This window comes from Durio zibethinus, chromosome 8 (assembly GCF_047325235.1).
Source record: "Durio zibethinus cultivar Kanyao isolate XHJ-2024 chromosome 8, ASM4732523v1, whole genome shotgun sequence".
Lineage (NCBI taxonomy): Eukaryota > Viridiplantae > Streptophyta > Magnoliopsida > Malvales > Malvaceae > Durio > Durio zibethinus.
In genome coordinates, this window is record NC_143169.1 from 28209862 (window position 1) to 28276849 (window position 66988).

Genomic DNA, 66988 nt, shown 5'->3' on the forward strand with positions numbered 1-66988 from the left:
AATTCTAATTTATTAATATTCCAAAAATTAGTAAGCAAGAGATTTAAAAAATGAATTTGTTTACTGAACAAGTTCAAATAATTATGATTGTTTGAACAATTATCTATATCAAATTGCTATAACTTTTTGTTTTGTTATAAAACAATTTTTTTATTCATACAAGTTATTTTAAATAAAATAATACAAATTTTTTAATATTCCAAAAATTAATGAGTGAAAAAAAAGTTTTTTGAACACATTCAAATAGTTATAAATATTTGATCAATTATCTATTTCAAATAGTTATGATCTTTTATTTTGTCAAAAACCAATTGTTTCTGTTCATACAAGCATATTTGAAATAAAATAATACTAGTTTATTAATATTCCAAAAATTGATAATTAAAATATTTAAAAAATAAATTTGTTTACAGAGCAACTTCAAATAGTTATGACTATTTGAACAATTGTTTATTTAAAATAGTTATGATCTTTTGTTTTGTCATAAAACAATTGTTTCTATTCATACAAGTTTATTGGGAATAAAAAAAATACTAATTTATTAATATTCTGAAAATTAATAGGTAGGAGATTTAAGAAATAAATTTGTTTACTAAACAAGTTCAAATAGTTATGTCCATTTGAAGAATTATCTATTTGAAATCATTATGACCTTTTGTTTTGTCATAAAACAATTGTTTCTATTTGTGCAAAATTATTTAGAATAAAATAATACTAATCTATTAATATTTTGAAAATTAATAAGAGATTTAAAAACTAAATTTGTTTATGGAAATAGTTCCAACATTTATGATTATTTAAACAATTATTTATCTCAAATAATTATGATCTTTATTTTTTCATAAAATAATTGTTTCTTTTTATATAAGCTTATTCATATTAAAATAATATTAATTTAATAATATTTCAAAAATTAATAAAAGATTTAAAAAATAAATGTGTTTGTCGAACCAATTCAAATAGTTAAGACTATTAGAGCAATTATTTATTTCAAATTGTTCTGACCTTTTGTTTAGTCAAAAAATAATTATTTCAGTTCATACAAGTTTATTCAAAATAAAATAATAACAATTTATTAACATTTGAAAAATTATGAGTAAGAGATTTAAAAAAATGTTTATTAAACAAGTTGAAATAGATTTGACTATTTAAACAATTATCTATTTAAAGTCATTATGACCTTTTGTTTTGTCATAAAACATTTGTTTCAGTTCAAAAAAACTTATCCGAAATCAAATAATACTACTTCACTAATATTTTGAAAACTAGTAAGCAAGAGATTTAAAAACTAAAGCTGTTTTTCGCACCAATTCAAATAGTTATGACTATTTGAAGTAATATCAATCTTAAATAGTTATGATGCTTATTTTCTCATAAAACAATTGTTTCTAATCATACAAGGTTTTTTAGATAAAAATAATATTAATTTAATAATATTCGAAAACTTAATAAGAGATTTAAAAAAAAATATGTTTGTCGAACCAGTTCAAATAGTTAAGACAACTAGAATAATTATCTATTTCAAATCGTTTTGACCTTTGGTTTAGTCATATAATAAATGCTTCAGTTTATACAAGCTTAATCGGAATAAAATAATATTAATTTATTAATATTCAAAAAATTAATAAGCAAAAGATTTGAAAAATTAAATCTATTTACTTAATAAGTTTAAATAGTTATGGCTATTTGAACAATTATCTATTTAAAATCGTTATGACCTTTTATTTTGTCATAAAATCATTGCTTTAGTTCATAAAAGCTTATCCAAAATAAAATAACACTATTTTATTAATATTTCAAAAATTAATAAGAGATTTAAAAAATAAATCAATTTACCAAAATAGTTCAAATAATTATGGCCATTTGAATAGCTACCTATTTCAAATCGTTATTGCTTTTTGTTTTATCTTAAAACAATTGTTTTTCAATATACAATCTTATTTGAAATAAAATAATACTAATTTATTTATATTTCATTAATTAATAAGAGATTTAAAAAATAAATCTATTTACCGAACTAGTTTAAATAGTTATGACTATTTGAACAATTATCTATTTCAAATTGTTATAACCTATTATTCTATCATAAAATAATTATTTCTGTTTATAAAGACTTATTTAGAATAAAATAATACTAATTTAGTAATATTCATAAAATTAATAAGTAACAAAATTAAAAATAAATCGGTTTACCCAATTAGTTCAAATAGTTAAGACTATATAAACAATTATTTATTTCAAATTGTTATGACCTTTTGCTTTGTTATAAAATAATTATTTCAGCTCATATAAGCTTATCCCAAAAAAATAATATTACTTTATTAATATTTCAAAAGTTAATAAGGGATTTAAAAAATAAATCAGTTTACTGAAATAGTTCAAATAAGTATGGCATTTGAACCCCGTATTCCATGTCAACCATTTTATGACCTATAGGACACTTTTCTCATTAACCTTTGTGCCCTACTATTTTGCTTATCATTTTAAATCACCTTCAAAATAATGTGTGTGTCTTTTATGGTCATTGTTATTCCTTCATCATCTTTTGAATTTCAAACAATTATAACACATTGCACATTTCTCTTTTTAATGAAAGGGACGAAGGAAAGATAAACAAAGTGATATTTTATTTTGGTAAAAGGGATAAGTGTTTCATGCGTTATAAAAAAGGATAAAACAAAGACAAAAAGTAATCACATAATAAATATTTAGATCGTCATGAACTAATTCATTATGGATTCTTTTTTGAAGACTCGTAATTGGTGCCCTTGACTTTTCAAAAATGTAGCAAACTAAACTAGCCCAAAACCATTGAGATCTTCTAGCACATATTGAGAATTGAGCCACTCCATTCACTATCCCCTTTTATTTTTATCTAAGTTGCCTTTTTAGGTTTTCAACTTAGATATCTTTTAAATTCATTTTGCTTTTTTGTTTTAAGCATAATACTTTTTTACTGCATCGATATTGATTGGATTTGGCAGATCGTCTCCATCCATTCTTGCCAAGATTAGTGCCCCACCAAAAAAAGCTTTTTTCACCATATATGGGTCTTCCTAATTAAGAGTCCATTTTCCTCAAGGATCCTGTTGGTTAGGAAGAATCTTTTCCACTACTAATTCTTCCTTTCAAAATTGTTGTGGGTGAACTTTTTTGTCATGAGCTCACATTATTCTTCTTTGATACAGTTGGCCATGGCAAAGTGCAGCTAATCTTTTTTCTTCAATGAGATTCAATTGTTCATATCGAGCGCGAACCCACTCATATTCTTCTAACTCAACCTCCATGAGAATGCGTAATGAAGGAATTTCAACTTTGATGGGTAACACTGCCACCATCCCATATACCAATGAAAATGGTGTAGCTCCTGTAGATGTGTGTAAGCGTGTAATGCAAATGGTAGCTTTTTCATGCCAATCTTTATACACATCTATCATCTTTTCAATAATTCTTTTTAAGTTTTTATTGGTCGCTTCAACTGCCCCATTCATCTTTGAACGATAAGGTACTGATTTATGGTGTTTGATTTTAAATTGAGCACAGACATCAGTCATCATTTTATTATTCAAATTAAGAGCATTATCCAAAATGATCCTTTTTGGAAGGCCATATTGACATATGATCTCGTTCTTGATGAACTTGCAAACCACCATTCTTGTCACATTAACATATAAAGCTGCCTCTACCGACTTTGTGAAGTAATCAATTACCACTAAAATGAATCGACGTCCATTTGAGGCTTTTAGTGTAATGGGCCCTATCACATCTATTCCCCACATAGAGAAAGGCCAAGGTGTTGACATAACATGCAAGGATGTTAAAGGAACTTGAATTTTGTTTGCATAAATTTGACATTTGTGGCATTTTCTAGCATACTCAATGCAATCTTTTTCCATTGTGAACCAATAATATCCTGCTCTTATTATTTGTTTAGTCATCATACGACAATTTGCATGAGTTTCACAAACACCTCCATGAATTTCTTTTAGTAACTTTTTAGCTTCAGTAGCATTCACACATCTTAATAGTGTTTGGTCTCGATTTCTTTTATATAAAATTTCTCCATCTAGTAAGAAGCTCATTGCCAACCTTCTTAACATTTTCTTATCATTCTTTGATATGTGCTCTAGGTATTATTGATATTTAACATATTGTAATATGTCAAAATACCATGGTTTTCCATCAACTCCTTCCTCAACATTTGACCAGTGAGTTGGTTTCTCTTGCAAGCTCAATTTGATGGGTTGGATTTTAACATTTTCATTTAATTTGAACATTGCTGCCAATGTAGCCAATGCATCGGCCATCTAATTCTCTTCTTGAGGTAAATGATGAAACCAAATATTCTTAAATTCTTTGATCAATTATGATATGTACTTTTGGTATAAAGTTAATTTTGAGTCTCTAGTTTTCCATTCCCCTCGCAATTGATATATGAGTAAGGTAGAGTCTCCATAAACTTTTAAAGCTAGGCCTTTCTTTCAAGAGCAGTTTGAAGACCTAGAACACATACTTCATATTCTACCACATTATTGGTGCAATCAAAATTTAGTTTCACAGTGATTGGGTAGTAATCTCTTTTTGGAGTTATGAAAACTACTTTAATACCATGCCCCAAAGCATTTGATGCACCATCAAAATGCATCTTCCATATATCTTCATTATGCTCTTCTTTATCTATGTGCAGTATAGACATTAAGTTTTCATATGGAAAATCAAATGTCACAAGCACATAATCTTCATGAGCACGTTCTATAAGAAATTCAGCAATAGCACTTCCTTTGATTGCCTTTTGGGACACATAAACAATGTCATATTCAAAAAGTAACACTTGCCATCTTGCTATTCTTCCTGACAATGAAGGTTTTTCAAAAAAGTACTTAATTGGGTCTAAGTTTGCAATGAGCCAAGTAATATGATACAACATGTATTGTCTAAGCCGACGAGCTATCCAAGCTAATGCACAACACATCTTTTCTAACGGTGAATACTTTGAATCATAATTAGTAAACTTTTTGCTCAGGTAATAAATGGCTTGTTCTTTCCTTCTTGTTTCATCATGTTGCCCCAAAACACATCCCATTGATTTTTCATGCACCGTTAAATACAGGATAAGAGGTTTTCCAGGGATAGGTGGCATCAATATTGGTGGGTTTGATAAGTATTCTTTAACTTTTTCAAACACCGTTTGACAATCTTCATCTTATTCTCATAACCCATATTTTTGAAGAATCTTAACTATGGGATCACATTTAGCTATAAGTTGGGAAATGAAATGAGCAATATAATTCAATCTCCCTAAAATCCCCTTACTTCTTTTTATATGCGTAAAGGTGGTATATCTTATATGGCACGCATCTTATCTGGATCCACCTCTATTCCTCTTTTACTAACAATAAATCCAAGTAATTTTCTTAAGGTTGCACCAAAAGTGCATTTAGCTAGATTGAGCTTGAACTGAAACTTTTTTAATCTCTTAAATAACTTTCTGAGATTAGTCACATGATGTTTTTCTTCACGTGATTTGGCAATCATGTCATCCACATACACCTCTATTTCTTTGTGCATCATATCATGGAATAGAGTTATCATGGCTCTTTGCTAAGTTGCCCCAGCAATTTTCAAATCCAAGGGCATGGCTTTATAGCAAAATGTTCCTTATACTATTACAAAAGTAGTCTTTTTCTTATCATCTTATGCCATTTTAATTTGATTATAGCTTGAAAATCCATTCATGAATGAAAATAGAGAATGCCTAGCAGTATTGTCCACTAGAGTGTCAATATGAGGCAATGGAAAATTATCCTTTGGACTTGCTCTATTCAAATCCTGATAATCAATACACATTCTCACTTTGCCATCTTTCTTGGGTACTGGGACAATATTCGCCACCCATTCAAGATTTTTGGCCACTTCTAAGAATCCTGCATCAAATTACTTTTTCACTTCTTCCTTTATTTTCAATAACATTTTAGGTTTCATCATTCTCAGCTTTTGTTTAATTGGTTTGCACTCAGGCTTCAATGGTAGTGTATGCACTACAATTTTAGTATCCAACCCTATCATAACTTGATATGACCAAGCAAACACATCTACATATTCATGTAGTAACTTTATCAGCTCTTGCATTATTGGTGATGACATTGAAGTACCAATCTTAACTTCCTTTTTAGTTTCTTCATCCCCAAATTAACAACTTCAGTGGCTTCTTAATGAGGCATGATTTGCTTATCTTCTTGTTCCACTAATCTTAATAATTTTGGGGATATTGCATGGTCTTCCACATTTTCTTTATCATGAGTTTGCCAATATAAACAGAAATTTCAAAATCAAATCCTGGAATATTGTCATGATAATCTTCATATTCATTATTTAGATAACTGAAAATAAGTGAAATGGACGAAATGTAGAAAGATGTATAATAATGGAAGGAATTGAAATGAAAGAGGCAAAAGAAATGGACAAATGTGCTACACTTGTCATTTATTCAGTTGAAAATGAGGAAACAAACACACATAAGACATTTATTTAGATTTGGTTCAACACAATACTTTGGAGAAAATTTAAAAACAACAGGTAGCTCATCAACATGCCAATTTTTTAATTTTGCACCATGAGGAGTAAGATAAACCCATGGACAGCCTGGATCTTCACTTTCTTTTTCTTTACCCATCATTTGTATTAAAAATTCAACGAAGATATTTTTCAACGATGGTGTAAACTCTTTCTCTATGGTTCTTGCTACATCTGGATAGATATAGTCAGCTGAAATGAAAGTCTCATAAAGGGGAAGAAAAGATAGGCCTTCAGTCTCTACTTCTTACCCCAAAAAATGAGCCAACCTTTTTCCTCTTTTTTCTCTTATGAATTTCATTCTTCCTTTTCGAGTTGGCTTGTACCCCAGCCCAAAAGGATCGTCCTTCTTAAGCATCATCCATGGTCATTGTATTCCCTACAAGTCAGCCCATACTTCTTGTCTTTTCCCTACCACTTCTTTAAGTGCCATTTTGGAAGCTTTGGATAGACATGGAATAGGCACTTTTGATCCTTCACCTATATCGATTGCATTAATGAATTCAAAGGATCTAAAAGAACATTCTGGAGCTTTCTCAGCTACTTCAATATATAACACGATAAAGGGTTTAGTCACCAATAAGTCTTCTTCACTAGCAACAATGACCACTTTTTCATCAATTATGAATTTTACTTTCTGATGCTGAGTGGAAAGAACAGCTCTTGCCATGTGAATCCATGGTCTTCCCAAAAGACAACATAGGAAGGAGTGATATTGATGACTTGAAAGACTATCAAAAGTACATGGTCCAATTTGGATTGGTAGCTCAATATCACCTATCACTTCATGACGAGTCCCATCAAAAGCCTTCACTATCATATGACTCATTTTCATGTAAGACATGTCAACTGGCAATCTAGATAGTGTAGTAATAGGCATGACATTTAATGAAGATCCATTATCAATTAGCATTTTTTCCAGTGTATGATCCTTGTATCTTGTCGAGATATATAAGGCCTTAGCATAACCTCTGCCACCAGGTGGAATTTCATCATCACTAAATGATATATAATTTCCCACTGTGATATTTCCCACTATGCGATCAAGTTTCTCCATAGATATATTATAAGCTATATAAGCCTCATTGAGTACTTTGAGCAAAGCCTTTCTATGAGGCTTAGAATTTAACAATAACGAGTGCATAGAAATCCAAGCTGGTAAGTGATTTAATTGCTCCACCACACTATATTCACTGTGCTTAATAAGCTTCAAAAACTCACAAGCCTCTTTTTTTGTAATCAAATTTTTATATTCTCGATCTAAGACTGGGGTTGGGTGAATCTCTTGATCGTTGGGTGATTTATCTTCTTTTTCTAAGCTCATTTCCCTTTCTTTTGCATTTTCTTTTTGTGCTCTCTCAAGTGCTTTTAGGGTATGGCACTGCCCACTTCGAGTTATGCCCATAACGCCAGTTATATTGGTTGTACTTGCATCACATGAGCCATATTGAAGAGAACCATTATCCAAACCTTGTGATATGATATTACAATCATATTTCTAAGGGACTGCCTTATCTGATTTGTATGGGAATGGGTTAGGGACCTCAATTATCACCTTTGGCATAGTTGTACAAACTAGTTTGTTAATTTCAGCACTCCATTTTTCATCATAAAAGATCGTGACAGGTTCAAAATTCATATGAACTAGCTTATTAACCTTAACACTTGGTTTTTCTTCATAGAAAATTGTAACAGGCTCAAAATTCAGTCGGTAAGGCCTATTTTTAGATGATTCTTCCATCATAACATTCACTGAACTTTCTTCATGTTCTTCATAAAATTCAACCAAGAAAGAATCCATCATTCTCTACAACTCCTATCGAAATGCTTTATAATCTTGAAGCGAATGACCAACCATACCCATATGGAATTCACAAGTGTGAGATGAATTATATGAGAAATTTCCATCATCTGAGTTTTTTAGGTATTGGATGAATCATATTTACTTTCATAAAGGGTAGCAAATATTTCATCTATAGGGTTCTGATCTCGCTTACCTTTCTTTTAATATTTTGAGTTGTCTCACTATTTAAAGCATTTACTGATCCTCCACCATGATTAGGTAACAGATTGGCCTCTATACTTGATTTGGCCTTAGTTATGAAATTTAAAATTTCATTATCAATCAAGCTTTGCACCCTACATTTGAAAGCAGTACAAATTTCTAGGGAGTGGCCCTGAATTATGTAATGATAGTTACAGAAAGCTTTAGAATCATACCATTTCGAATATGGAGGTTTCAAAGGCTCTATGGGCTGTCGAGCCACCAAGTGTTTTTGGAATAACTGAGGGAATAATTTTGTGTATGTCATAGGAATCAGGTCAAATCGTTGTTGCTCTTGATTATTTCAAGGTTCCTTTTGATTAAAATCTGTGGTATTCACCTGAGGGAAAGGTCGTGATAAAGGTGCTCAAGACCGAACATTGGCTTGGAAAGTAGGTGTCTGGGTTTGCATTGGTTAGTAATGGTTTGGGTCTTGGGAAATATTAGAAATGATTGGGTAAGAAGGTCGGTATACAAGATATGAATGGTATGGGATAAAAAGTCTTGGTTTTGGTTTTTTAGTGGTGATAGATTGCACTTTTGCTTTTTTTTTTCTTGGATGGTCCTCCTTTCTTTGATCTAGAAACATCACCTCCCTCAATCTTTTCATTTTTAATGGCAGTTTCTATTATCTCTCTCGTAATCACCGTATTAGCAAAGTTTTTCATGGCATGACCAATGAGCCTGTCATAATATGGTGCTCGAAGAGTATTGATGAATAGAATATTGTTTCTTTCTAGGTGAAAAAAGGTTGAACTTGAATGGCAATATCTCATCATCTCTGGGCATATTCTTGAAAATTTTCATTAACTTTCTTTTCCATGTTTTACGAGGAAAATCTATTTGGAGCCAAGTCTGTGACATGCTTGTATTGAGTAATAAATGTTTTGGCCAGATCTTTCAATGAATGAATACAACTCTTGTCTAATTGAATATACCATTTGGCAGCAGATCTAGTAAGACTATCCTAAACATAATGGATAAGCAACTTGTCATTGTTTGTATACCTAGTCATTTTTTGATAGAACATAGTGATATGTGCCTGAAGGCATTTGGTTCTATCATATTTTTCAAATTTTGGTACTTTAAACTTTGGTGGGATTACAAAATCTGAAACCAAACTGAGTTCAATAGCATCAATTGTACCAAAAATATTTACACCTTCAATAGCTCATAGCTTTCTTCCAAGAGATCTAACTTTTGCTGTACCTTTGTATTCTTAGATTGTTCGCGCATACCTTTCTTTAGTTTTTCCTGTTCTTTTGGGTCATCTAAATCTAAGGCCATAATGGGTTCAACATGACTTGCCCCAATATTTAAACCAACATGTCCTTGACAACATGGTTGAACCGTGAGAGAAGGTAAATTAAACTGAGCATGTGACTGCCTTTCAGGCTATGTCATTTATGGATGCATTTGATGAGAGGTTTGAGCATAGGGTGGAGTAAACCCTAGTGGATATAATAGATCTTCCCTATCACTGGTATTTTCTTAGGCTTGAAACTCTTTCTTAGTAGTTACTTTTTAAGCAACCCTTTTTCCTTTGGTCATTTTCCTCATCATGTCCATCATTGCAGCCATTTCTTTCCAAGTCTCTTCTTAAGTTCTAGTCATTTATTCTATCAATTCTTGTTGAGACCTAATCATTTGCTCCTGCATATCAAATTGAGCTTTTTCTATCCTTTTTATTCTAGATGCTTGCTCACTTTCTATGATTTTGACATGTGAGTGAGTGTTGTAACGATGACGAGTGGTTTGATATATGTTTTCTTAATGGCCTAACTATCCTTGCACCTGATTGAGTTAAAGGAAACTCTTTAAGGTTTGTTATTTTGAGGTTTCTTTCTTTTAGTCATGATACAACTTTTTTTAAAAGTGAAACACACATATGATGCATGAATGCATGAATGCAAATGATGTGCTTATTATACATCCAACATTTGCAAAAGATTTTAAGTCTAAACTTGAACCACCATATCATAACTTCACATTATCCTTACTAAATACTTTTTTCATTACAATATTAAAATTTTCAAAAGAAGCACCCTACATGCTTGTAGTGCTCATAAGCATTCTCTAGAAAATTGGTCAAGCATTGGCTATGCTATCCTAGGTAAACCTCTTCTTTCATTTGTTTAGCTTTTTGGGCCATGTCTCTTGCTTTGAAGCTGGCTTCTCTTATTTGTTCTACTAGACAAGTGGCTTGAAATTCTTTCAACTAATATTCTTCTTTCCAATATTGTGCTCTATGTTCAAATTGATCTTGTTCCTCTCTCAAAACTTGAATGGCTTCACATCGATAATGCATTTGCTATTTCAAGTCATCTATGAGACCTTGTAGTACCTTCTTTTCTTCCATAGATTGACTAAGCTCTTTTTCTTTAGATAATAAATTGGACTTAAGCTATTCTGCATTTTTTCTAGATTTTTCAAGCTCTGTAGTCATTGTGGCGATAGACTTATGCTAGCTTTGAAAGATCTTTTCTTATTCTCTTTTAAACCTTCGAAATTTTGCTTCATTGTTATCAATCTTGTCTTTCCACACATTAATCTCATGTTGAAGCCTCTTCTTTTCAGGCTTTCATATATTTTTTTTCTTCTTCAAATTTGTGCTTCATAATCTTCATATCCTCAGGAATCTTTTCACAATGGGTGTCTTTTTGGTGGCATGGTTTGTTTTCTTTAAGACCAACTTTGCTTGTGACCCGTTGACTTCTCCATATCAAATATTTAGATATGGCTTTGTCTGTATATCCCCCATGATCTACTCTCTGAGTTTGCTTCCACTCTTTGATAATCTCTTTTATCTTTCCCATAAATCCTGATTCCTCAAAAGAGAATTTCAATTCTTGAAGCCCATGAGTAATTGGGACAAATTGCTCTAACCCTAATTGCCGATGAACTAGTGCCAACGCATAGCTTATACCTCCCTACGGTGTTAAGAGTGGAACCCATGGCTTGTCACCACACTTGTATAACATGGCTTATCGTGGTATCCATGAAGCTCTCCATATAACCTGAGCACTAGTGAGATCTAGCAAAATCAATACCTACACTTTCTTGGTCTTTGATTCTGGCCACTCAGCATTGTAGCATTCTTCAATTGGCCTACTTTTATTATTATAAGTTGGATGAATTTACCTATAGGATGTTGAAGATGACTTTTTGCCCAAATGTAGAGTAACTGTACACACCTTATGAAGCGTTTTCCTCTTCTTTGGCAATGATTCAATGTTCTAAAGGTTTCTACCAGTATAAAAGGAACATGAATGATTTTATTGTCCACCTACTTGAGAAAGTCAATCACTGATACCTCAATGTGCCCCAGGACCTTTAGAAAAATGATCAAGCCATAAATTGCCAAAGTTATCATTCTTATGCCTCATTCATCCTTTAAGTGTTTGATAATGTAATCATGTAAGATTTCCCACGGGATGGAATTACTTTTCCCTTTTGTTTGGATATACGAGTTCACATTCTGAGTGGGGACCTCCATCATACAGGCAAGTTTCTTTCGAGATCCATGTTTTGGACTTTGCCAATAGATTTTGTCTGGAATGGGAAGATGCAACCATAATAATGTAGTAGACTCTTCAATCATCGGGGTCATATCTATTTCATTGAATATGAAACATCTGTATGCAAGATCCCAAAATTGAACTAAAGCTTTTATCAATTGATTTTTTGTAGGCACCTTAAGCAGTAAAGCAATGTGACCATATTTTTTGTCAAAAGCCTTTTTCCTAGAAGTTGTTACACAGTGCCAGATCTCGACCAACTCAGAAATGTCATTTTGTTAAAGTCCCAACTTGATTTCTTTAGGTAAAATTTCTTATTTAGATTGTTTCAAACAATTTCCCATTCTACTTTGGGCTTATAATGATAGAGTTATCACCACATTGGTCTGTTCACACACAGTGAGCTTTGAAGTTGAGAACATCATGATGGTGTTTTCAAATCAAGACTGAAAATCTTTTTATTGATATTGGCATATTGATAAGCACATCCCATATGCAAGTGTTTATGATGATGAATGATCATGAAACAAAAGGAGATCAAAACAAAATAGGGTCAGTAATCACATTAAAATAAATATTCCCTCATGTGTCCTAATTTACGGTATAGTAAAAAATGGTATGGCCCTATCTAAGGTTGGTTTCTTAAGGTTCACTATATGCATGGTTTGGTAATTAACATAGGCTAAAAAGGTTCCCAAATTAATCCTCACTGCCGTCTACTCTGGACTAGTAAGGCCCTCGATCCTTACCCATAACGGGTTGTCGACAGAAAGGGTTCAACTTGAGTGGAAGTATTTTGGTAGCCCAAGCGGAGGCATTATAACCTCATGAAAGTGTAGGTACTCTACTCCCTCCTAAAAAGGGATAGATTTGGGAGCTTAGGTGTAGAGCTCATGCATGAATGCAAATGTGCACGTGTGTGAGGGAATGTAACAAATAAAATTAACAATATAATTAGCAATAATATAAAATAATAACATATAAATACCAAATGAAACCAAAAAAAAATTTTAATATTCGGAGATAAGAAATTAAAATTAAATATTGAAAAGACCATAAAATCAAATTTCAGATGACTCATGTTTAATTTTTGGCTTGACTCTAATTTGTCCCTAGTGGAGTCGCCAAGCTGTCATAATGATTTTTCGTCCGAGGGGACTCAATCACTAGACTTGGTGAAAATTTTCAGAGCCGCCACCAATCTTTTTATAGAGTGTGATTGGCCACCCAAAATATCATCTTTTAGTAAAAAAATTTTAAAATTAATTAAAATTTACTAAAAGAAATTTAGGTCTGTGAAATCAGGGTTAGGTTCAGGAGTACGGTTATGAGCGAGGAAGGTATTAGCACCCTCACGTCACCCGTTCGAAGAACGATACCATCTAAATGAGTGTAATCCTATAATTTTGATAACGGGGTCTTTTTTATTTAAGTTTAATTTTCTAAAAATTATTTTAAAACATTTTTCTCTGTTTCAAAATTAACAATATTATTATTATTTCGTATTTTATAAATTCTCCAACGCTTTGGTGGAATTTATAGAAAATCACTATTTAGAAAATATTTCGAGAAAATTGACCATTCACAAAATTCTTGAAACTTCATCATAAGATATTTTAATTATTTATTTAAAAAGGATTTTAAGAACATCCTGACTCTTTGGTGAGTTCCCAAAATTTTGAACAAATTTTAAGATTATCTCGACTCTTCGGTAAAATCTAAATATTATGGTTATTTTAAAATTTTGTATTATTTTATTTTTTAATTATTTTTTATAAGAAGAAATTTAGATTATCCCGACTCATCGATGAAATCTAAATGTTAATCTCCTACTTGTATTGAAGAAAATCGAACTCTCTCAATTTTCTATATTTTTAAATATTCAAAATATCAATTATTATTAATTTCATTTTTTATTATTATTTTACATTGTTTAAATCAATCTTTATTTTAGTGAAATAAAATTTTGGATTATCCCAACTCTATGGTGAAATTTGAAAAATTATTTTTACTTGTAATAATTAAAGAAAACTAAACTTTTTTAGCTTTCTTAAAAAATTATATTTAAAAGATTCATTTAAACAATTTATTTTTTTATTTGTCAATTTTTATTTATTTTTTAGCAAAAGTTATTTTTTAAAATTATCCCAACACTTTGGTGAAATTTAAATAATATTTTTGCTTGTAATAAAATTCATTTCCTTTAAGTAGTTATTATTGTTAAATTTTTTATTTATATTTTTTTAGGTCTTTATTTTATTTCAATTTCAAATTTTATTCTATTTATTTATTTGTTTTTTAAAAAATTATTACCAGTAATAATATAAAATAACAATAATAAAAAAACATAAAAATCAACATAAAATATAAAAATCAAAATCAAAATGGAAAATAAAAAGAAAAAGAAAAACCTATGAAATGGGTCGGGTTGGTGTGTGGATCCTGCGTGGGTCGAATTTGGTCTAGACGTCCAAAACAAAGTCATTTTGAAGGGCCTATAAAAGGCCTACTTATGGTTTTTTTTTTATTTTCTCCTTTCCCCTTTCTCTCTCTACCCGGAGCTCCTCTCTCTAAAAAACCTAACCCCTATGTCAGCTACCGTGGAGCCCAGTTTTGGATCGATTGCTGCCATGCATCGATGGCTGGAAACTTCAATGACACTGAAAAATTCAAAGATCACCAGATTTTGGTGGCCAAGAAAATTCAACGGTCACCGAAAAATTCAAACTTTTCTAGATTTTTGTGTCAAAAAATTCAACAGTCGTCGTAAAATTCAAACTTTTTCAGTTTCTAGTGACCTAAAAAAATTTTCAAAACTTCCCAAAAATTCCTCCAATGATCCTTTTTGCTTTCTAAACACCTTTCCAAGCCCAGATTTTTTTAAAAAAAATCTACAGCCTCCTGCATTGAGAATTTCATTCTCAAAATTTTTTTTTGTTTGCTTTTGTTTTTTTTTTTATTGTGTATTCCCTTTTATTGTTCTTTTTTTTTTTTTTGTCCATTACTTGCAAAGATTAGCTTTATTTATAGAGCTTTTGAGATTCAAGATCCTAGATCTTTTAGGATCCTTTTATGGAAAATTTGGCTATCTATTCGGTGACTTTTGGTCATCGAATTTCATGCTACCATGTTAGGCAATGTCAAGAAGAAATTTGGACCACTCTAACAGCTTGATTTCGGCTACTAAAGTTGAAATCAAAGTCTTTTTTTTTTAACTTTTTTTTGACTTTTTTTCCTTTTGTTTTAAATAATAATAATAATAATAATAATAAACATAATTATATAATAATAAAAAAATAACAAAATTATATAATAATAAAAAAAAGAAGAACAAAATTGGTGCCTATAAGGATGATTAGGTGCATTCATATTTCATAGTCAGAGGTGAAATTCATGGATTTATGAAAGATTAACAATTGCAAAAGCATTTGCCAAGGATGTTTTCATTAATCAAGAATGAAAGTTGGGGCCTCAAAGACAATCAGATACCATCCTAGTCTCAACCATTAATGATGCCAACCAGGGATCAATGGATGTTACTTTTAGGACTCTGATGACACCTTATGAGAAATCAAAGTCTTTCAGTTTCGGGTGAGTATGGTCTCAAGGCTGAAACTTAAAGGAATTGATAAAAGGGCACCACCAAGAGTGGAGCTTATAGCTTAATTTGACTTAACACAAAGAAACTTACTAAGTCCAGACATAGTAAGGATTCATAGACTTAGAGCTCATTCTTGATTCTATGGGTGCTGGTGCATGGCTAATCTTAGTTGGTGGAGTGATTTGTCTGATTAATTTCATTAATGAATGAGAGCTCAGCCTCCGATGTCATAAGAAGTCCACTAAATCTTATCATTTAGAGGAAGGAGAAATCATAAAAAAGTTTTCATAAGTGAACTTATGAAAGGATCATTGTTAAAACCCACTTAACAAAGGACTCACAAATGTTTTAATGAAACACCGAGAGGGCAAGGATGCCTCCATGCCTTGAGCCTCATGCCTCTTCTGGCCTTAGATGTGCATGATGGTCACTTCATTCTAGCTCCCAAGCAAGTGAAACGATTGGTATCATCACCTAGGGCTAAATAACAAACCCCCAACACAAATCCCACTAAGAAACCATAATGAAAAAGAGTGTGTGTGCTGTCACAATCCCATTTGTAATGTATGCACGGGTGGCACCATGACTCATTTTGTCATGAAAAACCAAAATGAGTCTCGATAATGGATATCTTAACTCTCATATCGATGAAGAATGCAACGAAATATGATACTTGGTGTGAATTTTAGAATCCTATAAACCATTAATTCTTTGAATGTAAGTTGCACCTTTAGCCATTATGCCAAGGGCATGCTTGCTTGGCTATCATGCATCATCACCCTTTCTAACCTCTCACCCATCGGGCTCCTAGTAAGAGGGTAAAAGATGGCCTCCAGTGATCTCATCGATTATGGTTGGCCCAAAAATGAGTCCTTGGCAATCAAAGCCCTATGACCATCAGTGCTAAAGCTCCTAGTGTGAATCATCTCCAATGACATGCACTCATCCAACTAAACCTATTGGACCCTCCACATCACTCTGTCGATGCTCACATCATGACCTTAGGTTAGGTAGGATTACCTATTGAGTTTAAGCATATGAATAAGCAAAGGAAAAGAAACTTACCAGGATTCTCCTAGTAACAATGAGCGGACCAGGAAAAGCCCAGCTTGAGAATCGAGAACCCTTGGAGTCCAAATTTTTGTCTGGTGAAGCGTCCTCAGTGATAGACTAGGCCTAAGTCCCATAGAAAGGGGTGTTAGAGAGGGTGAAAGTCCTATTGTGCTTGGATCCTATCGCACCATGAGATTCTATCTACTAGTTAGTTGTTTGGGACTGTAACCCTAATCAGGTGGTAAATTTCATCCAAGGCTGAATACAAGTGAGAGACCAATAGTGAAGAAGTACCATAAGGGAAAGATGAAAAGGACTTTGAGAGAGTCAAAGAGTGCTTGAAATTATCGAAAGGGAAATGAATAGGGGACGATGATGTGCCCTAGTTAGATGTGGAATGGTGAGAGCCAATCCATTGATTGGCTTAGGGCATGGACTAACATGTGTCGTAGTGGCTGCCCAACCCTAAGCTTTCGATATGCCCATGGAGACATTGTCACTATGATCGTGGAATGCAACACACATCATCTCAACATGCCTCGACACTCATATGCTCCTGGCATCAGCCTGCGAGCTCCCTATCTAGCTTATCTTGAAACGTAGGCCAAGGAGTTTGACATGTGTGCAAGTTAACGTGCTAGATAACCTATAAGGTGTAAAGAAGTTGGTTGGTGGGATCCCTCATAGGTGCACCACTGACCAACTTTGATATTCTGAGAAAGGATCAAATGTGAGCTTACCTATTAAGGTGAACTATGCTTGAGTGGGGCTAAGCCAGGGGAAACTCTAGTGGAAGCCCACAATGATACTAATGTGTAAATCATTCATCTAACTTAGGTATAGGCGTGAAAGACTAATTGAACCATCTAGTAGCTAGTTCCCTCTAAAGTTTCCTTTAGGATAGATGGAGCCCTTAGCGAGTTCTATTGGGTAAAGCCATGGTTAGAGGCATTGGAGCACAATGCCCTCAACCTATTGTCAAACTTTAAATAAGTAGGATGATGTAGCTATTTCATTGACATGCTCCATGGAATTGAGACCTTCAAGTGGGCCATTTTTGGTAAGTAGAATTGGTGACATAGGATGAACTAAAAGTTGGGTTACAGTGCCTAATTGTATGCTAACCTAGAACCCTCAAAGGTGTTATCGATTAAGACAGTAAGACAGTGATCATGGAAGTCAAAATCCTCTAAGGTGTGTGTAATAACCCACCTATCAAATCAACTAGCCTCAAAAATAAATTGTGCTTAAGCACGTGACCTATACTAGATCATCAAGGCAAGGGCCAAGCCTTGATAAGTAAGAGTGTATGATGGTTGCTATAAAACTCAATGCACAAGCTTGTGTAAAGAGACTATCGGTGTAGATCTTGGTGGTAGTAGCAAATATTCAAATAAAAACTTTGAAGGCCAATGAAGGGAAAGGTTCCATGTGAACAACACTTGCACATAGGTTAGTCGATCCTTAGAGATGAGTCTAACATGAGCTTTGAAAGGAAATTGAGTTAAAATTCCTAAACTGGGACACAATGGCTAACAGCAACATTAGGGATTCCAAAGACATCGATGAGGGCCTTAGGAAGAGTTATCTTTTCTATTTAATAACCTACCCACCCTAGAAACAACTTAATCGGAGGTAGGTTCCATTTTCCAGAGAGCAATGCATGTCACATTATGTCCTATTTGCCCTAGCAGCCCTTGAAAATATGGAGGAGTGAGTGCTATTCATGCCCAGTTGTACTCATAATTGCATGGGTTTCCAAATTGAATAAGCTATAGTCAATGGAACAATATAGGTAAGGGAAGTCAACAAAATGGATCTCTAACCTTGGGAAAATGATTGGCTTTAAGGGTTGGGCATGGGGGTCCAAGTCTTGAACCTTTTTGCTACTAATGCACTACTCGAGCTACCCCCATGATGAGAGCAATTCGATGCATGTAGTCTAAGGGATGGACTAGGAATGGCTTCCTCAAGGTCCTTCCCCATGTGATGAATAGTCAACGCAAAACTAGTACAGACTAGGGGAATTTGACTGTTCAATTAAAACAAAGCATTGTGATGGTCCTTAGGGATATGCACTCAATGTCATTTTTGCCCAGCACTCTAAATGTCAAAGTGAAGAAATTCAACCAATCACGGGTAAACGATAGGAGTAATATGACTCTTTTGAGGTAGCCAAATGCCTCTACATCTAATTAGTGACACACATGAGTGGATTAATAAGACTCCCATTATCCTTATCGACTATTCAACAAAACCACAACCAAGGGAATGGGCTTAGCATAACCAGTAGGAAAGAAGACCTAATTGAGCTTGACTCTAGTCTAACTTTGTGAAATGACTTGAGAGGTGTAGGATAAGTGAGAACCCTTTGACGAAATTGAAATACCATTTCTTTTAATGTTATTTTACTTATTTCATGAATCAGAGGTGGGGCACAACTCTTTTCTTTTGGATGTAAGGCTTGTCTCGATTGATTAATCCAAGCAAAACACATTGTCAGGTAGGGAGGTTGTTGGGGCAGCACATCTATTAAAAGATAATGCAGGTGTCCTATGATAATCTCAATAAGAACAAGAATCTCATGTGGAACAAAAGGGAAAAGGCTCATTTCATTCTAATTTCTAGTACAAATATAAACCATGAAAGCATGGCCTATCTATCTTTTAGACCTCAAAATTTAAAGCTAAAGGCATTAGAAAAGTTTCCATAGGGATAATTAGCTTGTGGCAATGAAGTATTCATTAGCGACATTACTTTTTGATCTTTTGATGTCAGCTTTTCCCATCATTGTGAAGCAAAATTCTCTAAGTGTTGGATTGTTCACCCACCAATATGAAATGTGAGCCAGGTTTAGACCATTGTGAGATAGGTTAGTTTTACCCTATTGATAGCAATGTTGCAATAGTAATTCAATCTAGAATGAGAAGAACTATTGATTTGCACAATTGGTCGTCGTGCTTGGTTGAAAAGCTAAGGGTAAGAAGCTATTGTGTGCTAGATTATGATTGAATGTGACTAAGTCAAAATCTAGGCTAGAAGTGATGCATGTGCCCATTATCCAATTGCTGACCTACAACATGGATGCATGGCCCCCTAAGGGCATGTGTCATACGTGCAGCCTCTGCTGCGGACAAGCTACGTAGGCCTTATTGGAGCTTAATTCCTACTAAGCGATGAGTAGAATCCTTTGCAAATGACATAAATATGCAATTGGGTATTGTAAGTGGCAGAGTAGCCTTGCTGCCATGATCCATTAAGATTCAATCCTTTGTCATTTCGATTCATCCCTCCCCTCACACACCCATCAAAGTCCTCTCACTTCATTTTTTTATGCTGCATCCCTCTGGGGTTAGGGATGAATGATGTTTTCCATTGCAAATGATTCAGTCGAGTGATGAAATCCTTCATTCAAGCTTCCAAGTAAATAAAGGTCGAATGCCTTTGGTATTTGTTATAGGGATAGGCTTGCCCTTGGTGAGGGCACTTGCTTTAAACTCCATCAGCACACACTATTCTCTAGTATAGTTTCTTACCTTAAACAACATCGATAGTATCCAGCCCTTGGTTGGTGTGGGCTATCGCATCCAACACCATCAACAGATGCAAGCCAATTGTTGACTAGGGCACCATCAGCAGATGTTGGCCCTTTAGTATTGGATGTTGCCTAGGACACCATTACCAGATGCTAGCACTTGGCACAGGTACTTACCTCCACCACCATCTATATAAGTGGGCCTTTGGTATAGTTGTTACCTTGAACACCTCTTTGGCAGATGTTGAAACTTGGTGTGGCATGTGTACCATAACCCTCCCATCTAAAGCACTTGTTTGCCTCTCGATCCCTATTGGCACTAAATGATGCTCAGTGCATGTGTCATGAGCTTTGGTCTTAAGCTAAACTCTGTTCAACCTTGGATAGGGAATTGACTCCATTTGCTTCAATCAGCATACAAAATTCAAGTGCTTAGCATAATTCTAGCTCATCAAAGATTATGCTATAGTATTTGGCCTTCTAGAAGCCTATATATACTGCTCTTTTTATGACTATATTCAGGCATGCTCACACCTAGGTTTGGCCATGTGCTCACACCTTGGTTATCAGTGCTTGCACTTAGGTCTGACTGTGTGTTAGTCATCACTCACTAATGTCTGCACCTAGGCCTTGCTCAATCGTACTAAACCTGGACACCATGCCTAAGCTTCTAGAGTCTTGATCACTGCCCATACCACTATTCTGGGCTAGTTCCCCATGATCGAGGCCTCTAATAGGCTTTAAGGCCTGGTCCCCTTGGCTATCAGGCCTTGTCTCACTAGAGCTAGAATTACTCCTCATCATAGAGAGAACCCTTAGGCTAGTATCAGCTTATGGACTATGACACATGCACGTGCCTCGACCACCATCGAGACATGTTGGCCTTTGCACTCAACACATGCTTTGACCACTATCAACACATGTTGGCCATTTGTATAGGTAGTTTCCTCAAATACCATTGGCACATGTTGGGCCATGCATATGTGCGAGTATCCTGGCATCGGCCATGCACCATCCATACCATGACCAAGTAATAGGTGGGCTCCAGCACATCTTTATATTTTTGCCATGCCAATGCCATTTTAATGGTTTGCAAATTCATATAAGTGCTCACTAGTGCCTGCATATAAGCCTGGCTCAATTCTACTAAACATAAACACTGTGCTTAAGCCTTAGAGTCTTGATCACTGCCAATACCACTATTTTGGGCTAGTTCCCTATGGCCTAGGCCTCCAATAGGCCTCAAGGCTTGGTCCCCCTTGCTGTTGGACCTTATCCTACTATAACTATAATTGTACCTCATCTTGAAAAGAACAAACACATGCACATGCCTCGACCCCCATTGGGATATGTTAGACCTTGGTCTTGGTACATGCTTCAACCACCATCGACACATGTTAGGCCATGCACCATGTGTAAGTATCCTGGGCTTGAACCATGCACCATGTGCACCACGACTGAGCAGTAGGTGGATTTAGGCATATCTTATTTCTATAGAGCTAATGCCATTTTTATGGCTTGTAAAATCATGTAAGCTCTCTCCAATGCCTGTACCTGGGATTGTCTCAATTTTGCCAAACATGAACACCATGTCTTAGCCTTTAAAGTCTTGATCATTACCCATACCACTATTTTAGGCTAGTTCCCCATGACCTGGGCCTCTAGTAGGCCTCAAGAACAAGTTCTCATGGCTGTTGGACCCTATCTTGCTAGAACTAGAATTATCCCTCAACTCAGAGAGAACCTCTAGACTTAGACCAGCTTGCGGACCATTACACATGCACATGCCTCGACCACCATCGAGACATGTTTGGCCTTGGTTTTGGCACATACTTTGACCATCATTAGCACATACTGGCTTTTTGTGTGGGCAGTTCCTTTGAACACCATCCGCACATGCTGGGTCATGCTATCATGGGCTCAGGCCATGAACCATGGGAACCACAATTGAGCAGTAGGTGGGTTCAAGCAATTTGTACATTTTTCTAAGCATTTTCCATTTTTATGGCTTGTAAATTCATATAAGTGCTCACCAACACTCACACTTGGTCCTAGCTTAATTTTGGCAAACTTGAAAGCCATGCCTGAGCCTCTAGAGTCTTGATCACTACTCATACCACCATTCTAGGCTAGTTCCCTGTCACCTAGGCCTCTAGTACACCTCAAGGCTTAGTCCCCTTAGTTGTCAGACCTTATCCCACTAAAGCTAAAATTGCTCCTTGACTTAAAAAGAACCCCTAGGCTTGGGCTAGCTTGTAGATCATGGCACATGTGCATGCATCAACCACCATTACCACCCAAAGACCCTTAATGCATGTGTCATGGTCTGCAAGTTGGTCCAAGCCTAGAGGTTCTTTCCAAGTTGAGTAACAATACAAGTTTTAATGGGATAGAGTCTGATAGCTTAAGGGACCAGGCCATAAGGTGCATTGAAGGTTCAAGTCACATGGAACTAGCCTAGAACAATGGGGTAAGTACTGATTAAGACTTTAGAGGCTTAAGAAAGGGGATAAGGTTGGCAGGATTGAGCCAGGCCCAGGGACAGGCACTAGTGAACAATGGGTGGGCACTCAGTTAGACCCAAGTAGAAGCACAATGATCAAGGTGTGGGTGCATGGTTAGGCCCAAGTCTAGGCATGCATGAACACAGTCCTAGAAGGATTATATTTAGGGTATTCTAGAAGACCTGGTACTTAGCATGATTTTAGCAAGTCAAAGATCATGCAATAGCACCAAATCCACTAAAATCAAAGATTGTAATCTCTAGAGTTTAAGAATGTATTTTAGGCTCTGATTATAAGAGAGACTCAGCTATAAAGTGAGAGTCCCCCATCCTCATTACACAAACATTAGAACCATTGAGTAATAACATCCTTACTCTTACCTTAAACTTTTTGCTGTTCTTTTAGCCTTTTTTCAAACACTTGTTGTGCCTTTTTTTTTTATAATGTATTGGGCAACCAACTCCATAGTCTAGAGTGATCATGCGTTGTTTCTTGTGTTAGACTGATCTGGGATGTAAAAGAGTTCATTCCCTTATTATGGAGCTATGTGATCTTGGAGCTTGAGTCTTAACCTATGACAAGTTGTATCAAAGTCTAGTTTAGGGGAGCTAGGAGTAGGTAGCAAAACCAAATACCATGGGGTATCAAAGCCTAGATCAATCCAAAGGTGGTGACCAAAGCCTTAGTTCAAAGTGTGCAATAGATCCCTACTAATGACATGAGGAGCTAGAGTTGTCGTAAAAGCTAAAATTAGTGTGAAGAGCTAGAGTTGGCATTGCTGCAAGTTAGGGGACTTGCATGCGAGCATCCTAGTGTGGTGTGCAAGCATTGTGGTAAGTTGTGCAAGCATGTTTTGGGCTATAGCATGTTTAGGGAAAACCAGAAAAGAGGCTAAAAAGAGGTGCTTGAGGAGTGCCCACCTATAGACAAGTGAGGGAAAGCTTTAGAAAGATATGTGCCAACAAACACTCGATTAGCGAAGTGTGGGACACTATTTTACAAATAATAGATTGGTTTAGAGATGTTGAGGGACCTTTGAATAAGGTACTAGAGAAGCTCATGCAATGTAATGAGGCATTGGAGTCCATGGTGACAATCTTGTGAGAAGAGCTAGCTAGCTAGACTCAAGGTTGACCATGCTACATTACGAGCTACTGTGGTTGTTGATGCAAGCTTATGACCAAGAGTGGAGGTGCCTAAGCATTTCATTAATAGACTAATGCCATGGGTCAAGGTCAAGCTATAATGAAAAGGCGTTCAAGAGTTGAGTCGGGCTAGAGTTGCTATAAAATCATTGACTCAGGTTGAGTGCACCAAGTTTCCAAGGCAAAAGGAAAAATAAAAAAGTAGGGGAGACACTGATGGTAATTCCTTAAGAGAGGAAAAAGCTATGGGGAAACCTAGATTTAGCAAGATCGACAAACTATCAGCAAAGGCATGGGGCCCATGAGTTGCTATTTTTATGCCAATCCACATTAGGTTAGGGAGTGCCCAAAGCTTTCAACCATCAAACAGGAAGAAAGGTTGTCCAAAGGTAAAGTGGCAATGGTAAACAACCCTAGAAGGGGCCCAACGAGGAGCAACTGGGTGCTAGTTAAGAATGTTAAAGGATTGGGACCTACCAAAAAGATGATAAAAGGAAACCAATGGCAACAAAGTGCCACAGCATGAGTTCCACAGTACAACCAAATTTTTCACAAGAGAGAGTGCCACAAGTAACTCAGAAGAAGCATAAAAAATGCCAACAGCATGGGTTAAAGGGGCCAGTACCTTCACCTAGGCCTAGCTCAATTTTACCAGACTTGAACACTATCCCTGAGCCTTTAGAGTCTTGATCACTACCCATACCACTATTCTATGCTAGTTCCCTAAGACCTGAGCCTCTAATAGGCCTCGAGGCCTAGTCCCTCTAGTTGTTAGACCTAGTACCACTAAAACTGGAACTACTCCTTAACTCAAAAAGAACCATTGGGCCTAGACTAGCTTGTGGATGATGACATATGCACATGCCTCGACCACCATTAACATAAAATGACCCTCAGTGCTTGCATATGCCTTGACCACTATCAAGACTTGTTAGCCATTTGTCTTGGCACATGCTTCGATCAACATTGGCATAAGCTGGCCCTTGTATGGGTAGTTCCCTCAAACACTATTAGCACATACTGAGCTATGCACTATATACGAGTATCCTAGGCTTAAGCCATACACCATGCACACTATAATTGAGCAGTAGGTGGGTTTAGGACATCTTCATATTTCTGCCATGTCAATGCCATTTTTATGGCTTGTAAATTCATATAATGGTCCCTTAAGCTTTCATGTTAAGTTTCATGGCAAGATGATTTGTTTTCTATTTTTCATGATGTTTGGAATTTTTCACGGTTCAAGATTTTTTGAAACTTTTTAAAAAGTTTTGGCCTTAAATTTGGTACGTGATGCTTGTATTTTTGTTGGCATTCACAAAAAATTTAGCTGAAAAATCAAAATGTAGAAGATTTTATGGCCATTTGGAAAAAACATCCCCATTTCATACACTTGAATGGCTATTACCTATGAACCTATAAGAGCTCTTATGCTCTTTAAGGAGGTATGAGTTATTGAGTCTCTTTAGGGGATAGGGGACCAATATAAGGGCCAAGGACCAATACCCATCACACATCATGTGCACACACCCTTGGCTTTCCACCATCAATCATTAGAACCCTTAATGCCACCGATCAGGTTCTCCGATGATGCTCCAAAGATTGTGCCTTAGGCAAAAACACATGCTCGAGGCTAGCATGTGTATCGTGGCCTAGAATCAAACTTTAGCTAAGGCCATGACCATCAATGGCACATGTTGGCACATGGTGTGGGTATATGCCTCAACTATCATCAGCACAAGCTGGCCTTTGGTATGAGTACTTGCATCAACCACCATCGACACAAGCTGGCCTTTGGTATAGGCACTTACCTCGACCACCATTGTCACATGCTAGCGCTTGGTGTGAGCACATGCCAACCTTTGGTGCAAGCATATGCTTCTATTAGCATTGGCACAATCTAGACCTAGTGCGAGCACGTTCCTTAATTAGCATTAGCAGAAGATGGCCCTTAGTGTAGGTAGTTACCTCGAACACCATTGGAGCAAGTTGGCCCTTGCTACTGGCACTTGCCTCAAACACCATTAACACATGCTAGGCCTTGGTGAGAGCACATGCCTTGACCACCATCGGCACATACAGACCTTCGGTGTAGGATATGCCTATTTGGAAAAAGCACCCCCATTTTAGACCCCTTAATATTTACTACTAGTACATCTATAAAATCTCTCATGCTCTTTAGGTGTTCATGATGGGCCTATCATTATGTACATTTGCGACAACATCCCTAGAGTAAAATCTAGGCCATGCATGCCTTTTAGCCATGTTGTCCGATGATTGGTTGCTTTGGTGACCTGTAAGCATCCATGGCCATGACTGGTTGGCATGCATATGTAAAAAAAAGGCTTAGCTATGCCAAGCTAAAGCCATGCTTGTAGTTGATGCTACCCCAAACCCCAAACCAAGTCCTTGAATCAGGTAATGGCTCTTTGGGTTGGTGCATGCAGAAGCTAGGGTTACAAGCTTGGTCTAGCCTAGTCTATCGGGTATTTGGTAATATCATGGTCCTTTCTCATTGACCATAAAAATGCCTAGGCCTAATCGAGCCTGTGCATGCAGTTGATGCTGCCCAAGGCCTTAGGAACAAGTTTCTAAATCGACCAATGTCTTATTCGAATGGTGACAACAGAGTTTGTGTGTACAGTCCTGGCCAACCTAAGCATTGGGGGTGTCATGCCATTGTTGCCTATTAAATGGTAAGGGTAGTCTCATGGACATTGCTTATGTTTCTCCCATGCCAAGTAGTTGTGGCATGGCTTCATATGTTGTTTCATCTGTTTGCTCATCAAATTATTGATTGGGTAGGTTATAGACCAGTATGCGTAGATGCTACCACTTGTAGTAATAGGCATAGGAGTGGTGCTACAGTTGTGCTTGTTGGTAGGCTCTAAGCTTGATGCATCAAACTATTGACCCATCATCCTTTTCAATCTACCCTTATATGGTCATCATACCTTGGGGGTGCAATTAGGACCCTATGCCGCATATCGAAATCAATGGAAATCAGATGTCTTGCCATCCCTCATCAATCTTATGTCCTTAGGGGCTATGAGTCAGACCTCAATCATGTCTCGTGACCCAATTATGCCATCGTTGCCTATTAGATGACAGGGGCAGTCACGTGGACATTGCTTGTGTTTTTCCCATACCAACCAGTTGTGGCATGGCCTCGTACGTTGTTTCATTTACTTGCTCATCGAATAATAGATTGGATGGGTTATAGACCAGTGTGTGTGGATGTTACCACTTGTAGTAATAGGCATAGGAGTGGTGATATGGTTGTACATGTTGATAGGCTCCAAGCTTGATGCATCAATCTATTGACCCATCATCTATTTCAATCTACCCCTATGTAGTCATCATACCTTGAGGTGCAATTAGGATCCTATGTCGCATACCAAAATCAATGGAAAACAGATGTCTTGCCATCCCTCATCAATCTTATGTCCTTAGGGGATATGAGTCAGAACTCAATCATGCCTTGTGACCCAATTCTGCCACCCAAACCTCCATGGCTACATTGGTGCACTGGTGTTCGATAGTGCTCTTATATGTGGAACATTTTCTAGGGATGGGCTCTCGACCTTGTTCATCTAATGCTATGCATTTTATGTGCTTGGCATGCAAGATGTTTGTGCTCCATGTTGGCTCTCTTCATTGCTTAGTTTGGTGTGTTGAGGCCTATGTGGTGTTATAAACTAATTCAGATTGTGAAACTATGAATGGCTTATTAAATTAGTTATAGTTTATTTGATGGTATCTACTACTTGAATAACCATAGTAATACTAGAGCTAATACGTGCAGAAATCGTAACTTCTAAAAGGGTTGCATTTATTAGATAAAAGGTCGACGCGAGCTTTACCTGTTGTTTTGATCATTCATGAGAACTTGATGGATTGCATGGCCTTTGTGTTGTGCTAGCAATGCATCATTCAAATTTTGTCCTATGAAGTTTCGATGCTAGGGTAATGGCCTACTATGGTGGTGATGGGTGATGGAGAGTTAGGGTTCGATTCTAGAGAGGGAGCTTGAGAAATAGCTACCACATCCAAGAAAGGTAGTAGGAGTAGAAATTACCCAATCTTGACACAGGGAGTTAGTGACAATAAAATAACAACATTGAGCTTTATAAGTCTAGCAATTGGAATGAGTACAATCTAAATCCCTTAGTGAGGATCCATTGGAGGGCAAGTCTGGTGCTAGTAGCCATAGTAATTCTAGCTTTAATATCACAAATTTAAGTTGTTGTAGTTAAAAAGCTCATAGTTAGAGCTAGGGATAAGTCATCTAGTCTGCCTCACAATAAGCATCAATTTACTTGTCCCTACTACTGGCGATGTTCCCTCGGCCTTAACTGGCTGGGTCATTCCTCTAACACTACTACTTTGAAGAAATTAGAGTGCTTAAAGCAGGCCCTTGCTTGTATGCATTAGCATGGGATAACATCATAGGATTTTGGTCCTATTGTGTTAGCCTTCGAGATCAGAGTAATGATTAACGAAGACAATTAGGGGCATTTGTATGTCATAGTCAAAGGTGAAATTCTTGGATTTATAAGAGACAAACAACTACAAAAACATTTACCAAGGATATTTTTATTAATCAAGAATGCAAGTTGGGGGCTAGAACACGATCGGATACCATCCTGTCTCTACCATAAATTATGTTGACCAGGGATCAATGAATGTTAATTTAAGACTCTTTTGGTACCTTATGAGAAATCAAAGTCTTTAGGTTTCAGGGGGAATATGGTCGCAGGGCTAAAACTTAAAGGAATTGATAGAAGGGTACCACTAGGAGTGGAGCCTATAGCTTAATTTCACTCAACACAGGGAAACTTACTTGGTCTACACATAGCAAGGATTGACAGATTGAGAGCTTTTTCTTGATTCTATGGGTGGTGTTGCATGGCCATTTTTAGTTGGTAAAGTGATTTGTCTAGTTAATTCTATTAATGAACAAGATCTCAACCTACTAACTAGCTACACGGAGGTGATTCTTCATGGCTAGCTTCTTAAAGGGACTATGGCCATTTAGGCCAAGGAAGTTTAAGGGAATAATAGATCTATGACACCTATAGATGTTCTAGGTTGCTTATACACTACACTGATGTATTGACCAAGTCTATAGCCTTGGTTGATAGGCTCAGGTAATCTTTGAAATTTCATCGTGATGAAGATAGATCATTGCAATTGTTAGTCTTCAACAAGAAATTTCTAGTAAGCATGAGTCTTCAGCTCATGTTGATTATGTCCTTGCCCTTTGTGCACACCGCCTATCATTATTACCATTTGAATGGTCCGATGAAGTGTTTGGATTATGGTGATATGGATGGCTCGTTGCTAGAAATGTTGTAAGAAGTCCATTAAACCTTATCATTTAGAGGAAGGAGAAGTCGTAATAAGGCTTTCATAGGTGAAACTATAAAAGGATCATTGTCAAAACCTACTCAACAAATGACCTGCAAATGCATTAATGAAACATCTAGGGATGAGGGTGCCTTTATGTCCTAAGCCTCTTTTAGCCTCGTACATGTGCAACAGTTGATTCATCTTGCCTTGTAAGTGGGTGACACAATTGGTATCATTGCCTGTGGTTGAATAATGAACCCCTAATATAAATCACACTAAGGAACCCTAATGAAAAGGAGCGTGTGTGCCATTGCCATCACATTTGCGATGTGTGTGAGGGTGACACCATGACTCTTTCTATCATGAAAAACCAAAATGACTATTTGTAATAGATATCTTGGCTCTCTCATTAATGAAAAATGTAGTAAAATGCGATACTTGGTGTGAATTACAGAATCCCATGAATTATTGAATCTTTGAATGCAAGTCGCTCCGTATTCCATTAGGCTAAGGGCATGTCTACCTGGGTGCCATACATTGTTGCCTTTCTACCTCTTACCTATTGGGCATTTGGTTAAGGGGTAAACAATGACCTTCCATGATCTTGTCGATCATGGTTGGCCCAAAAGTGAGTACTTGGCAATGATAACACCAACTATCAGTGGTAAAGCTCTCAATGTGCCTCATCTTCTGTGACATGCACTCATTGTTTATTTGGACCCCATCAGGCCCTTGTATCACTCGATCAATGCTTGCATCACCACCCCAGGTCAAGTGTGATTACCCACTATGTTTAAGCATATCAATAAGTGGTGGAAAAGAAACTTACCAAGATTCACCTTGTAGTGGCAAGCAAACTAAGAAGAGCCTAGCTTGAGAATTGGGCACCCCTAGCATTCTAATTGTAGTCTAGAGAAGCATCTTTAATGGCAGACTAGGCCTAAGTCCCCTGAAAAGGGGGCACCAAAAAAGGTAAGAGCCCTATTGTGCCTGGACCATGTCCCACAATGAGGTGTAGTTTGTGAGTCAAGTTGTTTGGGAATGTAACCCAAATCGAGCAATAAATTCTATCTAAGGCTAAATGCAGGTGAGTGACTGATAGCAAAAAGGTACCATAGAGGAAAGATGAAAAGGTCTTTGGAAAGAGATTCAAATAGTGCTTGAAATTGTTATGAGGGAAGTAAATGGGGGCTAGCTATGCACCTTGGTTAGACATAGAGTGACGACAGTCGATTTATAGATTGGCTCGAAGCATGGACTGATGTGGGTCATGGTGGCGGCCTAAGCTTGGGCTTTCGATATGCCTATGGAGATGTCATTTTTGTAATTATAGAATGCAACACAAGTCATCTCAGTGTGCCTTGGCACTTACATGCTCTCGACATTGGCCTATAGGCTATTCATCCAGCTTATCTTGAAACATGAACCAAGGAGTTTGACATGTGTGCAAGTCAACAAGCTAAAAAACCCATAAGGTGCAAGGAAGCTAATTGGTAAGATCCCTCATGGGTGCACCACTGACTGACCTTGATCTTCTGAGAAGGGTTCGAGTGTAAGCATGCCTGTTGGGATCGAAAAGATGGTGAACTATGCTTGAGTAGGGTAAAGCTAGAGGAAACTCTTATGGAGGCCTATAGTGATATTAACATGCAAATCATTTGTCTGACTTGGGTTTAGGGGTGAAAGACTAATCAAACCATCTAGTAGCTAGTTCCTTCTGAAGTTTCCTTCAAGATAGCTGGAGCCCTTAGCAAGTTCTATTGGGTCAAGCCAATGATTAGAGGCATCAAGGGTGCAATGCCTTTAACCTACTCTTAAACTTTAAATAGGTAGGATGGTGAAGCTACTTCATTGAGCCGTGCCATAGAATTGAGAGCTCTAAGTGGACCATTTTTGGTAAGCAAAACTGGCAATAAGGGATGAACTAGAAGCTGAGTTATGGTGCCCAACTGTGTGATAACCTAGAACCCATAAAGGGTGATGGTCGATTAAGACAGTAGCATAAGGGTCATGAAAGTTGAAATCCTCTGAGTGTGTAACAACTTACCTATCAAATCAACTAGCCTAAAAAATGGATGGCATTTAAATGTGTGACCTATACACAACTATCAGGGCAAGGGCAAGGGCAAAGGTCGGGCCCCAATGAGTAGAAAGGCATGGTGCTCACTGCAAAACTTGGGGCATGAGCCCCGTGGAGTAGCCTCGGTGTAGATCTTAGTGGTAGTAGCAAATATTCAAATGAGAACATTGAATGCTAAAAAGGGGAAAAGTTCCATGTGAATTGCACTTGCACATGGGTTAGTCGATCCTAAGAGATGGGGAAAGCACATTTGATAGTGTGTCTAATGTGAGCTTTAAAAGGAAATCGAGTTAAAATTCTTGAACCAGGATGCATAGGCTGACGGCAATATTAGGTAGTCTAAAGGTGTTGAAAAGGGCCTTAGGAAGAGTTATCTTTTCTATCTATGGCCTACCCACCCTAGGAATGGCTCAACTTAAGGTAGGGTCCAGCAATCAAAAGAGCATCACATGTCACCCTTGAAAATTTGGAGGACCGAGTGCCCTCCATGCTCGATCATATTCATAATTGCATCACTCTTTAAGGAGAATAGCCTCTAGTCAATGGAACAATGTAGGCACGGGAAATCGGCAAAATGGATCCATAACCTCAAGAAAAGGATTGGCTTTAAGGGCCAGGCACGGGGTCTTAATCCCAAACTCATCGGCTGTCGATGCACTACTCGAGCTGCTCTCTTGGCAACAGTGTGTACCGATCAAGAATGGACTTGGAAAGGTTTCCTTGAGGGCTTTCCCTAGGCAATGAATAGTCGACTCATAATTGATATGGATAAGGGGAATGTAACTATTTAATTAAAACAAAGCATTACAACGGTCGCTACGAATACTCATGCAATGTGATTTCTACCCAATGCTCTAAATGTCAAAGTGAAAAACTCAACCAAGTGAAGGTAAATGACAAGACTAACTATGACTTTCTTATGGTAGCCAAATGCCTCGTCATCTAATTAGTGAGCACATGAATGGATTAACACAATTCCCATTGTCCTTGTCTACTATCCAATGAAACCACAATCAAAGGAATGGGCTTGGTAGAATCAGTAGGGAAAGAAGACCCTATTCAGCTTGACTCTAGTCCAACCTTTTGAAATGAATTGAAAGGTGTAGGATAAGTGGAAGCCTTAAGTCAAAATTGAAATACCATAACTTTTAACATTATTTTACTTATTCCATGAATCAAAGGCAGGGCAAAACCCCTTCTATTTGGTCTAAGACTAACCTTGATCGATTGATTATGGTAAAAGACATTGTCAGGTGGGGAGTTTGGCTAGGGTAGCACATCTATTAAAAGATAATGCAGGTGTCCTAAGATGAGCTCAACGAGAATAGAAATCTCATATGGAACAAAAGGATAAAAGCTCGTTTGATTTTGATTTCCAGTATGAATAAACTATGAAAGTGTGGCCTATTAATCTCATAGACCTTCAGAATTTGAAGCTAGAGTTGTCAAAAAAGTTATTAGAAGGATAACTGGCTTATGGTAGACAAGTGTTCATAGTGATGTTGCTTTTTTATCCTTCAATGTTGGCTTTTCCTATCATTGTGAAGTAAAATTCACCAAGTGTTGGATTGTTCACCCACCAATAAGGAATGTGAGCTACGTTTACACCGTAATGAGATAGGTTAGTTTTACCATACTAATGGCAGTGTCACAATAATAATTCAACCTAATATGAGAAGAACTGTTGATTCACGCATTTGGTTGTCCCACTTGGTTGAAAAGCTAGTGGCATGAAGCTACCATTTGCTTGATTATGAATGAATGCCTCTACATTAGAATCTAGGTTAGAAGGGACACATGCATCTATCACCCAACTATCGACTAGTAGTAGGGGCCTATGCCTTGAAGGGCACATGTCATAGGTGTAGCACCCATAGCAAACAAGCCATACAAGCTTCCTTAGAGCTTAATTCCCATCGAGTGGTGGGAAAAATCCTTTGCAGATGACTTAAATACACGATAGGGTATTGTAAGTGGCAAAGTGGCCTTGTTGCCATGATCCACTGAGATTCAACCTTTTTGTTGCTTTGATTCACCCCTTCCCCCACCATAGCCACTGAAGTCCTCTCACTTTATTTTTATTTTCACCACACCTCACTAGGGTTGGGGATGAATGGTGTTCTCCATTGCAATTGATTTAGTTAGGTGATGATGTCCCCTCCTTCAGCATACAAGTAAACAATAATTGAATGCTCTTGGTATTTGTTACAGTGATGGGCTCATTTTTGGTACAGGCACTTGCTCGAACTCCATCGGCATATGCTAGCCCCAATGTAGGTTATTACTTCAAGGACTATCGATAGCATTTGGCCCTTGGTTGGTGCAGGCAATCACATCCAACACCATCTGTAGATGCTGGCCCCTAGGTGTGAGATGTTACCTTAGACACCAAAGCTAGATGCTGGCACTTGCCTCGACCATCATTGATATAAGTGGGCCTTTGTTATGGGTTGTTGCCTTAAACACCTCTTTGGTAAATGCTGAAACATGGTGTAGCATGTACACCATAAACCTCCCACCCAAGGCACTTATTTGCCCTTCGATTACCATTGACACTAAATGATGCTTGGTGAATGGGTTATAGGCTCCAATCCCCATCTGCCTAAGTCAGCCTACAAAACTCAAGTACTCAGCATAATTCTAGCCTATCAAAGATTGTGTTGCTATGTTAGGCCTTCTAGAAGCCTTCAAATATGATCCTCTTAGGACTGTGTTCAAGTGGGTCCACATCTAGGTATGACCATTCACCCCTACCTTGGCCTGACCATGCACTCACATCTCAGTCATCAATGCCTATACTTGGTTTTGACCATGTGCCTATGCATCATTCAGCCATGCCCGCACCTGGGCATGGCTTAATTTTGCCAAATTTAAACACTATGTATGAGCCTTTGGAGTCTTGATCACTGCTCATACCACTGTTCTATGCTAGTTCCTCATGACTTAGGCCTCCTATAGGCCTTAAGGCTTGGTCCCCCTAATTGTTGTACCTTGTCTCGCTAGAACTCAAACTGTTCCTTAACTTGGAGAGAACTCTTGGGCTAGGACCAACTTGTTGATCGTGACACATGCACATAACTCAACCATCATCGAGACAAGTTGGCCCTTGGTCTTAGTGCATTCTTCAACCATCATCGACAAATGTTGGCCTTTGTGTAGGTAGTTCCCCCAAACACCATTGCAATATGCTGGGCCATGCACTATGCAAGGGTATCCTGTGCCCGAGCCATGCACCATGTACACCATTACCAGGTAGTAGGTAGGGTCAAGCACATATTCATATTTCTACTATCCTAATGGCATTTTTATGGCTTGTAAATAAATATAGGCACTCACCAATGCCCACACCAAGGCCAAGCTCAATTTTGCTAAACATTAACTCCATACCTGAGCCTCCAGAGTCTTGATCACTACCCATACCACTGTTCTGGGTTGGTTCCTTATGACTTGTGCCTCCTATAGGCCTCAAGGCTTGGTCCCCCTAATTGTTGACAACTATCCCGCTAGAACTAGAACTGCTCCATGACTTAGAAAAAATCCTTAGGCTTGGACCAGCTTGTAGATCGTGACACATGCACAGGCCTCGACCACTATTGGTTGGCCATTGGTCTCGGCACATGTTTTGACCACCATCAGCACATGTTGGGCTGTGTACCATGTGCGAGTATCCTGGACCCAAGCCATGTACCTTTCATACCATGATCAAGCAGTAGCTGGGTTCAAGCACATCTTCATATTTTTACTATGCCAATGCCATTTTTATGGCTTGTAAATTCATATAAGCACTCACCAGTAACCACATTTAGGCCTAGCTCAATTTTGCCAAACATGAACACTGTGCCTAAGCCTATAGAGTCTTGAACACTACCCATACCATTGTTCTACGCTAGTTCCTTGTGACTTAGGCCTCATTAAGCCTCAAGGCCTGGTCTCCATGTCTATTAGACCATGTCCCATAAGAATAAGGATTGCTCCTCTACTAAAAAAGAACCCTTGGACCTAGACTACCTTGTACACCATGACACATGCACATGACTCAACCACCATCGGATAAGTTAGCCCTTGGTTTTAGTAAATGCTTTGATCACCATTGGCACATGCTAGCCTTTTGTGTGGAAAATTTTCTTGAGCACCAATAACACATGCTACATTATACACTACATGTAGGTATCTTGGGCTTGGGCCATGCAACAAGTGCACCATGATCGGGTAGTAGGTGGGTTTAGAAGCATCTTCATATTTTTGTCATGCCAATGTCATTTTTATTGCTTGTAAATTCATATAAGCTCTCACCAACATTCACACCTAGGCCTGGCTCAATTCTGCTAAACATGAACACCATGCCTGAGCCTCTGGAGTCTTGATCACTACCCATACCACTATTCTAGGTTAGTTCCCTATGACTTGGGCCTTTAGTAGGCCTCAAGGCTTGGTGATTTTGGCTGTTGGACCCTATGTTGATAGGAATTGAACTACTCCTTGACTTGGAGAAAACCCTTAGGCCTGGACTAGCTTACGAACTGTGACACATGCACATGCCTTGACCACTATTAGGACATGTTGGCCCTTGGTCTCGGCACATGCTTTGACCATGTACACCACGTGTTGGTGTCTTGGGCCTAGACTACGCACTATGTGCACCACGACTAGGTGGTAGGTGGGTTTAGGCACATCTTTATATTTCTACCGTACCAATAACATTTTTATGGCCTGTAAATTCATATCAACACTCACCAATGCCCACACCTAGGCTTGGCTCAATTCTGCCAAATAAGAATGCCATGTATGAGCCTCTAGAGTCTTAATCACTACCCATACCACTATTTTGGGCTAGTTCACTGCAACCTGCACCTCTTGTAGGCCTTAAGACTTGGTCCTCTGGCTACCGAACCTTGTCCCACTAAAACTAGAACTGCTCAACTTGAAGATAACCTTTAGGCTAGACCAGCTTGCGAACTATGACACATGTGCATGCCTCGACCACTATTAGGACATGTTCACCCTTGGTCTTGGCACATGCTTTGACCACCATTAGCACATGCAGGGCTATGCACCACATGCAGGTATCCTAGGCTTGAGCCATGCACTATGCACACCATAATTGAGCAATAGGTGGGTTCATGCACATTTTCATATTTCTACCATGCTAATGCCATTTTTATGGCTTGTAAATTCATATAAGCACTTATTAATGCCTAAATCTGGGACTGGTTTAATTTGACTAAACATGAACACTGTGCCTAAGCCTCTAGAGTCTTGATCACTGCCCATACCACTATTCTCAACTAGCTCTTTGTGACCTAGGCCTTAAGGCCTTGTCTCTTGGGCTATTGGACCCTATCCTACTAGAACTGGAACTGTTCCTCAGCTTGAAAAGAACCCTTAGGCTTGGACCATCTTATGGATTGTGACACATGCACATGCCTCGACTACCATTAGGATATGTTAGCTTTGGTCTTAGCATATGCTTCGATCACCATTGGCACATGCTGACCCTTTGTACCGGTAGTCCCCTCAAACACCATCAGCATATGCTAGGCTATGCACCATGCATGGGTATCCTGGGCCTAGGTTGTGAACCACACACACTATGGCTGTGCAACGGGTGGTTTAGGCACATTTTCATATTTTTGCCATGCCAATGCTATTTTTATCGCTTGTAAACTCATATAAGCATCACCAGTGCCCGCACCTAGGCTTGGCTCAATTTTGTCAAACATGAATACTATGCCTGAGCTTTTGGAGTCTTGATCATAGTCCATAGCCTCATTTTTGGTTAATTTTTCATGACCTAGGCCTTTAGTAGGCCTCAAGGCCTAGTCTTCTTGGCTGTCAGACCTTATCCCACTAGAATTAGAGCTATTTCTCAACTTAAAAAGAACCCTCAAGCCTAGACTAGCTTGCAAACCATGACACATGCACATTCCTTCACCACTATTGGCACCCAATGACCTTCAGTGCATGCACATGCCTCAACCACCATCGAGACATGTTGGCCCTTGGTCTCAGCCTATGTGTCAACCACCATTGGCACATGTTGGCCCTTTATGCGAGTAATTCCCACAAACACGATCAACACATATTAGGTTGCATGGTACATACAGGTATCCTCAGCTCAAGTCACACACCATGTGCACCATGATCGATCGGTAGGTGGGTTCAGGTACATATTCATATTTCTACCAAGCTAATGCCATTTTTTATCTTGTAAATTCATATAAGCACTAACCAGTGCTTGTACTTAGGCCTGGCTAAATTTTCCCATACCTTAACATCGTGCCTAAGCCTTTGGATTCTTGATCAATCCTTATACCACTATTTTGGGCTAGTTCCCAATGACTTGGGCTTTTAGTATACCACAAGGCCTAGTCCCCCTGGCTGTCAAACCCTATCCCACTAGAATTGGAACTGCTTCTTGACCTAGAGAGAACCCTTAGGCCTAGATCAGTTTGCAAACCATGACATATACGCATTCTTCGACCACCATTGGCACCCAATGACCCTCATTGCATGCACATACCTCAACCATCATCGAGACATGTCGGCCCTTGGTCTCGACCCACATGTCAACCACCATTGGCCACGTTGGCCCTTGATGGGGGTTGTTACCTTGACACTATTGCCAAATGTTGGCACTTAGTGCGACTTAGGTACCTAACCCTTGCACCACTCTTTTATCCCTCCTAAAGCACTTGTTTGCCCTTAGAGTGCCATAGACACAAAATGATGCTTGGTGCATGTGTGGTAGGCTCAATCTTATGCCAAACTTCATGTGGCCTTAGACAGGGAATTGACTTTGTGTGCCTGAGTCAGCCTATGAAACTAAAGTGCTCAGCATAATTCTAGCTTATCAAAGATTGTGCTACAATATTAGGCCTTCTAAAAGCCCTAAATCTAATTTGCCTAAGACTATGTTTAGGCATGCTTGCACCTAGGTCTGACCTGCACCCATACCTTGATCATCAGTGCCCTTACCTAGGTCTAACTGTGTGCCCACACATCACTTACCAACACTCGCACTTAGGTTTGACTCAATTTTGCCAAACCTGAATACCATGCCTGAACCTCTGGAGCCTTGATCATTGCCTATACCATTATTCTATGCTAGTTTCCCATGACCTAAGCCTCTAGTATACCTCAAGGCTTGGTCCTCCTGGCTGTCAAACCCTATTGCACTAGAACTGGAATTGCTCTTTGACTCAAAAAGAACCTTTGGCTTGGATAACTTGTAGACTTTGACACAAGAACATGCCTTGACCACCATTAGTGCATGTGTTACACCCTACATAAGCACTATTTAGACCAAGGCCCCAGCACCGATGCGTGAAGGCCAGACCATCGCTCAAACACCAGTCCACGAGAGTTACCTAATGCTGAGCTTGAGGACCATTTAAGGGAAGCTTTTTGAAAGCCTAAAAAAGATGGTGCGGGCACTATAGGTGTAAAGTCTCTAGATAAGCTTGGACATAGGTCAGGTGTATGGGTGCAAAACCTTTTAGAAGAGCTAGATACAAAATTTGGTATGGTTACTATAGCACCAAGTAGGGAAGCTTTTGGAAGGTCTGAGGCATAGGCATTCTATGAGAGAGCTTAGAACCTTCTAGACCTGGTGTGCCACAAAATGTTTAGAGCTAGCTCCTTTTTAAAAATTCCCTAACTGACCTTGTATGTGTCTAGAGGCCTTGGAACCCTTTAAAATGTATATAGGATTCACACACTTGGCTCCTTAGTGATCACATAAGCCATTGCGGATCAAGTATAAATAAAGGTGGCCCTTTCCCTATAGAACCAACTCATGAGCTAGTGAACTTGTGAACCAAAAAAGCTTTTCAAGCACATTTGTACATAAGCCACATTGTTACAGTGATAGAAAGGTTCTTGGGTTCTTTCACTAGTGCCTTCTTAGTGTGCCATGGTGTTTGATTGTCTTTAGGGTCCAACTAGTCCTTGGTGAATGGCACACTCTTTCAACCCGATTAAAGGTTAATTTAGGCATATATGGATGGTAGTTTTTGCCTAAGGCCACATGGTTACAAGGCTTAAGATGAAAGCCTATGACAATTGGTATTAGAGCACAGTTTGGTTTGTGATCTTGATCTAAGACAATGTCTACTTCCAAGATAAGCCACCAACATGCTAAGGGGCAAAAGGCTCATAAGACACACACTATTAGGAAAGGCATGAAAGGTACTAGTAAGGACATGATCCCAGCCTCTAATGCTTAATTAGCCAAGGTGGAGTTAGTCGTGGTTGAAATACAAGACAAGCACAAAGACCAAATGGAGGAATTAGTCTTAGCTAGAAAGGAGATCATGGAAGAGTTAAGGCAAACTCTTTTTAAAGAGATTAAAAGCCTCACCCATAAGAACTCTACCCTAGAGGCCCTAGTCAAGGCCATGAGGAAAGAGATGGAGTAGCTCAAGAAGAGGCTCTCCACATGTGAGGTAGCCATACCGGAGGCATACTCATAATAACTCCTAGGACTAGGGTGAAAGTTCCTAAGTCAAACAAGTTTAAGGGCACATGGTTTGCAAAGGACATAGATAACATTTTATAGGGCATGAAGTAGTATTTGCATGCAATGGGCATCAAGGAAGATGCTACTAAGGTAACCACTACCTTTATGTATCTTATAGATATCACATTTCTATAGTGGTGTCATTGGTCCAAGAAGGCCAAGCATAGGGTTGCTACCATTGAAACATGGGAAGAGCACCAAAAGGAGTTTAAGCAATAGTTTTACCCATAATAGGCTGTGGAGAAGGCATGTACCAAGCTATAGTGGCTTACCCAATGTGGAAAAGTGTGGGACTATGTTTGAGAGTTTTCAAAACTCATGCCCCAACTGCCCAACCATGGGGAGGATAAGGCCCTTTTCACATTTATGGATGGGCTCAAGCCATGGGCTAAGTAAGAGCTAAGGAAGATGGGTGTCCAAGACCTTGCCTAAGCCATGACAGCCATCGAATCCTTCGTGAAATTCAAGAAAGAGGACAAGTCTAAGTTTTCCATGCCCAAAGGCAAAAGCAAAGGCAAAGGTGAGTGAGACAAGAAGAAAGATAAATAACCAATGACCAAGGATGGACCCATGACCTATTTTCTTTGTGATGGTCAATACTAAACCAAAGACTATCCCAATAGAGCCAAACTCGTGGCCATTATCAAGGGGTATGAGGAGCAACTCAAGAATGAGGGACTGAAGCTTGGTTTGATCATGCTAAGTTCTATCTTGGCAAATAAGGGGCACAAGAGAAAATGGCTCATGTTCACCAAAATATCAGTTATGGGCAAGCGCTTGAATGCCCTAGTAGACATAGGTGCATCTAATCTTTTCATGTTTGAAAAAGTGGCAAAAAGACTGGGGCTTAAGGTTAATAAAAGAGCTAGATGGATTAAGACCATTAACTTCGAAGAGGTTTTGATCATGGGTTGGCACAAAGAGTCACGTTACAACTTGGTGCATGGAAAAAGAAGGAATCCATCAAGGTAAACCCTCTTGATGACTCTAATTTTATTATTGATTTAGATTTCCTTGATAGGATCAATACACTCCTTGTTCCCTTCGCCAACTACATTTGCATCTTTGACCATCGATGCCAATGCATTATCTTAGTGAAATTAGAGCAAGGGACTAGAACCAAGGTACTATCACCCATCTAGCTTGCCAAGGGTATGTGAAAAGACAACATCGCCTTAGAGGTGCTAAAGGTGTTTAAGTCATTCAAGGATGTAATACCTATAGAACTGCCAAGAGTCTACCACCTAAGTGAGAGGTAGACCACAAGATCAAGCTAGTTCTTGATGCCAAGCTACTAGCCTAAGCCCCATATAGGATGTCACCTTCAGAGCTAGAAGAGCTAAAAAAATAACTCAAAGAGCTTTTAGATGCAAGGTTCATCAAGCCCTTTAAAGCTTCATATGGTGTACTAGTCCTATTTTAGTAGAAGCACATGAGTCTTTATGAATGTGCATCAACTACCAGGTGCTTAACAAGCTTACAATGAAAAACAAGTATGCCATTCCCTTCATTGCTGACTTATTTAACTAGCTAGAAGAAGCATAATGGTTCATCAAGCTAGATCTAAAATTGGGATACTATCAAGTAAGGATAGTCAAAGTTAATGAATAGAAGACACAAATATGAGTTCCTAGTCATGCCTTTTCAGTTTGATGAATGCACCCATGACATTCTGCATGCTGATGAACAAGGTACTACAACCTTTCCTTGACCAATTTATTGTTGTATACCTTGATTATATTGTTATCTATAGCTGAACACTCGAAGAGCATGTGGATCACTTGTGGTAGGTGTTCCAAGTACAAATAAACTATATGTAAAGAAGGAAAATGTACATTCACCTAGTATGAGGTCTCATTTTTAGGCCATATTATGGAAAATGGCTGGATTTGGATAAATGTTGACAAAGTCCATGCAATCCAATAGTGGAAGTTGCTAACCAACGTCATAGAGTTACAGTCATTCCTTGGTCCAACAAGTTGCTATCAATACTTCATAAAGGGGTATTAATCCATTACAGCACCCTTGATCGACATACACAAGAAAGGACAAGTTTAGGAATAGAGTCTTAAGAGCCAAGAGGCCTTCGATCACTTAAAGTAAGCTATCACACCAAGCCATATAAGGTACACACTAATGCATCCGACTTTGTTATTGGAGGTGTGTTGCTGTAAGATCGGCACACAATTGCCTTCGAGAGTAGAATACTCAATGAGACTAAACATTAATATATGGTCTAAAAGAAAGAGACAATTATCATGGTGCATCACTTGTGCACATGGAGGCATTACTTGTTGGGAAGTAAGTTCATGGTGATAACCTACAATGTGGTGACCAACTGCTTCTAAAATAAAGAAAAGCTTACTCTCAAACAAGCACGTTTACAAGACTTCCTAGCTGAGTTTGATTTTACCATGAGTACAAGCCAGGAAAGGCCAATGTCATGGCTGATGCACTTAGCTAGATGGTTGAACTAGTAGCAATCAATAGGCTAGATGGTTTTTTGGTGGCATATATCAAAGAGGGGTTGACCGAAGACCCCACAGCCTAAACCTTGATCGAGTACATGAAGCAAGTGAAGACTAGATAATTTTAGCTTGAAAGTGATATACTCTACACCATGAAAAACTAACTTTTTTTCCCATAATTCAACAAGCTATGAAAAGAAGTCTTAAAAGAGTGTCATAACTCATGATGAATAGGCCATCCAGGTGTGCACTGCACCTTAGCCCTTGTTGAAGATCGATACTATTGACCTAGGATAAAGGATGATGTGGAGGCATATGTCAGAACTTGTCTTATGTGCCAAGAAGACAAGATATGACAAAAGTCCCCCACCAACCTCTTAGAACCACTATTGGTTCTTAAGCACCCATGGAAAAATGTCTCCATAGACTTCATTATTGGACTACCTAAGCTAGATTTGTGTGGTAGCATCTTTCTAGTGGTGGATTGGTTCTCCAAGAATGGAACCTTCATTCTAACAACTAAAGAGTGCCCAGTGGAGGAAGTAACCCTATTGTTCTTTAAGAACCTAGTCAACTATTGGGTGTTCCTCAATCCATCATTAGTGATCGAGATGGTCAATTTATGGGCAAGTTCTAAAGTGAATTGGTCAGGCTCCTAGGGTCAGACTTGAGGTTTTCCACCATTGTGCACCCTCAAATGGATGGGCAAATTGAGAAGGTTAATGCCTTATTAAAAGTGTACCTCTAGCACTATGTTAATGCCTCCTAACGAGACTGGCCTAACCTGTTGGATATAGCTCAATTCTCATACAATTTTTAGTGAAACGAGGCTATGAATCAAAGTCCTTTTGAGATTATGATCAAATAATAGCCATGTACATCTAGTGCTATTGCCTCAGGGTACATAAGATCGAACCCAACCACTTACAAATTTGGTAGGGCATGGCAAGAATAAGTGGATCAAGCCTAAGTGTGTCTAGATAAGGTAGCAAAGTGATTAAAAAAGTAGGATGATCGAAAGTGATGGGACATGTAGTATCAAGTAATGGACTTGGAACTAGTCAAGCTACACTTGGTGCTATGGTATCTAGGGATGTAGAAGAGGCTTACTTATAGGTACAAAGGTCCTTCCAAAGTTCTAAAGTGAATAGGCAAGGATGCATACAAGCTTGAGCTTCCTCCGAGGCTTATGGTACATTTAGGGTTTGATGTAAGTATGCTTAAGCCCAAGCACAATAACTTGGATAATCCTTCTTAAAGCTAATCAAAGAGAGCACCAGTAGGCATTAAGGCCCCGTATGATTGAAAGGTTGAGCATAACTTAGCCAATTGTGAAGCAACACATGCCTAAGCATGAGTACTTAGTACAATGGAGAGGCCAGTTGGATAGTGAGATAAGCTAGGAGCTAGCTAAGGCATTGTGGTAGTTCTAAGATCAGATTGACAAGTTTCATGAAGAAGACATGATGAAAGCATTAACAGAATAGATAAAAGAGAATGTCACACCCTGCATCAGCACTATCAGGACCAAGGTTTGAGCATCAATGTGTAGAGGCTAAACCATTGATGAAGCACCAATCTATAAGAATAAGTCTGTATGTGAATTACTTGTTGTTGAGCCTAAGGACCATTTAGGAGAAGCTTCTAAAAAGCCCCAGAAAGATGGTGTAGGCACTATAGGTACAAAGGCTCTAAATAAGCCTAGACACAGGTTAGATGCATGGGTGTAAAACCTTCTAGAATAGCCAAATATGAAAATAGGTATCATTACTTTAGCACCAAGTAGGGAAGCTTTTGGAAGGCTTGAGGCATAGACACTTTGCAAGAGAGCTTGGAACCTTCTAAACCTAGTGCACCATAGAGTGTCTAAAACCAACTCCTTTCTAGAAAATTCCTAATCGATCTTACATGTGTCTAAGGGCCTTGGAACCCTCTAAAATGTATATAAAAGTCACAAACTTGGCTCTTTAGTGACCACATAGGCAATGGGGGTTCAAGTATAGATAGGGGTACCCCTACCCCGTAGGACCAACTCATGAGCTAGTGAACCTACGAACCAATAAAGCTCTTCAAGCACATTTATACATATGCCACATTATTCAAGCAATAGAAAGGATCTTATATTCTTTCACCAGTGCCTTTTTAGTGTGTTATAGTGTTTAATTATCTTTAGGGTCTGACTAGTCCTTGGTGAAAGACACACTCACTCAGCCTGGTTAAAGGTTGACTTAGGCATATATGAATGGTAGTTTCCCGCCTAAGGCCACATGATTGCAAGGCTTAAAACTGAAGCTTGTGATACATGCAAATGCCTCAACCACCATCAAGACTTGTTTGCCTTTTGTCTTGGCACATATTTCAACCACCATCAGCATATGCTAGCCCTTGTGTGGGTAGTTCCCTTAAACACCATTAACAAATGCTAAGCCACACACCATGCACACCTTGATCGGGTAGTAGGTAGGTTCAGGCACATCTTCATATTTTTACCCCAAGCTAATGTCATTTTCATAGCTTGTAAATTCATATAAACGTCCCCTAAGCCTTTATGGGAAGTTTCATTGCAAGATGACTCATTTTTTATTTTTCATAATCTTTAAAATTTTTTATGATTCAAGATTTTTTGAAATTTGTTTAAAAGGAGTTTTTGCTCCAAATTTGGTATACGTGATCCTTGTATTTTTGTTGGCACCCATAAAAAAATTCAACTAAAAAATTAAAGTGTAGAAGATTTTGTGGCCATTTGAAAAAAAGTGTACCTATTTTAGACACTTGAATGGCTACTGGCTGTAAACCTCTAAAAGCTCTTATGCTTTAAGGGGGAGTGAGTTGTTGAGGTTCCTTGGGGTATAAGGGGCCAATATAAAGGCCAAGGGCCAGTAGCTATTGCACATCTTATGCACACACCCCTTGACCCCCTACACTAAATCATCAAAACCCCTAATGCCATTAGTTAGGTTCTCCAGTGATGCTTTGGTGATGGTGCCCTAAGCTAAAAAATGTAGCACTAGAACATGCTCCAGCCTAGCATATGCATCATGGCCCATAATCAAACTTCAACCAAGGCCTCGACCATCAATGGCATATGTTAGTGCATGGTGTGGGCACATGCTAGTGCATTGTGTAGGCACATGCCTCTACCATCATTGGCACGTGCTGGCGTATGGTTCAGGCACATGTTTCGACCATCATTGGCATAAGCTAGTATTTGGTATAGGCACTTACCTCAACCACTATCGGCATAAGCTAGCCTTTGGTATGGGCATATGCCTCAATAACCATTGACACATGCTAGCCCTTGGTGTAGGCATCTACCTCATTCAACATCAATAAAAGATGGCCTTTGGTGCAAGCAGTTACCTCAAACACTATTGGGATATGCTAGCCCTTTCTATGAGCACTTGTCTTAAATACCATTAGCACATGCTTGGCCTTAGTGTGGGCATATGCCTCGACCACTATTGACACCTATGAACTCTTAGTGTAGGATATGACTATTTGAAAATAGTGTCCCTATTTTAGACACGTTAATGTTTGCTACTACTATATATGTAAAATCTTTCATGCTCTTCAGGGGATGGTTGTTCAAGTCCCCTTCTCCCCTCCATAAGGGTAGTAGGTGTACGTGATAGGCCTATCATTATGTATTTCCATGGAAACATCCCTATAGAAAAATCTACGTTGTGTATGCCTTTTGGTTATGCTGTTTGGTGACTTGTTGCTTCAGTGACCTATAGGCACCCATGGCCTTGATAGGTTAGCATGCACACAAAAATGTGTCTTAGCTATACTGAGCTCAAGCCTTTGCCTATGGCTGATGCTACCCCAAAACCTGGAGGAAGTCCCTAAATAGGGTAGTAGCTCCCTAGGGTGGTGCAAACAAAAGCTATGGTCATAGGCTAGGTCTTGCCAAGTGTCTCAGGTATTTGGCTGCCTCATAGTCCTTTCCAACCACTAAAGGGGAGTGAGTTAGGTGAACTGACCATTAGTGCAAATCTTGGTGGTAGTAGTAATTATTCAAATGAAATCTTTAAAGGTTGAAGGAGGGAAGGGTTCCATGTAAATAACACTTGCACATGGGTTAGTCGATCCTAAGAGATAGGGGAAGCCTGTTCGATAGTGTGTCTAGCATAAGCTTCAAAAAGTAATCAAGTGAAAATTCCTAAACCAAGATGCGATGACTGACAGTAAGATTAGGGAGTCTGAGACATTGGGAGGCTCTAGAAAGAGTTATCTTTTCTATTTAACAACCTCCCTAACCTAAAAATGGCTTAATTAGAGGTAGGGTCTAGTGGCTAGAAGAGCACTGTATGTCACATGGTGTCCAGTATGCCCCCGATGGCCTTTGAAAATCTAGAGGATCAAGTGTTGTCCATGCTCATCATATTCATAACCATATATGGTCTCCAAGGTGAATAGCCTCTAGTTGATGGAACAATATAAGTAAGGGATGTTAGCAAAATGGATCCATAACCTTGACAAAAGGATTGGCTTTGAGGGTTAGGCACAGGGGTCCTAGTCTCAAACTTGTCGATTGTCTATGCATTGCTTAAGCCACTCCCACAGTGAGAGTGAATCAGCACATGCTAGTCTAAGGATAAACTAGGAATGGCTCCATTGGGGGCTTTCCTCAGGTAATGAACAGTTAACTTAACATTGGAATGGACAAGGGGAATCTAAATATTTAATAAAACAAATCATAGTGATGGTCTTTGTAGATACTCATGCAATGTGATTTTTGTCCAGTGCACTAAATGTTAAAGTGAAAAGATTCAACAAAGCATAGGTAAATAATAGGAGTAACTATGATTCTATGAAGGTAGCCAAATGCCTTATCATCTTACTAACATGCATGACTGGATTAATAAGATTCCCACTGTCCCTATCTACTATCTAGTGAAGCCATAGCCAAGGGAATGGGCTCAACAAAATCAATAAGGAAAGAAGACCGAGATTAGCTTAACTGTAGTTTGACTTTGTGAAATGACTTTAGAGATGTAGGATGAAAGGAACCATCGGGCAAAATTGAAATACCATTACTTTTAATGTTATTTTACTTATTCTATGAATTAGAGGCAGGGCAAGATCCCTTTTTTTGGCCCAAAGCTAGCCTCAATTGTCAATCTGGGTAGAAACATTGTCTAGTGGAGAGTTTGGCTATGGTAGCACATCGGTTAAAAGATAACACAGGTGTCTAAAAATGATCTCAATGAGAACAAAAATCTCATGTCAAACAAAAGGGTAAAAGCTCGTTTGATTTTAAGTTCTAGTATGAATACAAAACCATGAAAGCATGGCCTATCAATCCTTTAGACCTTTAAAATTTGAAGCTAGAGATGTCAGAAAAGTTACCATAAGATAACTGGCTTGTGGCAACCAAGCATTCATAGTGACATTGCTTTTTGATCCTTCGATGTTGGCTCTTTCTATCATTCTGAAGCAGAATTCACCAAGTGTTGGATTGTTCACCCACCAATAGGGATTGTGAGTTAGTTTTACATCATCATGAGATAGGTTAGTCTTACACTACTGATGGTAGCATCATAATAGTAATTCAACCTAGTACGAGAAGAATCATTGATTTGCACAATTGGTCATCATGCTTGGTTGAAAAGCTAGCAGCATGAAGCTACCATGTGCTAGATTATGACTGAACACCTTTAAGTCATAATTCAAGCTAGAAGTGATGCACACATCCATCACCTTGTTGTCAACCCATAGTAAAGGCCTATGGCCCCCAAAGGCATGTGTCATAGGTGTAGCTCTTATGGTGGACAAGCTACATAGGTATCTTTGGAGCTCAATTCCCATCGAGTGGTGGGTAGATCCTTTATAGATGACTTAAATATGTGACGGGGTATTGTAAGTGGGAGAGTGGCCTTGCTACCATAATCTACTGAGATTTAGCCTTTTGTCACTTCAATTCATCCCTCCTTTCATAGCTACCAAAGTCTCTTCACTTCATTTTTTTACCCCATACCCCTCTAAGGTTAGGGATAAATAGTTTTCTCTATTACAATTGATTCAATCGATTGATGACATCCCTCCCTCAATCAGTCAAATAAACAACAACCAAATACCTTTAGTATTTGTTACGAGGATAGGCCCACCTTTGGTATGGGCACTTGCAATAAACTCCATTAGCACACATTGGCCCCTAGTATAGGTTGTTGCATCAAACATCACCAATAGCATATAGGCCTTCGTTGGTGCAGCAATTGCATCCAACATCATCTACAAATGCTGGCCTATTGTTACCTCAGACACTATTAGTAAATGTTGGCCCCTTGGTATAGGATGTTGCCTTAGATGCCATTACTTGATGTTGGCATTGGGTGAGGACACTTGCCTAGACCACCATCAGTACAAGTAGGCCATTGGTGTAGGTTGTTGCCTTAAACACCTATTTGGTAGATGCTAGTGTCACAGTTCATGCACAAGTCCTAATCAAGTAGGTTGAGAGATGTAGGTTGTTAGAGTTGGTGCAGGCGAAGCATTAGGAAAGATTGAGACCAAGGTCCTAAATGCACATACGAGGCTTAAGTATGGAGAGTAGGGCCTAGGCTAAGGTGTGAGAGCATGGCGAAGTTAGCAACCTAGTGCCGAGAATGAAAACTACTCATTGGAAAGCTTTAAAACACCCTAAAAGAATGGCATAGGTACATAGACATAGAAGGCTCAAGATTACCCTAGAGATAGGCTAGGAGTGTGAATGTAAAAGAGTCTAGAGAAGCTTGGAGACTAGCTAGGTGCCCAGGCATTAAAGGTTCCAAAAGGGCCTAGTATAAGAATAGTAATAGGCATTATAGCTCTCAAAAGCTCTAGAAGGCCCTAGTTGCATGTAGAACAGTGACTAGATGAGGAAAGTTTTGGAACCTGCTAGGTGTGGGCACTTAACGAGAGTGCTTAAACTCTTTTAGACCTGACATTTAGTGGAGAGCTTAGAACATGTTGGACTCTACAAAGGCCTTAGCTGACCTAAGAAGTGTCTAGGGCATGGAAGGGGCTAGAAGGCTTATGAGGGCCACTCACTTAGATCAGTAAGGGCCATATATGTTTGGGAGGCTCAAGTATTAATAAGGGCCCTCCCTTTCATTAGTGAAATGTTAAAAGCTACACAATAAGAATAGCCAAGTCATAGACTTTGGCATTGAGTAGTTGTATATAGCATTAAGTAAATAGAAGTTATAATTGCTTTAACTTTCTTTCTTAGCTTTGTCCCAAACTCTTAAGGAGCCAATAGAGTCCATGGCAAAAGGGCTCAGCACAAAGTTAGGGAAAAGGCTGACTTAGGCATATGGATGGTAGTTCCTGCATAAGGCCACATGGTAGTTAAGCTTAAGCTACTAACCCATAACAATTGGTATCAAAGTAGGTTCGACCATAGGGACATCAAAACCTTCATTATAACCAATGTTGATGTCAGTTTAGGTTGTGTGAGCAACTTGCATGCCAGTGTACCAATTGTGCTATTGACTTATAGTGGGGTTGCATAGTGTTATCATTACTAGTTGTTGATGTGAAGAATACCACACATGGATGCCTGAGTGCTCCTAATGATATGAAAAGATCTTTAATTCAAGCTTCATGTTTATGGTTGAATGCATAGGTAAAGTGTATGAGGGCCACCCACCCATATGCAAGGGAAGAAAGGCTAGTTAAAAGGATAGATTGTCATCCATGAAACTCAGTTTATGGGCACTAAGGATTGTATACAAATGATAGATTCCATATAGGAGAAGTTTAAAAAAGGGTAAAAGCCATAGGTTAGAGATGAATGAAGTGGTAGGGTATAGGATTTGAAGTAGAAGTATTGCCATTGCTGAGTCAGTGGTTGAGGCTGAATACCCTAAGTCTGCATAGCTCAAAGGTAAAGGCTAAGCCTAGTGGTAGGGGCTTGTGTGAAGGAGACAAGAGTAGCAATACCTCAAAGGAAGAGTAAGCAAATGAAGAACCACAGCATAGGAAGGTAAGGACTAAAGGTTCAAAGGTATGGGTGACCATGTCCTTTAACTACTTTTTATGCTCAAGACCACATAAAACCAAGGAACACTCATAGTGGAAGAAGCTCAGAGCCATTATGATGACTTTGAGAGAGTCCAATGGTAAGAGTCATGATGGTAGCTGAGCTAAGAAAATGGGATCTTTCAAGCTCCTGATGAGGGTAAGGTAAACGTGGCTACCAAGAGCCACCTGCCCTAGAGATAGATGGTTTATCAAAGAAAGAGTAATGGCCTAGATGTGAGCATTGCATGTCCTACACCAGTGAGCACTGCATACCCTGAAGGGCTTATTGAGTGTAAGGAAAGGGTAATGGCATATCACAAACTAAGGCACTACTTGCTTTAACAAGCACTAGTTTCATAGGAACTGCTTGGGATCATGACTAAAACATGGGATGAGTACAAAGGTGTATCGAGAACCGTTATGTGCCAAAGACCATCAAAACAAGAGTGGGACATCAATCTAGCAAGCACGTATGGTGAATAAATGACATCCCTTAAAAATGAAGGCATTGCTAGAACAAATAAGGGAAAATGTTATAGATCCATGCATAAGTCCTAAGCCAAATAGGTTAAGAGACATAGCTTATTTGGTTTAGTGCTAGTGAAGGACTTGGAAGGATCGAGACCAAAGTTTTAAAGGCATATACAAGGACCAAGTTGGTGGAATAGGGCCAAGGAAAAAGTATGAAAGCATGGTAAGGTGAGTAGCCTAGTGCTGAGAATAGGGATTGCTTGTTGGAAGGATCTGGAACACCTCAAAAGAGTGACATGAGCAAATAGGCATAAAAGGCTCTTGATTAACCTAGAGATAGGCTAGGCATATGGGTGTAGAAGAGTTTGGAGAAGACTGGAGGCTAGCTAGGTGCGAGGGCACTAATGGTTCCATAAGAGCCTAGCATAGGAATAGTAATAGGTATTATAGCACCTAAGCGAAAAAGGCTCTAGAAGGCCTTAGCTAGATATAGAGCAATGACCATATGAGGAAGGTTTTGGAACTCACTAGGCATAGGCACTCACCAGAAGTGCCTAGACTCTTCTAAACTTAAGGTTGCACGGGGAGCTTGGAACAAGCTAGATTCTATAAAGGCCTTAGCTAACCTAGGAAGTGTCTAGGGATTAAGAAAGGGTCTAAAAGGCCTATGAGGGCCACACACTTAGATCAATAAGGGCTATATATAGTAAAGAGGCTCAAGTGTAAATAAGAGCCCTCCCTTACATTAGTGATAAGTTAAAAGCTACACAAGTAAGAAGAACCAAGTCATAGACTTAGGCATTATGTAATTGTATATAACATAATGTAAATAGAAGTTACAATTGCTTTAACTCTCCTACCTAGATTTCTACCAAGTTTCTAGAAAGCCAATGGAGTGTACGTAAAAGTGTATAGTTTAGAGTCAGAGAAAAGGTTGACTTAGGCATACAGATGGTAGTTTCTTACTTAAGGTTACACAGTAGCTATGCTTAAGCTCTTGGCCCATAACTGTGGTACTTAGTTAAGAATGTGTACTGTGACCCTCCCACCCAAGGCACTTATCTACCTTTCGATCATCATTAACACAAAATGATGCTCGATGCATATATCATAGGCTCTAGCCTTAAGCCAAACTTTATGCTAACTTGGATAGGGCATTGACTCTATCTGGCTAAGTTAGCTTACAAAACTTAAGTGCTCAACATAATTCTAGCTTGTCAAAGATTGTGCTGTAGTATTGGGCCTTTTAAAAGCCTTCAAATCTGATCCTCTAAAACTATGTTTAGCAGTGCTTGTACCTAGGCCCAGCTAAATTTTACCAAACTTGAACACTGTGCCTAAGCCTCTAGAGTCTTGCTCACTGCCTGTACCACTATTTTATGCTAGTTTCCTATGACTTGAGCCTTCAATAGGCCTCAAGGCTTGGTCCCTCTGGCTATCAGACCTTATCCACTAGAACTAGAACTACTCCTCAACTAGGAGGGAACCTTTAGGTTTAGACTAGTGTCATGGTCAAGCCCTAGTGTGCCTCGATCTTGCCAAGACTAACTTTGAGCCAAGCAGTGAATAAGGCCTTATGGTTATGATAATGGTCCTAGAGCTGTGCATGGATAGTGTAAGGCTAGGAACATGTTACTGATAGTGTGTATGGGTGATGTGAGCCTTAAGCTGCAAGATGCATGAATAAGTGTGATCCAGCAGTCGAGCACCTTTGAGCTAGGTAGCCAATCAAGTGTTGTTGGTCGAAGTCATGTGCAGGCACCCTCGAGTGGGTTAGTGGAGCAATGAGTGAAATATGAGAATTATGGTGGCTAAAAGGCAAGTCATCGAGCCTTAAATTGGTTGAAGAAAGGTCTGAGATGGTTAGAAAGAATAGCATCCCCATTTTAGATAGTCTTATAGTTTTTAGTAAGATGGTTGGGAAATCTTTTACACTTTTTATAGGGGATGACTGGTGTCAACTTCCCACCACCCCTTTGGCTAGTGGGTAGGCAAGGGCCTGACTACTATAAAGTGAGCTATTTGTAGGCACATGTGGTGTCTAGGTGGGCAGGCATCGTTGGGTCATGAGTGTGGCACAGTGGCCTCTTTGGTCATGCTAAATGTGGGGACAGTTAGGACCAGCAGGCCTTGTATTGCTCCTTTGTGTTGAACCATTGGGTTTGGATGCTAACATTCAATATGCATTTCAGTTTCCCCTCATCGAGCTAGTTTGATGAGTAACCAAGGGTCATGAGATGGTGTTTGTGTAGGAGGGGCAAATCATCCTTGAAGGATGAGTGGCTAGTAGGCGGGCACTTTGCTAGACCTTTATGGCCAATTAGTAGTGGTGTGCTACAGCTGGGGTAGCACACCCAAGTTTCTCAAGGTGGGATGGGCATCATGTTAAGTGTCTATCATGCATGTAGCTAGCCTAGAATGAGGCTAAGAGTTGAGGCCCTGAGATGTGAGTTTCGTGGGACAAGATGAGCCAAGTGTGGCTCTAATCTGGCTACTAACCAACATCTATGTTATGCCTTTAGGTTCAAGGCATGAGAGCTTGTGTACAATGTGAGCAAGCATGGTGTTGGGTTCTCACCATGCCAAAATGAGATAATATCATGAGAACCAGGGTTATACATCCTTAAGAGCTAGGTAGGTTAGTGTTCGGGACCTTGATACTTACGAGTAGAGATGGGTGCTCGGGGCCACCTTAAGAATTGTAGGTTGATTATGCTAATGGGAGTTAGGTTCCTCCCTATTGAGTTTGATAATGTTACATGTAACCCTACAAGATTCGACCCTAGAAGGGCTCATGAGTATGTAATTTGAAGGATTGAAAATGATCTATCTATGGAGAAATGGACTCGAGAAAGGCTGTCCTTGACTAGAAGTAGTCTTGGTGCCATACGGATGCATGGTTTTGATCTAAGGAATGCATGGCCCATGACATTTTGGTATTAAAGCCTAGTATGACTTAGTGGTGGGATTAAAATGGCCCAAGTGTGGGCATGATAATGAGAACTTGAGGTGGTGCTAAGCTCAAATAGAGCTATTGAGGTGAGATTGCAATATCATGGAAATATGGGCTTAAGAATAAGCCATCGAGGTGATAAATGGGAAAAAATGGCCTAAGTGAAAGGCCATCGAAGAGGCTATTGGATGTTAAGTGAAAGGGCATGGGAGTCTAGCTTTACCTAACAAGAGGTGTTGGCTTGTTTGGATGGAAAAACTATGTTGAGACTGAAATATGAAAAAGGGGACTATATCTTGAAATGGTGTTTGAGTAAAGCCATGTGGGTCGAATGAGTTTTATTTTGAGGGATACGAGTCATGCATATTGAGATCAGTTACTAACATGTACACTTTTTGTGTCGTGCAGGTGCCCTAATAGGGGTACAAGCTGAGCATTTGGATCCAAGCATAGAGCCATTCTACAGAGGTAAAAAAGTTTGAGTTAGGTGATGATGAAAGCCTTGATTTTGTAATGGTTAGCAAACCATGAGTTTTTGTGGTTAGAAGATCACAAGAGTGTGTAGATCAGTGGACCATGCTTTATGTTGGCTGAGAGAGAAGGCTTTATGAGATGTGGTGGTCAGCGGACTAGAACAGTGGTCAATAGACTAAAACAATGTGCAGTTCAATGAAATGAGTATGCAAGAATTGGCCAATTGACAAGGCCTTGAGTAATGTGGGTTAAAGGACTGATTGAGTTGAATAAGTTGATGGTATTGGTGTTCAAGCAGGATTTGGTCAGCGAACTAGATGAGTTTGAGCAGGCAGAATCGAGCCAATTGATTGAGCCAAATACAGAACCTTTTTAAGTAAATGTTGCCTAATGGGATTTAACAACTAGTAAATAGAGTCATCAAGTGCATTAATGAATCTTTTAGCTTTATGAGGGCTTTGAGTTCCCCTCTGAGATATGCCAGAGTCAAGGCAGATGAGTTGTGGAACCATCATGCAGACATGGTTACATGCAAAGTTGAGCTGAGTTCAACTAAAAGTGGGAGAGACTTGTGATTTATGGTCGGGCTGTGCCAAGACAGTAAAGCCTATAAGATATCTGAGCATTGAGTTTAAGTTTGAGATAGCAAGCAATAAGGTGCCACTATGAGGGTGGTTGGCTAGAGGGCCACACCTAAAGAGGTAACCTTAGAGGGGTCAAAAGGACCCAAGTTGTGAGATGATCAAAATGTTTGAATGCCACTAAGCTAGGGTCTATTATGGGTGGTGACGTATGAGGGTAGTTGACTTAAGCACCATGTTTAGAGGGAAGCATCAAAAAGTTGGTGTCATAGGTGTACAGTTGGTGTGATGGGTCATGTCCAGTAAGGCATACCAATGTGTGACGAAAAAAGTGGTCATTCATTTGACTAAGGGTCCTGATCAATGAGGGTTGCAACATGATGTGATCATGGGTGAAGCAGTGTAATAGCACTTGTTGAGCAATAGTTTGAGTTTAGTAGTCATATGTGGAGATAGCACAGAGGAGCATAAGAGCTAGGATAAGACCCATCTACATTGACAATCAAAGAGTACTGTGGGTAGTGCCTCATGTGAAAGGATCTTAACCTAATCATTAAGGGAACAAGTGAGAGACATATGAGAAAATGTCAACTGTATGCAACAAGAGAGTTGGGTGTGGTCATCGATAAGGACATCGATGAAGTAAGTGGGGGAAAGTGTCATGGTTAACCTTTAGTGTGCTTTGGTCCTACCATGGCTGACCTTGAGCTAAGCAATGGACAAGGCCTTATGGATAGGGCTGTGGTCCTAGACCTATGCATGGGCAGTGTAAGCCTAAGAACATGTTGCTGATAGTATGTGTAGCTAGTGTGAGCACCAACCCCAAGATGCAAGGTAAGTGTGAGCCAATGGATGGGATCCCTGAAGCCAGGTAGCCTATTGGGTGCTGTCAGTTGAAGTCATGCATAGGCAACCACAAATGTGTTCGTGGATCAACAAGTGAAATCTAAGAATTATGGTGGTGAAGAGACAGGTCACTGGGCCCTGAGTTAGTTAAAGAAAGGCTCTAAGATGGTTGGGGAGAAAAGTGTCCCCATTTCAAATAATCTTATAGTTCCTAGTAAAATGGTTGGGAAATCTCTTATGCTTTTTATAGGGGGATAACTGGTGTCAGCTTTACACCACCCCTTAGGTAAGGGGTATGCAAGGACCTTGCTAGTCGAAAGTGAGCTACTCCTGGGCACATGTGATGCCTAGGTGGGTAGGCACCATTGGGTCATGAGCATGGCATAGTGCCTCTAAGGTTACGATAAACCTAAGGATGGTTAGGGCCAACGGGCCTCGTATCATGCCTTTGTGTTGAACCATGAGTTTAGACACTAACGTTTTCTATGACCCTTGGTTTCCCTTCCTTGAGCCAATTCGATGAGCTACTAAGGATCATTAGATGGTGTTTGTATAGGAAGGGCACCATTGAGCTTAAAGGATGAGCGGGCTAGTAGGTAGGCACGTTGCTAGACCCTTGTGGTCAATTGGTAAAGGTGTGCTACGACTAGGGTAGCACACCCAAGTTTCACAAGATTGGGTAGGCATCATGTCAAGAGTCTATCATGCATGTGGGTAGCCTATAATAAGGCTAAGCATTAAAGCCTTGAGATATGAGCTTTGTGGAATGAGATAGTGTGGCTTCGGGCTGGCTACTAACTAGCATTTGTGTTGTGCTTTTAGGTTCAAGGCAAAAGAGCTTATGTATGATGTGAACAAGCAAGGTGTTAAGTTCTTACCATGTTAGAATGAGATAATATCATAAGAACTGGGGTTGTGCACCCTTATGAGCTAGGTGGGTCGATGCTCAGAACCTTAATGCCTGTGGGCAAAGATGGGTGCTTTAGGCCACCCTAAGAATCATAGGTTGTTTATGATGATGGGAGTTGGGTTCCTCCCTATTGAGTTTGAGAATGTTGCATGTGACTTTATGGGTTTGACCTAAGAAGGGCTCATGAGTATGTGGCTTAAAGGATAAAAAGGATCTGTCCAAGGAGAAATAGACTTGAGAAAGGCTAACCTCAACTAAAAGTAGTCTTAATGCTACACAAAAGTGTAGTTTCAATCTAAGCAAAGCATGGCCCATGACAACCAGCCTACAGACCATGACATATACACATGCTTGATGACCATTGACACCAAATGACCCTTGGTGCATGTGTCATCATTCATAAGCTGGTCTAGGCCCTAGGGTACTCTTCGAATCGAGTGATAGTTCTAGTTTGAGTGACAAAGTCGAACAACTAAGGGGACCAGGCCTTGAGGTGCATTAGAGATCTAGGTCTTAAGGAACTAGCCTAGAACAATAGGGTAGGTAGTGATCAAGACTCTAGAGGCTTAGAGAAGGTGTTTAAGTTTGGCAAGATTAAGCCAAGCCTAGGGGTGGACATTGGTGAGCAATACAAAGGCACCTAGTCAGACCCAAGTAGGAACATTGGTGATTGAGCTACAGGCACACGATCAAGCATAAGTATGGGCATGCCTGAACACAGACCTAGGAATATTAGATTTAGAAGCTTCTAGAAGGCTTGGTGCTTAGAATGATATTAGCAAGTCAAGGATTATGTAGCAGCACCAAATACCCTAGAATCAAGGATTGTATCTTAGCTCCTAAAATCAAGGGATTGTAATCTTTAGAGTTTAGGAATGTATCTTAGGCACTAAATATAAAAGGGGACTCAACTATAAATAGAGAGTCCCCCAGCCTCATTGTACACTCACTAGAACCATTGAGTAATAATGTCCTTAATCTTACCTCAAACACTTTTGTTGTTTTTTTGTTAGCCTTTCTTTTGGCACTTGCTATGCCCTTTCATTTTATAGCATATTAGGTGGCCAAGCCCTACAATCGAGAGTTTCTTTGCACCATTTCTTATGTTTGGCTGATTTGAGATGTGAAAGACTCCATTCCTATATCCTGGAGATGTGTCAGCTTGGAGTTTGAGTTTTGACCCATGACAAGTGGTATCAAAGCCTAGTTTGAGGGAACATTTTGAGTAGGCAGCAGAACTAGATACTAAGGGGTATTGAAGCCTAGATTAGACCAGAGGTAGTGACTAGAGCCTTGGTTCATGAGTGTGTAACAAATCCCTGCTTGTGACAAAAGGATCTAGAGTTGCTAGGACAACTAGAGTTAGACTTAGTGTACGTTGCGGGACTTGTGTATAAGTATCCTGGTATGGTTTGCAAGAATTATGGTGAGTTATGTAGACATCCTGCTATGTGTATAGACATTCAACTGTATGGTATGGTGGTTTATTGCTTGGTGTGCACATCTTAGATGGGCTACTGTGCTTGTGTGCTAGTGAAATGCTCTTGGTGTGCTAGGTGCAGGCATGCTAGAGTGTAGGATAAGTGCTCGACAACTTGTTGCAATGTGTTATGGGTCTGTTGGGCAAGCTATGTGTCATGGTCTATGGATAAATTTTAAGCCAAGTAGGTCAAGAGATGCAGCTTGTTTGAGTAGGTTCAAATAAAGGGCTAGCAAGGATTGAGACTAAGGTCGTAAATGCACATATGAAGCCCAAGTGTGCAAACCAAGGCCTAGGCTAAGGTGCGAGAGCAAGGCAAGGTGAGCAGCCTAGTCCTAAGAATAGGGGCTACTTGTTGGAAAGATCTAGAATGCCTTAGAAATATGGGATGGGCAGGCAAGCACAGAAAGCTTTAGATTATCCTGAAGATAGGCCAAGCATGTAGGTACGAAATAGTTTGGAGAAGCCTAGAGGTAGGCTCGGTGCATAGGCATCAAAGGTTCTAGAAGGGCCAAGCATAGGAACAATAGTGGGTACTATAGTAACCAGACGAAAAAGGCTCTGGAAGGCCTTAGTTATAAGTAAAGCAATGGCCAAAGGGGAAAGTTTTGGAACCTGCTAAGTGCAGGCACTCAATGAAAATGTCTAAACATTTCCAAACTCGAGGCTCAGTAAGGAGCCTAGAACCAGTTGGATTCTACAAAGGCCTTAGTTGACCTAAGAAGTGTTTAGGGACTATGGAATGGTCAACAAGGCCTATGATGGCCACACACTAGGATTAATAAGGGTCATATGTGCCGAGGAGGCTCAACTATAAATATAGGCCCTCCCCTATATTTGTAAGAAGTTAGAAGCTACACAAGTGTGAAAAACCAAGTGATAGACTTGGGCATTGAGCAATTGTATATAGCATTAAGTAAATAGAAGTTACAACTGCTTAAACTCTCTTTCCTAGCTTTCTCTCAAGCTCCTAGGGAGCCAATGGAGTGCATGGCAAAAGTGTTTGCCAAAAAGTCAAGGAAAAGGTTAACTTAGGAATACAGATGGTAGTTTCTTACCTAAGGTCGCATAGTAGGTGGCTTAAGCTCCCATCCCATGATAGTTGGTATCAAAGCAAGTTCCAACCAAAGGGCTTCAAAACCTTCATTATGATCGATGTTGATATTAGTTTAGGTTGCATAAGTAACTTGCATGCTAGTGTGTCAATTGTGCTATTGACTAGCAATTAGGGTTGGTGGTGTAGACATTATTGATCATAGGTGCTAAGAGTAGGGCATAAGGATGCTTTAGTATTACTAAGGAAATGTGGGAGATCCTTAGTTTGAGCTTTATATTTGTCTTTGAGTGCATGGCTAATATGCATGAAGGCCACCCACCCATATACAAAGGGAGAAAGGCTAGTTTAAAAGAGAGATCGTCATACATGAAAGCTAGTTTATGGGCACCAAAGATCTTAACCAAGTGCTAGACTCCACATGAGAGGAGTCTAAAGAAGAGTAAAAGCCATGTGTAAAAGTCGAGTGAAGTAGTAGGGTATGGGACTTGAAGCAAAAGTATTGTAATTGTTGAGTTAGTGGTTGAGGCTGAGTGTTCTAAGTCTCCATAGCCTAAGGCTAAAGGTTGAGCCCAAGGGTAAAGTCTTGATAGGGGAGATGAGAGTAGTAATTCAATAGGGGAAGAGGAAGCCAATAAAGAACTACAGCATCTAAAAGCAAGGACCAAGGGTTCAATCTAGGACAAAGGTATGGGTGACCATGTCCTTTAATTATTTCTTATGCTCAAGACCACATAAGGTGAGGGAACAGCCACAGCGAAAGAAGCCTAAAGCCATTGTGAAGACTTAGGGAGTGTCAAATGGCAAGAGTCACGAAGGTGGTTGAACTGAGAAAAAGGGATCTCTTAGGCTCCTAATGAGGGTAAGGTGAGTGTGGCTATGAAGAGTCATCGATCCTAAAGATGGATGATTTGTCACAGAATGGGTAATGGCTTAGATGTGAGCATTGCATACCCTACACCCATGTGTGCTACACACCTCAAAGAGCCCATTAAGCATAAGAAGAAGGTAAGGACCCCATGGTGTAGAGGGAAGGGTAATGGTACATCAAACATAAAGGTGGTGCATGCTTTGACAAACCAGGATCATAGAAGCCCATGTAGCATGAGTGTTGCATGCCTCAAAAGGCCTATTGAGCACAGGGAGAAGGTAATGGCATGTCACTAGCTAAGGCACTACTTGCTTTGATGAGCATGGTTTCATGGGAACCAGATTGGGATCATGATCAAAACAAGGGATGACTATAACGGTGTGCTAAGAACTATCATGTACTAAGAACTAATGTGTGCCAAAGAGCATCAGGATGAGAGTGGGACATCAATCCAGCATGCATGTACTATGAATGATTGACATTCCCTAGCAATAAGGGCATTGCTAAAATAAGTAGGGGAGAATGTCATTATTTGTGCACAAATCCTTAGCCAAATGGGTTGAAAAATGTAGCTTGTTTGAGTTAGTATGGGCAAAGGACCATGAAAGATTTAGACCAAGGTTTGAAAAGCACATACAAGGCTTAAGTGTACGGACTAGAGCCTAGGCTAAGGTACGAGAGCATCGTAAGGTGAGCATCCTATTATCGAGAATGGGGACTACTTGTTAGAAAGATCTAGAATGAGTCAACAAACTGGTGTAGCCAGTAGGCACAGAAGGCTCTATATTAGCTTAGAGATACACTAGGCATACGAGCATAGAAGAGTCTAGAAAAGCCTAGAGGTAGGCTAGGTGTTCCAGAAGAGCCAGGCATGAGAATAATAGTAGGTACTATAGCACCCAAACGAGGAAGGCTCTAGAAGGCCTTAGTTATAAGTAGAGCAATGACCAGACAATGAAGGATTTGAAACCCATTAGGCACAAGCACTCAATAGGATTACCCAAACTCTTTCAGACCTGAGGCTTAGCAGGGAGCTTAGAACCAGCTAGATTCTACAAAGGCCTTAGCCAACCTAGAAAGTGTTTGGGAACTATGGAACGATCTAGAAGGCCTATAATGGCCACGCACTTGGATCAATAAGGGCCATATGTGTTAGGGAGGATCAAGTATAAATAGGGGCCCTCCTCATTATTTGTAGAAAGTTAGAAGCTACAATAAGAAAAACCAAGTCATTGACTTAGGCATTGAACAATTGTATATAGCATCAAGTAAATAAAAGTTACAATTGCTTTAACTCTCCTTCTTAGCTTTCTCCCAAGCTCTTTGGGAGCCAATGGAGTGCACGGCAAAAATGTTCGACATACAGTCAAGGAAAAGCTTGACTTAGCATATAGATGGTAGTTTCCCACCTAAGGCCTTATGGTAGCTAGGCTTAAGCTCCTAGTTTATGACATTGTATAGATGTGTGGGTGTGTAGGTATACATACTAGAGCCTAATCGAGAGGCTTGTGTGTTGAGCCATTGTGCAAACTAGTGCTTGATAGTGTGTGTTGTATGGTGTGCCATGTTGACAGACTGGTGTGCTAGCTTACGAGAACTAGAACTAGATCACTTGAGTGCCTACTTGAGTTGAGTTAATCCTTTCATTTGTGCATTCATGATCTAACAGTTTATGTGTTTTATGTTATGGCATGGCCCGAGAAAACCATACAAGAGACCAATGCAAGTTACACGAGGAGTGCCTACCTACAAAGAAGTAGGGGAAGGTTTCAACAAGATATGTGCTAACAAGCACTCGATTAGCGAAGTGTAAGGAGGCCATTATTTAGATAATAGATTAGTTTAGAGATGTTGACGGATCCTCGAATAAGGCAATGGAAAAGCTCATGCAGTATAATGAGGCATTAGAGTTTGTGGTGAGAACTTTGTAAGAAGAGCTAGCTAGGCTCAAGTTTGACCATGCTATATTATGAGCTACCGTTGTTGTTAGTGCAAGCTTGGGATTGAGAGTGGAAGTGCCTAAGCATTTTATTGATAGACTAAAGTCATGGGTAAAGGCAATGATACAACAAAATGGTGTGCAAGAGTCAAGTCAGGCTAGAGTTGCTATGGAATCATTGACTTAGGTTGAGTGCATCGAGTCTCTAAGGTTAAAGGGAAAAGGCCAGAAGGGGGGAGACATCGTTGTTTATTCCTCAATGATGGAAATGGCTACAAGGGAGCCTAGATTTTGGAAGACTAACAAAGTCCCGAATAGGGGCAAAGGGCCTTTGAGTTACTATTTTCATGCGAGTCCATATTAGGTTAGGGAGTGCTTGAAGCATTTAGCCATCAAGTGGGTAGAAGGGCTATCTGAATGCAAGAGTGGCAATGGTAAACAACATAAGAAGGAGCCCAAAAAAAAACGGCCAGGTGCTAGTTGAGACTGCCAAAGGGTTAAAACTCTCGAGGATCTAATGAAAGGAAATTAGTGGTAGCTGAGTGCCTCAACATGAGTCCCACAGTGCAGCCAAATTCTTCATAAGAGAGTATGTCATGAGCAACTCGAAGGAAGCATAGGAAGTATTGGCATCATGGCCAAAAGAGGCTATTATAACAAAGTGCTAAAGAACATAAGATTGAGAACAACGAAAGCCAATAGAGTACATGTTTGGGTATAGGAACAAAATGTTAGAAAATTGGTTCATGGTGTAGGAGTTGGAACCAATGTAAAAGTTGGGCACATCATCCCCTTAGCAATGAAGGTGTTGCTAGAAAGAGTGGAGGAGAACGTCATGGTTTGCAAGGTGGTCTAGACCTAGGGGTTCTCTTCGAGTCAAGTGACAGTTCTAGTTCTAGTAGGATAGAGTCTAACAACTAAGGGGACCAAGCCCTAAGGTGCACCAGTGGTCCAGGTTATGAGGAACTAGCTCAAAATAATGGGGCAAGCAATGAACGAGACTCCAAAGGCTCAAAAAAGGTGTTCAAGTTTGGCAGGATTGAGCCAAAACTAAAGGTAAGAAGTGGTGAGCAATGCACAGACACCTAGTTAGACCTAGCTGTGAGCACTCATGATCGAGGGGAAGGCACATGGCTAAGCCCAAGTGTGGGCATGCCTAATCATAAACCTAGGAGGACCAGATTTGGGGGCTTTTAGAAAGCCTGTCGCTTAGCATGAATTTAGCAAGTGAAAGATTGTGTAGCAGCACTAAATCCCCTATAATTAGGGATTATAACTTAGATCTTAGAATTAAGGGATTGTAATCTCTAGAGCTTAGGAATGTATCTTAGGCACTAAATGTAAAAGGGAGCTTAGCCAGAAATAAAGAGTCCCCCACTTTTATTGTACACTCACCAGAACCATTTAGTACTAACATCTTTACTCTTGCCTTAAACCTTTTTGTTGTTCTTTTGTTAGCCTTTTTTCTAGCATTTGCTATACCCTTTCATTTTGCAACATACTAGGTAGCCAAGCCCTGCATTCTAGATTATTCATGCACCATTTCTTGTGTTAGGCTGATTTGGGATGCAAAGAGTCCATTCCTATGTCTTAGAGTCATGTGAGCCTAGTATTTGAGTCTTAGCTTATGACCAATGGGGTTCTCTCTGAGTTGAGTGTAGTTCTAGTTCCAGTAAGATAGAGTTTGATAGTGAAGGGGACCATGTGCTGAGGTGCATTAAAGGTCCAAGTCATGCGAAACTAGCCCAGAACAATGAGGCAAGAAGTGATCAAGACTCCAGAGGCTTAAGGAAGGTGTTTAGGTTTTGTAAGATTGAGTTAGGCCTAAGGGTGGCACTGGTGAGCAATGCGTGGGCACCCAATCAGACCTAGGAAGGAGCACTGATGATTGAGGTATGTTTGTATGGTTAGGCCCAAGTGTGGGCATGCCTATGAGAGGATCAAATTTGGAGGCTTCTATAAGTCTTGGTGTTTAGCATGATTTTAACGAGTTAATGATTATGCAGTAGCACCAAATCCCTTAGAATTAAGGATTGTATCTTAGCTCCTAAAATCAAAGGATTATAAATCTCTAGAGTTTAGAAATGTATCTCAGGCACTAAATGTAAGGGGAACTCAACTATAAATAGAGAGTCCCCCACCCTTATCATACACACCAGAACCATTGAGTAATAACATCTTTACTCAAGCCTTCAACTTTTTTGTTTTCCTTTTGTCAGCCTTTTTTCTGGCACTTACTATGCCTTTTCACTTTGCAGTGTACTGGGAGGCAAAGCCCCACAATCTAGAGTGTCTAACATCATTTCTTGCGTTAGATTGATTTGGGACATGAAAGAGTTCATTCTCGTGTCCTGGAGCCATGTAAGCCTGGAGCTTAAGTCTCAGCTTGTGACACATGCACATGCCTCGACCACCATCAAGACTTGTTGGCCCTCTGTACTCATACATACTTCAACCACCATAGGCACATGTTGGCCCTTGTATGGGTAGCTCCTTCGAACACCATTGGCACATGCTTTGTTGAACACCATGCACAGATATAGATGACTTGTTTTCTATTTTTCATGATTTTTAAATTTTTTTATGGTTTAAGATTTTTTGAAATTTTCTTTAAAAAGAGTTTTGGCCCCAAATTTGGTATACGTGATCTATGTATTTTTTTGGCATCCATAAAAAAATTTAGCTAAAAAATCAAAGTATAGAATTTGTGGCCATTTGAAAAAAGCATCTCAATTTCAAACACTTGAATGGGTACTAGTAGCAAACCTGTAAAAGCTCTTATGCTCTTTAAGGGGGTGTGAATTGTCAAGCTTGCTTAAGGGATAAAGGGCCAAGGACTAGCACCCATCACACATTATGTGTGCACGCCCCCTCAGCCTACCACCCCTAATCACCGAAAGCTTGAATACCCCCGATCAGGTTCTTCGACGATGCTCCAATGATACTGCCCTAACCAAAAAAATGTGGCACCAGCACATGCTTAAGCCCAGCATGTGCACTGTGGCCTAAAATTGAACTTTAGCCATGGCTTCAAACATCATTAGCGCAACTTAGCCTTTGGTATGGGCACTTGGCTTGACCATCATTGGCATAAGCTGGCCCTTCGTATGGACATTTACCTCAACCAACATTGGCATATCTGGCCCTTGGTGTGAGCACATGCCTCGATCAGCATTAGCATAATCTAGACCTAGTGTGGGCGTATGCCTTGATTAACATTGGCATAATCTAGACTTGTGCGAGCACATGCCTCGATCAACATTGGCATAAGATTGCCCTTGGTATAGGTAGTTGCCTTGAATACCATTAGCACATGCTAGCCCTTGCTATGGGCACCTCCCTCAAACTCCATCGGCACATGCTGGGCCTTGGTGTCAGCACATGCTTTGACCACCACTAGCACCTGGGGACTTGTTGTGTGAGATATGCTTGTTTGAAAAAGTTCCCCATTACAGACACTTTAATGTCTATTGGTAGCAAATCTATCAAATCTATCATGCTCTCTAGGGGGTGATTATCCAAAGGTGTGCATGATGGGCCTGTCATTGTGTACATCCATGGCAACATCCTTAGAGCAAAATCTAACTCGTGCATGCCTTCTAGTCATGCTATTCGGTGATTGGTTGCTTTAGTGAGCTACAAGTGCCTATGGCCTCAACCGATTGGCATGCATGTGGAAAAAGCGCTTAGCTATGCCAAGCTCAAGCTTGTGCCTATAGTTTATGCTGCCCCAGACCCCAGACCAAGTCCCTGAAACAACCAACAACTCCTAGAGGGTGCAAGTAGAAGCTGTGGTCATAGGCTTAGTCTAGCCAAGTCTTTAGGGTATTTGGTAGTTTCACGGTCCCTTCTCATCAACCATAAAAATGCCTTGGCCTGGCCAAGCCTGTGCATGTGTCACACCCTATAAGACCACCATCAAGGCTAAGGCTTAAGTGCCTGAGCCTAAAGGCCAGACCCTCACTCAAACACCAGGCCACGAGAATGAGTCCCTGCGAGAGTTACCCGATGCTAAGCCTAAAGACCATTTGGGAAAAGCTTCTAGAAAGTCCCAAAAAGGTGATGCAGGCACTATAGGTGTAAAGGGTGTAAAGGCTCTAGATAAACCTAGACACAGGCCAGGTGCATGGGTGTAGAACCTTCTAGAAGAACTAGATGCAAAAATGGGTATGTTTACTATAACACCATACAGGGAAGTTTATGGAATGCCCGAGGCAAGGGCACTTTGTGAGAAAGCCTAGAACCTTCTGGACCTAGTGGGCCATAGAGTGTCTGAAACTTATTACTAAAAATTTCCTAACTGACCTTATATGTGTCTAGAGGCCTTGGAACATTTTAAAATGTATGGAAGAGCCATACACTTGTCCCCTTAGTGGCCATCAAGGCCATGGGGGCTTAAGTATAAATAGTGGTGCCCTTTCCCCCATTGGACCAACTTATGAGCTAGTGAACTTGTGAACCCACAAAGCTACTCAAGCACATTTGTACATAAGCCATATTTTTCCAATAATAGAAAAGATCTTGTATTCTTTTACCAATGCCAGTGTACTGTAGTGTTCAATTTCTTGAGGGTCTAACTAGTCCTTTGTGGGTGGCACACTTACTCGACCTGGTTAAAGACTGACTTATGCATACAGGAATAGTAGTTTCCTATCAAAGGTTGCATGGTTGCAAAGCTTAAGATGAAAGTCAGTGATAGTTGGTATCAAAGCACAGTGTGCGACCGCAATCCAAGATAATGTTTACTTCTAAAATGAGCCATCAGCACAATAAAGGGCAAAAGGCTTGTAAGACATGCACTACTAGAAAGGGTAAGAAAAGCACTAGTAGGGACATGATCTCAGCCTTCGATGCCTATTTGGCCAAGGTGGAGTTGGTAATGGCTAAAATATGGGACAATTATAAAGACCAAATGGAGGAATTGGTCTCAGTTGGAAAAGAGATCACAAAAAAAGTTAAAGCAAACTCTTTTTGATGAAATCAAAAGCCTTACCTATAAGAACTCTACCTT

The 66988-nt window shown here is 39.4% G+C and overlaps 1 protein-coding gene, 1 non-coding gene and 5 pseudogenes across 2 annotated transcripts; 6 read left to right on the forward strand and 1 right to left on the reverse strand.

The window, feature by feature from the left end:
- Positions 1–4468: 4468 nt before the first annotated feature.
- On the reverse strand, positions 4469–4972 carry LOC111289121 (uncharacterized). The gene has a single exon (XM_022880000.2). It carries the CDS (start codon positions 4970–4972, stop codon positions 4469–4471), a length of 504 nt encoding a protein of 167 aa, XP_022735735.2.
- Positions 4973–16348: 11376 nt separating this feature from the next.
- LOC149517816 (5.8S ribosomal RNA) lies at positions 16349–16504 on the forward strand (annotated as a pseudogene).
- Positions 16505–16732: 228 nt separating this feature from the next.
- On the forward strand, positions 16733–20077 carry LOC149517817 (25S ribosomal RNA; annotated as a pseudogene).
- Positions 20078–27554: 7477 nt separating this feature from the next.
- On the forward strand, positions 27555–29412 carry LOC149517818 (18S ribosomal RNA; annotated as a pseudogene).
- A 290-nt stretch (positions 29413–29702) lies between these two features.
- Positions 29703–29858, forward strand: LOC149517819 (5.8S ribosomal RNA; annotated as a pseudogene).
- A 227-nt stretch (positions 29859–30085) lies between these two features.
- LOC149517820 (25S ribosomal RNA) lies at positions 30086–33441 on the forward strand. Its single transcript, XR_016344421.1, has one exon. It is a non-coding gene; the product is annotated as a 25S ribosomal RNA (ribosomal RNA).
- Positions 33442–46819: 13378 nt separating this feature from the next.
- LOC149517821 (25S ribosomal RNA) lies at positions 46820–48317 on the forward strand (annotated as a pseudogene).
- Positions 48318–66988: the final 18671 nt, after the last annotated feature.

Coding starts and splice junctions, on each gene's coding strand:
- LOC111289121 (XM_022880000.2), bottom strand. CDS start 4,972: ATGTGTTGTGCATTAGCTTGGATAGCTCGTCGGCTTAGACAATACATG.